Raw genomic sequence first — 71,277 nt, forward strand, 5'->3', positions numbered from 1 at the left:
AGTTCGGGGGAGGCCGGTGGGTACCGAGTGTATACTGCTGGTGTTGACCGCAGTCAGCTGCGGGAGCGTTTGAGACTCGCGGTAGGAAGGCTTTTGCTGCCTCCTGCCTCAGCCCAACAATCACACTTCTCAGCTAAGCAAAGGGACGTGAATCACTGAACGTCACAAGGTTAAAAGCCACCGGCCCCCGACCCGCCCGGTCTCCCCTTCAGGTAGCACGCCCCAAACGAATCCACGTTCACCACCCGGAAGTTACGCGTCGGCGCCGTGACGTAACTTCCAGGCAGGGCTACTTCCGAGGCAGACGTGAAAGTACGGAGGGTCCGCGGGCTAGAGTGCGGGATTTCTGTCCCTGGTAGCGTTCTGGAGAGACTGGTTCTTCAGGGCCAGGTTCCGCCAGCACAGGCCCCACAAGGCCGACGTGCCGTCGCGCCTCGGCCGGGCGCTGATGCCCGCCGTGCCCGAGAGGCCCCGCAGCGGGCCCGGGTCATGAGCCTGCTGGGCGGCCTCGCCCCTTCGCCGCGGGCCGCATCGCAGTCCGCCAAGGCCAGGATGAAAAAGCTTCCGAAGAGGAGCCAGAACGAGAAGTACCGGCTCAAGTACCTGCGGCTGCGCAAAGCCGCCAAAGCCACGGTGTTTGTGAGTCTGACGCCGCTCGGTCTTTTCCCGTCTCGACACTCCGAATTCGCGAAACCGTTCCGCACACCGCCCCCCTTCGCAGAGGCAGTAGTAACGTCGATAGCTTTTGCAGTATCGCTTCCCGGTACCCTTGTGTCCTTGGACAGGTTACGTACTTCATCTGTGAGAGTTAATAACTACCTTGCTGAGTTGTGAAGATTAAATGAGGAAAGTGTTTGGTATCTAGATGTGCTAGAAAGTTTTAGCCATTACCGTTATTCCCGCAAAACTCTTGGAAATGCGTTTGATTCTCAACAGAACCCTGAGAACGAGGCAGTATTTTTAAAATAACACTGAATCCCAGAGAGATGATTAGCTTAAAAACACAGTGTCAGAGTCCTTGACACCAACTCAGACACCCTGATTCTAGCTTATTACTTCCACTAACCCAGCCTATTTCCTAGGCGCCCTGTCTGCCCCTTCCCTGATCAGGCACATACGGGAAGCTTTCAGTAGTTTACCCCCTTCTACCTTCGTTTGAGTCTCCCTAGCGTTTCTGCCGTTCTTCTATTGTAGAGGCGTTGGGTTTACTTAATGAATAAACTGGTCGGCCAGCCCCACACTTTGTGATAAACTGTTACTCGCTCAAGCGCGCCTCGGTGCATGGAAATACAGAGTGGAGTCCTCAAAGGTCTTCCCAGTCTGAACCACCACCTTACTTTTTCTACCAAAAACTTGAACATCTCTTGGCTGTTTTTGGAAGCATAAGGAAAGGTTTGGGAATTAGCACATTCATTCCAAAAACATTTATTTAGCACTTGCTGTGTGCACTGGAGAGAAATAAGAAAAGTATAATTAAGAGGATTTGATACCTTCTTTTATTTCCTACATGTCAAAGGTACATGAAGCTTGAAGCCTATGCTGTTAGAAGGACTTTGGTTCCCTTAAGTACTACATAAAAGTTTTGTGAAGAAAAGGGCTATTGTTTTGAACATTCAGAGTTTGAGTTCCCACCTATGGAACACCTGAATTGTAGCATTTTCCCAGGACTGCTGCTTGGGAAATAGACTGTGTCATCAGTACAAACAGACAGTGCTTGAATAAGGAGATTATGAAGTTTAAGAATTTTACATACTAGAGTTGATTTTGTTCCATCCAGGTTTTCTCTTGAAGGTTCATGTTGCATGGGATGCTTTGGGTTATGCTGGTTTTGTAAGCTCCCCCAAGAGTCAAGGTACCTGGGAATGGATAGTCCTCATATTTATAAGGATTGACTTTAAGCATTTATGGATATAAGCAGTATGCCCATTTATCTGCAAAAGTCTACCCTAATTAGGATGACTGCACATCTTGGTTTGCCTAGAACAACCCTAATTTACCATATTGCTCTGGCGTAATCATTAATAGTGCTCGCTTTTTACTCAGGCACCCCAGTTTTGATAAATTCTGTAATCACCCTGCCCATACTAGAACTTGATTCTACTGTTACCTATAGGTTCTTTTATAGTTGGAAGGTAGACTAGTTCTTCCTTCTTATCTAGCAACAAGGGACTTTGAAATATAACTTGTCTTCCCAGCATAATACTTTGATCTTTTATTCATTTTATGTGATTATATTCAATTTTTTTCTTAAAGGAAAATGCTGCTATTTGTGATGAAATTGCTCGTCTTGAGGAAAAATTTCTTAAAGCAAAAGAAGAAAGACGGTGAGCTGAGTTCATTTTGTGTTTAGAGTCAGTTTCGGTGATTGATACGGTGTTATTGCTCTGGTGATTGTTCTCCAGCGGGATTTTTGTGCATTGCACAGCCTGTTGGCCACTGATCGAGTACAGAGAAGCAACCTGTGGTTGCTTCCTGTTTATCCTGGTTGTGTTAGACCACTGTGATGAGACAGCTCTTCTGTTCATCTTTCTGATGAAGCCCTCTTGCCACAACTAATAAGTAATCTAATAATATAACTCCCCAGTTAAAAAAAAAAAAACACTCATTCTGCAAATATTTATTCAGTATGTACTACTCTGTGCAAAGCACAGCGGTTATGTATACATATGCAGTTCATGGTATATACCTTTCAGAAGTCTAACACCTTCCAACATCAAGTTACAGCAACCCTCCAGATACAGAGAGAGAGATACAATACAAATCTTTATCCTTTGCCTTTGAGTATTACCCCCTGGACCATCATTATTCTCAGGGTCCAATAAGAATGTTATTTTTATCAGTGTAATAATCTTGTATATAGTTCTGACTTTTCCCAGTACTTAAGTAAAATGGAAGCTCATACCTCTGCTTTCTTCCCTTCCCAAATGCAGGTACTTGCTAAAGAAGCTCCTCCAGCTTCAGGCTCTAACTGAAGGGGAAGTACAGCCTGCAGCTCCTTCCCACAGCTCCAGTTTGCCCCTGACTTATGGTGTGGCCAGCTCTGTGGGGACTCTACAAGGAGCAGGGCCCATTTCTGGGCCTGGCACTGGGGCTGAGGAACCATTTGGGAAGAAATCCAAGAAGGAGAAAAAAGAAAAAGGCAAAGAGAACAACAAACTGGAAGGTACCCTGGAAGGGATATCAGTTGCGCCAGTGGCTCAATGACTATTGACAAAGACCAGATACTAACTGGTAGACACACATGGCCACAGATATACTTAAACTCTCATCTGGTCCTTAAGCAGCCCCAGCAGCCCTTGGAGAACAAGTGTATCAGAGCCATTTTGAGTGGAGGTGTTCCAGTTAGACCTGGTTAAATGCGCAGGGAGCAGGCTAAGGCTCCCATCTTCCTCCCGATCCTCAACTGCCTTCAGTTCCGTTCTGCCTTCAGTTTACTCTTTCCTAGAGGCAGGGAGATGAGCTAGGTGGCCTTTGGCGCATACTGCAGGCTTGGGAAATTTCTGATCTGTGAAATAAGAGGCCTTAAAAAGTATAAGGCTTTTAGGTCCTAAGCAGTAGTATTCAAATTGGTTACTGCCAGGTGGGTGGCTTAGGAGGATACTCAGGGCTTTGGGGGAAAGTCCCTTGTGCCCATTCAGTGAGTAGAACCAGGACTGGCTTATTGCTCTTAGCATTTACATGTAAATTTTCCTCTTCCCCTTAGCATTGGGAGGGGCCTAAAGTGGGTGACCCCAGATTTGCGTTTCAGTTCTGAAGAAAACATCCAAGAAAAAGAAAATGGAGGGAGGTGCTCGCAAGCTGGTTCAGCCCATTGCCCTGGATCCCTCAGGACGGCCTGTGTTCCCCATCGGACTGGGGGGTCTAACAGTATATAGCCTGGGGGAGGTGAGTGAGACCAGCGACACAGAGAGAGGAGAACCAGAAATGTGGGAATGGGGTTGAGCCTTCCCTCCCTGTTCCCATTAGTAGCGGCACTTGCTGTTCCAGACCAACACCAGGAAACCTCCAGTCCCTAGGAACCAGGTCGGTTTTGTCTGCTACACAGCCTGCACTCTTTCTGTGTGATCTGAATCACTCTTTGCAGCCCCAGAGTGGTTCCAAAGGCTGCCTCTGGCACACTGGACTTCTGAATTCTCCAGTGACTTCACTTGCAGGTTGGGGGGGGATCTCTTTTGTAGATCATCACCGACCGGCCTGGCTTCCATGACGAGAGTGCCATCTACCCGGTGGGCTACTGCAGTACTCGAGTCTATGCCAGCATGAAATGCCCAGACCAGAAGTGTCTATATACCTGTCAGATCAAGGATGGTGGTGTGCAACCTCAGGTATGTTTCTTTGCAGAAAGTTACTGAACTTTATAGAAAACTGGTCAAGGAATTAAGTTGGCTAGATAGCACTTATTACATAAATACTCCTGGCAAAATTTTCTCAGTATAATTTTGATTTAACAGTTTATAAATAGTCTTGGTATTCTGTAATGGAAAAAAAACAAAATTAATTGAAAAGGGGGTTTGCAATCAAAATGGCCTATACCCTGCTTAGATTAAAATTACATGGAGAATGATTTCCATGTAATTGTTTTTAAGATACCATTTCCTTTTGTACTCAGAGATGTAAGTAAGTGGATCAGAAGGGGTCTGGAGAGGCAGGGAATTTATTCAGTGTTGACCTCTGGAGAGCAGTCAAGCAAGGAGTATAGAATTGGAACAAGTTAAAGGACTTTGTTTTCTTGGATTTGTTTGAATTTTTAACAGCACTGTAGGAAATTGTACCCACCTCCTAGTCTGGTATATACATCAGCTTCAGGTTCCAGAGTGAAGAACAGTTACAGGACAGTATGGCTTTCTCTCTCCCACTTCCTCCTTGAAAATTGCTTTAAAGGCTCCTTTATCTTTTTCAGTTTGAAATTGTTCCTGAAGACGACCCTCAGAATGCCATTGTCAGTTCTTCTGCAGATGCATGTCATGAAGAACTGCTCAAGGCCATAAATGCTACTATGTAAGTTGATCAACAGCTTGAAGACAGGCGAAAAAGATCACTTTTGGTACAGTGAGACCTTTTCTCTTGCTTTAATGAGCAGAGATCCCTTATTTTATAGGATGCTTTCTCTCATCATTCAGATGTCTTTACAACTAAAGTCTCCAGAAGTATCCAAGTCACGAAAGCTTGCTGTGGGTGTTCGCGCCCACATCCCGGCCCTAAACCCATTCCCATGTCCCTCTCAGCTCTTGGATTGAAATTCTCCCTCTCTTGTTTAGGGGGAAACCAGTGTCTAATCTGCTTCCATCCGGAGCCGACTTTTTTGGGTTTTCTCATCCAACCATCCACAACCTGATCCAGAGTTGTCCAGGAGCCCGAAAATGTGTCAAGTAAGTGTGGTCACATCCCCTCCCTGAGAGAAGCTTCTATGATCAGTGGGCCAGGGATGTGAACTGTTTTGTTCATTCATACGTCTGTTGAGCTGCTTTCTGTGCACAAAGCATGCTTGCTCCTTGACCACTGTGCCTCAGTACTGTCTCAGTCCTCTGAACAGGTGAGAAGCCAGTTCTCCGCTGTACTGTAATTGTCGTCTTCTGGGGGTACCATGACAGCAGAAGGAAGTCCTGCAGAATAATGTGCCAGTAGAGAAGCCTATCTATCTTTTTAAAGCTGTTTTTGTTTGTTTGTTTTAGTTAATATGTTTTAAGATTTATATTGGAGAGCGCTACAGAAAAAAAGACCTGATCCCTTTGGAGGTGAGAATGAGTTGTGGCTAACAGCTGTTGATAATGATTCCCTTTGGTCCCGCAGTTACCAGTGGGTGAAGTTTGACGTGTGCAAACCTGGAGACGGGCAGCCTCCCCAGGGCCTGCTGGAGAATGAGGCAGCTATAAGCTTTGAAGCCTTCCAGAGGCAGACCTTTGATGAAGATCGCAATGATCCCATTCTACAAGGTAGCTTTTAATTTTACCTTTCTGGTTTGCAAATTGACCATTTTAGGCTACCTTCATCCATAGCTGAGTATCCCAAATGTCTGGGCAGTGATACAAGCTTTCACTGCTCCGACCCTGGAGAGCCTGGAGCCAAGAGAACCTGCTGCCCTGCGCAGCTTGCCAACAGTCCTCACAGAAGTCATAGGGCACGCACGGCTGTGATCACCACCGTAAGGCAGGGCCCACTGAGAAACAAAGGCTTTTCCTTTTTCCCTGAAGTTAAGACCTAAGCGGAACTCCATGGGCAGGTTTACTGTGTAGAACTAAGATTCCAGGTGGGGTAAAGGGGATCGGGTCACGGTCTAGGTCCTGCCTCTGTCCTATGGATTCCCTACCATAAATGGATGGCACAACCAGGGTATCAACACTGGGATCTTATAGGCAGAGCTCTGAACTGAAAATAAGAGAATGAAAATTCTCACTCTTTGCCTGATAAACTACAAAACCCCAGGCAAGTCACTTAATCTACATAGTAAAAGTAAGTATCTTCACTGTAAAAGTAAATATCTGTCCTATCTTACCAACCAATGGTGAAATTGGGCTGACAGATACAAAGGTATTGATAGAATGTATATGTATCTGATCAGGCTCCTGAGATTCCAAGACAGCACTGGAACTTAAGGAATTTTTTCCCCAGGACCCTTGGACCTCCCGGAGCTTCAGCCTGCAGACTTTGTGTCTTCTTACGAACCTGTGTTCCTGGCGCACGAACCCTTGGTAGATAATCACCTCGAGCACTTGAAGTCTCCATCGCAGTGCAGCCCAACACAGTCTTTAGACTGAACAAGGAGGGGCCAGATATGGCATCGCTTTCATCGTGATGGTTTTTTAAACTAAACTGAAACTTAGACTATGTGGGAGAGGCAGCAGCTCAGAAGTGAAGAAGATGATAACACATCTTGTGGAGCTTCCCATGGTGACAGTTTTCCCTGAGAAAAACTTCACCCGCTTTATTTTTAGTAATAAATTTCTCTTGACAATTCTGCTTATTTTCTTCTCGTTATCAGATATAATCTGTTTTGCTTATTTTTGCCTCAGGTAGAGTAAACTTAAATCCTTTATTAACCAGTGAGAAATGGCTGCCGACTCATGCAGGAGTTAGTACAGTTCTGACAACCTTCTATCTTTGATTCTGATCCTAGTTCAAGGAACGTTAAGTCCCAGCCCCCCGACCCCGAGCAGCTGTTTTACTTTTGTGTCAGTATCGTCCAAATCAAATCCTGCTCATCCCCAGGCTGGAGAGTCCAGCCCAAAGCACACTTCACCCATTTCCTCACGTTTCACATATGCTTCAAGGGGATCAAAAGGTTACCTGACACTTTCTACATCCTCTTATGGTTTCTTATCAGGGGATGTGTTTTTTACTACATTGAAACTGTGTGATAACAACTTTAGATCGGATTGGTGATGGGCTCCCAGCATCCATCACAGACTGACCCGGTCACTTCGTTAACCGTGCAGGAACCTAACTCTGCATCCAGCATGACTTGAATTGTCTGGACCCCGCTCACGGCACTAAGGCGGAGACGCACCACATCGCCTCATGCCGACCCCTCCACGGCCACTGGCTGGGTGGGCAGCGGGGCGTCCCGGGGCTGGCTGGCATGGGAAGGAACAGAAGGCCCCCAGAGGTACGAGATTGGGGAAGGAGGGGTGAGAACTGGATTGTCACTGTGCCATGATTCATAACTGCCACCTGGGGAAGGGCTTGGGCAGTAGCGTTTAGAGCCCCCTGCACTGGTCGCTATGACGTATCAGGAGCTAAAGGAGCATTAATTTTATGACTCTTAATTATAGTCTTTTTATCAGTTTGTAAGCTTTTACAGTGCAAAAAATTATAATTTGGATTATGGAAAATCAAGGGTGGAGAGGGTATTACTCAAAGCTGTTTTACTATTTTTCTTTTGTCTTTTCTCTGTAAGTTGCCTGAACACATCTGTACTTACACAGAAATGATATACGCTGCTTTTATCATCTAGAAATTACCTTTCCATTCTATTACAGCTTGAATAAATCACGTATTAAAAGAGCTTCATTTTAAGAAAGACATTTAAAAAAATGTTTAATAAGTTAGTGTGCTGTTTACGCTTATTAAAGAATATTCACTTTGTAGCTTTCCTTGAACAGAAAGAACCCATTTGTTCTTAAACTTACAAAGTCAATATGTACGTCTTTTAAAATTAAATAAAGTAATCAGAATATATTGGAATGCATCACATGTCAAAAGGTTAAAAATTTGGTATCAAATATGGTGTATATATGTATACAAATATCACATGCATTCACATGTATGGGGATACATGGAATGTCAAATATTTTTCCTATGGATCATAGTTTTTAAAAACTTGAAAAATACCACCATATATCTTTTCATCTACTGGATTGTTAAAGATTTCTTGAATTTGATAACATGCAGTATCAATGAGAATGAGATAAAAAGTGGGACTGTACCTTGGTGGGAATGTAAACTATTGAACTCCTGAGAAGCTAAAGCTCTAGGTATCACAACTGTAAACACATTTACCCTTAAGCCTGTTTCTGCACATTAAGGACCCTAAGGAAGTCATGTGTGGTTTGACTGTTTGCAAGTAACGATTATCACAGTATTAGTTTCATAGTGAAAAAGTGGAAAAAACCTATTAAGTCCACTAATGGGAAATTGGTTAAAGAACTGGGCTCCTGCAAAATGAAATGCAGAGTCTACATACAATTTACATAGAGAAATTATTTTGCTGGAATAAATGAAAAGCACAGATTTTCATTTATTGGGTATAAAATACCCAATGCTGTGTGTAAAATATAAACACAGTTTCTATTCATCAAAATATTGTCTGTCTCCAAATGATGAATTTTAGGGTGACTTTTTACTTGGTTATACTTTTTGTTAGCATCCACATCATCTACAGTGATTATAAATTTCGTTTTTCAGCTGAGTTCCCACAGAATGTTTTGAATTATTCAACCACAAAAACTAAATTAACTTTTACATGACTTTTCATTAATATATCCACCCCCTAAACCTCATTTTTCACACTGTACGCTAGGTTGTTGGGGATGAAAGGAACCTGAGCTTCTTGGCTCGGTTTAGTTTATAAAGGAAGAAAGTTATAATAAGCTAAGGTTAATTTACTATTGAAGAAAAACATTTTTATATAAATTTAGAGTAGCCTAGGTGTAGTGTTCATAAAGTCTGCAGTGCTGTACAGCAACGCAGGACGTTGACAGGCCTTCACACTCACCACTGACTGCACTGACTATCCAGAGGCGCTTCCAGCCCTGCAAGCTCCATTTGTGGTAAGTGCCCTGTACATGTGTACCATTTTTTATCATTTTTACCATATTTTTATTGTACCTCCCATATGCTTAGATATGCTTAAGTACACAAACACCACTATTAAAATTGCCAACAACATTTAGTACAGTAACATGCTGTATGTAGCCCAGGACCAGCAAGTAATACCATCGAGGTTTGTGTGAATGCACCCTGTGATGTTCGCACAACACAAGCACCGAATGACGCATTCTTAGTGTCCCTGTCAAGCGACACATGACTGTATGCTTTTATTCTAACTTCTGATAGACAACACAGTTACCAAGTGCTGTTAGCTGTTTTTAATCAACCAATAAACAACATTATGATTCCTACTAGTACACACAAAAGCACTCTTGCACATTTGTCCCATAAGGATTCTTTTTCTGAATGCTTATCTTGTAGCTTTACTTTCAACCTCACTTTTTTCTTTTATCTGGATTATCCTTTTTATAGTTAAAACTCTTACCTTTAAAGAGCCTGGGATTTATATTTAATTCTAATGACCTGTTTGCCTGTCAGTGACTTCCAGTGTCACACTTTTTCCAAGCTTGTGATCCCCCAGACCTGTTCCTGTCAGCCCGAGTGTCGTCTTTGCTACCACCTCACCTTTTCTGTTTATTCCTAAGGCTGGCCCTCAGCCCCTCCCCGGATGCGTACACATGGTTCTGCTTTGCGGCTGTCAACATTCACATTATCACTGTACAGACTGGAAGAACAGAACTGTTTGTGGCTTAGAGTGCAACATCTCTGTCTCCCTACACCTGGACCTGTGGAAACAAGGGTTGGAAGAACTCACAAGGCCATGTAGGCCAGCCAGGCGTTTCACCCCAATTATGAGGAAGCGAATGACACTGAGGTCCAATTTGCAGTCTAGCATGAGTCCAGTACAGACACCAGCCTAACCAGAGCAGTGGTCTCCAACCTTCTTGGTGCCAGGGACCCAGGGACCAATTTTGAGGAAAACATTTTTTCCATGGATCACAGAGGAAAGGGGGATGGTTTCGGGATCATTCAAGTTCTGCTGTGCAGCCCAGTTCCTAACAGGCCCGGCTGGTACTGGTCTGAGGCCCAGAGGTTGGGGACCCCTGAACTAAAGGACAAAAGGCAGGCGTTTCATTGTCTACCAGCCCTGGCTCATCTCAGAATATAGAAACAGCCACATGCTAGCTGGGAACTGTCCAACAAAGGATTTTTTGTTAATTTCCTCTTACAGCAAGTTGTCATCATTTAAATTCCTAAATGCCCAAATCTAAGGGATCCATACTTAGGTCTAAGATACGGTCATACTGCATCACCCCTTAGCAGCCTTGCTGTGATACCCAGGCATCTGGTTTGCAATGAGAGCAGTGAAGGGAGGAGCTGGCAGGGTACTGCTGGGGTGGTACAGGGGACACAGCTTATATTCACAAGGCCACGTGGTCCAGGCATAGCGGAGAGCAGCCAGAGTGCCGTAACAAGAACTGATACTCAGAGCCAGGCTCTGGGTGGAGAAAGTGTTCATGGGAGCTGGAAGCCACTTGCACTGCTGGTCACCACAACATAAGATCTAATGAGAGAGTTATAAAAAGTAAGGGTTAGGTCGAGCACAGCATGTTCCTAGAGGCTGGGAACCATGCTTTCAGACAGACTGTAAGGGAGAGAAAGAGCTACAGTAGCCAAGAACCCACTTCCTACAGCAACCAGAGCAAATCTGAGTCGGTCTGGTCAACACAGCCACAGGCTGATAAAATGTTCATGCGATGAAACAAACGACTTAAATCAATAAAGCATACATTACTGAGGGAGACCCAGACATTCTTGCTGTCACCCTCCCGACAAATGGCGAAGCAGGAACCTGAGTGAGCCAAGCGCTCCAGCTGCTGCTCCCCTGTGGCTCTCCTCGGGAGCTGAGGAATGAAGAGGGGGCACAAAGAAACTTTGGGTAATAAGCCTTTCTGAAGTCAGAATGCAATCCAGGGAAGGGAACATAAATGACCCAGGACCCAAAGGTTAAATTCTGACCTGACCACAACTACGATTCTGGGTCCAAGAGGTGGACAGACTGCCAGCAACTGACTAAAGTGGAGAACACGGAGTGCAGAAACTCCTTGGAGGCTAGAATTTACGTAAAACTCAGCGTCCAGAAGCTAAGTGGCCCAAGTGTTGCCAACCAAGCACCTGAGGCAAGTGGAGACTGTAGTCAGGACGCAGAGGAGGACCTGCCCTAGAGAAATGGTACCATTCAAGTTTGCTTTCGATATTCCTTCATCTCCTCCAGGGCCCTCTTCTACACCCAAACCCCAGCCTGATGGCCTCTTGATTCCCAGACACTCCTATAAATATTCCACCTAGGAATGCCTCCACCTGCGCCCCCAGCTATGGATGACTCAAAAGAACCTCTTTAATCAATAGCCCCGGTTCCACAGTGGAATGATCCTTGCTAGGTATTAGAAGAAAGTAGTTTCATTATATAAATTCACACTAAGCTACACACCACCAAGCTTAAGCATCTTAAAGGAGACACTAAACTCAAAAGAATATCAGAATTTAGGATAAAAGAGACATCCAAGGATAAGGGAAGTATTCTGGAACAAAGATGCTTTCAATAAGTAACCTACAAATAAAGTTGCAGGCTTTGCCCAGAGCAGAGATGGTTGCTCTGAGAGGGAAAACACTAAAGGTGTATGAATTGGGACTCCTTTCCCTTCCTTGATTGTCCTTGCTATCGAAGTTGCCTCTAAGCCAGTGATTTTCAACTGGTGTGCCACGCAGCACACTGGCGTGCCACAAGAATTTTTTAAATATGTAATACCTGACCAGTCAGGGACACTGACCTCTTTTCTCTTAGACTGTCAAATTAAAAAAATGACAGTGGCCAACACAACTATAGCTGTCTGGTGTGAATGAATCAAAATTATACTTTTTTTTTTTTTTTTGGTCAGACTGGCAAAAAATAGACTTCTTGGTGTACTGCAGGGTTGCAGTAATCGGTGTGTGCCGCGAGATGAAAAAGGGTGAAAGTCGCTCCTCTAAGCAAACGAACTAGTACCTGCTTATCTGCCCCCGAGACACGCCCAGCCCCCCACCAACAAAGTCCTGCCTCACGGTCACTTCAAATCAAAGGGACGGGCCTCATTGTGCAGGAAACCCTGATGCCCCAAACAGGAGAAACTCCTATTGTTTCTGCTGTCCTCACCTCAAATATCTTGTCATCCTGCCTCTGCACCAGGATCTGCTGGGAGTATGTGAGGTTAAGCAGTCCCTTGTCAGCCAAGAGCTCTGTCTTCTCAGGCAGTGGCCCCTGAAAGGTCAGCTGTTTCTCACCGTAGGCCACAGCACGGGCCCCCAAGTGCAGCCGGTAGGCCACAGTCTGCTTATCTCGAGGGTGGATGCTACGGGACAAACAAGAAGAGAACTCTGGGTTTGAGCTCAATAATAACCACATTTTTAAAAAAAACCCAAAACAGGATGGTGATTGTTGGGGGAGCGGGGTAGGGAATAAGGAGGATAAATAAATGTTCGTGGAAAAATACACTAAAAATAAATAAAAGTAAACATAAAAAAGAAATAATATAAAAAGCACCCTTTAAGAAGATGGGAATACAGTTGACTAAACCTAATAGCCAGTGATGAGTGGCTGGCTAGTCAGCTTAAGAGGAATGGTAAATGGCAATCATAGGTGGGCTCTTCTACAGGTTGGAAACCTTGAAAACACACATGACTTGAAAGGAATAAATAAAGGGAGGGAGGGAGGGCGGGTGTTGGAACTAACCTAGGTGAGCTAACTCAAAAGACTATCCCAACCAACATATCCTGTGTTTCCACCTGAATCAGCTGTTCGTTACTTGGTCCCCTCCAGGTTTTATTTGTTCAATAAATATTTATTCATTCAGAAATAAATATTAGTTCCAGTCCCCACTAGTATCTAGACGCTGTGCGCGGGGCTGCTTTGAAACCCCCTCCTATCCTAAAGCCAGTGCGTAGGAGTCACGGGGGCCACGCACAAACGCGCCATTGCTCTTCCTCGGAGCCCACGGTAGAGTCACATTTCTGGCTCTCCCTGCAGCCGGGCATGGCCACAGGGCGGCTTTGGCTAAAGCAAGCTGGGCAGAAGGGACTCGCGTTGCCTTCAGGGAGAGCCGTTAATCGCCAGTGTGGCGCTGTGAGGTGACTGAGGAAGGACAGGCCGACGTGGTGCCTCTATTTCTCTGCACCTGTGAATGACTGCGATGGCAAAGCCTCTCCATTGGTCTCTGGACACGTAGTGTGAACAAGAAATGAATCTTTGGTGCATCAAAGCACTGACATGTTAAGGGTTCTTTTTTATTTCTGTAGCACATCCCAGTGTGATTGCAAATAATGCTTCTAGGTCCAATCCTAGACCATCTGCTCTCTCCCCATCACAAGAGAACATCACAGTGAAGGCCACAGGTAAAGAACATATATTATTATTCAAGCAGAGCCCAACAAGTACCCATACCTGCCGAAGGGCGAATTCCTGTCACCGAGGTCCATCGCTACTGCCATGAAAGTGTTGGGCATCCTTAGGTTGGGGACATAGCCAAAGTCTGCTGTTTGATGCCAACGGATCTGGGGAAAACCATCATCCGAGGTTGCACCAGGCAAAACAGAAGACAACTAGAAAGTAGAGAGATTGTTGCATCAGAATTTTATTGCATCAGAATCCTACACTGGGGCCTTTTTCACAAGCAAACTTTGGTTCCGCTTCATTCATTTGCTCAAATGTTCATTCAACACAAATTTGCTGAGCTCCTCACTGCAGTGGCAGAATCCCTCTCATCCCACCTGCCGCACTGTGGCTCTGCCGCCCTCTCATCACAAGGTGGATGCTACGTCTGTTCCCACGAATCTAAGCTACATCTGTGATGTTCTCTGACCAATGGAATGTGCTCGTAAGTGAGGTGTAGCTTCCACGCTTTTGCCTCAAGTGCCTCTGCCTTCTTATTTCATTTCCCTAGAACCCTTAGGTAGCTGGGTAAAAAATAAAATAAAATGAAAATAAAAAGTCCAGCTACCCTGATGGAGAAAAGATGCAGACAGAGGAGCCTTGGAAACTGGAAGATCATGAAGGAGCTAGGCATTAATGTCCTAGCAATCCCAGAGGGGACTGGTCATGTGAATTCTAGAGCCTCAGTTCCACCTGCAGCCACATAAGTAAGCCCACTGGTAGCACGGAGAGCAGCGTGAGCCGTCCCAGTTGAGGCCACCTGGCTAACCCATGGAATCATGAGCAAAAACAATGGCTGATGTTTAAGACACTGAAGTGTTGGGGTAGTTTGTTGCAAAGCAATAGGTAATGGACACATCTGTGTACAACACAGGGTCAGGCACTGAAATGACGAGGGAACTCAACAGTTGGACAATTTTTAGTTTTCAGTTACAGTTAATAAGTTTATTAACTATATATATAGTAATTAGTGCATGTAAAAAGCTATTGTTTCAGGAATGGAAGGCAGACCCACCCTGACTCCAGGAGACCGCAACTAATTCCACTTTTGTGCCCTGGGAGGACTGCAAGCCATTGTGCTCCAGGGAAGGGATGTCCTGCCACCCAGGACGCAGATAAAGAATCCCTGGTCAACAGATGAAAGGATGCTAGGAAAACTGCCAGACTGCAGCCTTTATTTGATTAACCCTCTCTCTGAATTCCGCCGACCATCGGAATAAAGCGCCCATCAAGCTTCAGTCCCCGTCCCTACACGTTGGTTCTGGCAGTGACGGGCAGCACGCATGCTGCCTTTCCCGGTCTCGGTGCAGGAGAGCAAAGAGGCATCTGCCTGGAGTGTGTGGGCAAATTGCATCAGGGATCCCAATTCTTTACACATTCCTATATCCACACCCTCTTGCCATATGACTTTATGGTTCTTCCTATTAAGAGGAAAAGTATATTTATTTCCCCACCACTTGATTCTGAGCTCAGCTATGTGGCCTGCTTTGGCCAATCAATGAAACAGAAAGTTATGGGGTGCCAATTCCTAGACTAGGCCTCAGGAGACCGTGCGTGGTCCCACTTACTCTTTAACACTTCTGCTATCACCAGGAGAATGACATGCCCAGGTTAAGCCACTACTCCCAAGAGAACGATGACAGCTGTGGATCAGAGCGGCCTCCTCTAACGCAACCCAGCCCAGCCTAGACTGCAGCAGAGCTCCCCAGTGGGCCCTCGGAGGTCTGAAAGTGCCCCGCGGAGCTCAGCCAAGATCAACCGACCCCCGGCGACCCAGACACGGGAGCTAAAATAATAAATGTTATTTTAAGTCATGGAGTTTGGAGGTGATTTGTTACCTAGCAGTAGCTAACTTGTACAAGTACTTCACAGCTTGTTATGGGGCAGACCTGCACATAAGAGATATTTACATAAACTCTAAAATAATATGGATTAACTGCTATATTGGCGGCACAGACAGTAAGTACTCTACATTTAGAACAAAGTTTATTACTATAAGAAAACATAACGTCAGCATATGTTTAAAAAAATGAATAGGCACAGAAAATATGAGACATCACTGCAAATAGGACTGCTTCTATGTCCCATGTTAGAACCTTACGAGATGCAAAGGTGAAAGAGAAAGGCAGTTTTGGGAGAGAGAGCAACCTAGTTGGAGTAGAGAATTTATGTGGGAAAGACAAGGTTGGTAAGATAGTAAGGCAAGTATTTGGATAGAGTTTATACTTTATTCTATAAGCAACAGGAAATCACTGTAGCGACAATGGCTGCAGAACACTAAATGCCACCGAACTGAACGCTTTCAAATGGTTATGTGAATTGCACCTCCATTTAAAAATTAGAGAGCCACGAAAATTATTAACACGATAAAAAGACTATTTCAAAAGATTAATCTAGTACTCATACAAACGATCTGTGAAGAAATAAAAAGGCAGACTGATTAGGTCAGAAGGTGCTATAATACTCCAGACACAGAAGGAAAAGGCTAACCCAGAAAGAGAGTAGTGGGGCGGGGATGGTTAGAGGTAAGGCAGTCTAGAACCACCCCGACAGGACCAGGCATCCAACGGAGCACGGGGGCACAAGGGAAAGGACAACAGCCATCACGCAGAATCTGTTCCACTGGAGTTGTCTGCTCGGGATTTTGCAGACTAAGTATGGTCCCTTATCAGCTGACTTCAAAATAACCACAGCAAGAGTATAGTGGTGACACCGACCCAGTCAGGTAAGCCCCTAAAGGAGGGCCTAAAAGTCAGAGAGTCTCTCCTGCCGGCCTTCGAGAAGAAAGCTGCCATGACTTCTACAGCTCCGAGGATGTGAATTCTGCCAGCAGCCACTGTGCCCAGAAGAAAACCCTCGGCTTCAGGTGAGACCCAGCCCCATCTGACACCTTCACTGCAGCCCTGAGCGAGGACTCAGCTAAGCTGCGCACACCCAGACTCCTCACCCACGGAAGCTGTGAAAGCTCACAGCGCGGCCTTGTTTTAAGCTGCTAAAAATGCAGTAACTTGTTATGTAGTGATAAAAACTAATACACTAGGAAATTACTTTCCAGGCAGGAGGAAAAAACATGGTGGGGTTAGGGTGGGAGTATACTTAGTGTGATTGGAGAAAGTATGGCAGCCAGTGTGGCTGAAGTGGCGTGAGCGAGGCAAAGAAAATGAGGAGATGAGGTTAGAGGGTAAGGGACGCAGGGGCAGATCATGTATGGCTTGTATGTCGGAACCAATGGAGCCTTCTCATATGACGTACATCTCAAAGGATCGCTCTAACTGATATATTGAGAGTATCCTAAAGGGGGAGAAAAGAAAGCAACAGTAGCAAAAAGGATATGGTATGAAGGGTATGTAGACGGAAAAGGGGCCACATACTACATCTGACAAGCTCAGGAGAGGCCCGCAAGGTGGGCCATACAAACTCAGAGACAGCCGGTAAACACAGAGGAAGGTCTCAAGATAAAAACCTAACTGAAAGCAAGTCACAGCAAGTAGTGACGTCTGAGGCTTGCAGATCCTTTGAGAAAGGTCAGTCTGTGCCTGAACTGAGCCTGTCCGTCATCTCTTTGCGTCTAAGATAACAGACCTTTGGAAGGTCAGAAGAGTCCGCCTTTTCCAGACCCCTCAGGGCACAACCTCTGCACCAGACCGCAGAACCCCTCATAGGTATCTTGTTCCCCCACGCCATCTCTATGTGCTGTAAATGTTAATTATTACTATCTTATTCCCACCAATGTAAAAGAAGTACGTCTTTGCATTTTACTTTTTATCCAATCTCAGAGGTTTCCCTGCTTTACTTTCTCCCACCTCCTTAATCTACCACCAAGGGATTTCATGTAACTCCCTTACATCTCCAGCTTTGATTCTAATGGATAAAATAAACTGCAAAACTGCCATTCTCTGGAGCAAATCTCAGTCTGTTGAAATTTTGCTTCCCAGCAATTGTCTTCAGTTTGGCTCAAATAAACTCATAAAAATTCTCTACAGGTTTGGATGTTTCTTACGTTGACTGGTATGATATGGAATGTAGAGGATATTTCCAACTCTCTTAATAAAATCTCTTCTGCAAACTGGCTTTAATCTAGGAAATGATAAAAGGTGCTCACATTTCACAGTGGAATCTCATGAAAACTAGAAAATGAAACAGAAAGATCGGTGAGTCACCCCACTTCTTCCCACCGGAATCCCAGAAGACTGAAAGTGGAACCATGGTCACTCAGTCAATGCCAGGACGGAGAGCACAGCAACGAAGCTACCAGAAGGATCTAGAGTAAGTACCAGCCTGAAGCACAACAGGGAGAAATGCTATCAACAGTCACTCATGCCACGAAGTTTTCTCAAAATGGCAGTTTTGCTGGAAGTCCTGGGGCCGTTCGGCACTCCATTTCATTGACTGCAGTAGTGCATACTGGCCACACGGGGGCACCAGCAAACTGAACTCCACCACCGAATTGCTTTTTTCCTAATCTGAGATGCAGTTCAGCCCGCCCTGGTGATTAGAACTACTGCTGCTTATGAAGGCATATAATAGCCAAACAATATAAAGGTGGCCACATTCAAATAACATACTGCAGGTTGCAGTCTGTTCCACTGGTCCTCCAAACCCCTTTTAAGAAAGCACAGTGCTAAGGACTCCCGTCCCCAGCCTGCTGTTCCCTTTCCCTCCCACGCTTCAGGTCACCTCTCCGCGACTAACCCTCTGGCACCCGAGTGTGGCCCTGGTCTACCCGCTGAGCTGGGGTCCTTCATCTCCAGCTGCACTCCAGGCACTGCAGCCATCGTGTCAAACCCAACACCTCATCTCTCCTTACAGGCCAACTGTCCCTCCAGATGTTCCCGTTTCTCTTGCTGATAAAAACAAACACTACCATTACCTGTCATGTGCCAGGCTTCACATGAATTACCTCACCTGATACTTAATAACAGCTGAAGAAGTGTCAGGGCTGGGATTTGAATCGGGCAGGCTGGCTTCAGATCCGTGCTCTCACGGCTGCCAAGTCTCCTGTTTTCCTTTGGAGGCCGGTGTTTACAGTCTCAGTTTTCCCCAAGTAATCAACATATTTCTGTTGATGTTGTGAAGTGAAAGCCCAGAGGCTAAGGGGATTCTACTAAACCGTAAGGCCTAAGGGCAAGGCCAAGGTCTCCGGGATACATGCTGTTTCTAGCCCTTGCTCAGCTCCTAGCATATCATAAGCATTCAATATATACTTTTGGTTTGAAATGGCTGAAATCACATTTAAATCACCATGTGCACAGGCTAAGAGACAAAAAAAAAGGGGGCCTCAAATCTAAATGTAGTTTCCACCAACAGTAACACAGAGCTGGGGACAGGAGTTGCTATTTTGATAATAATGAGCAGAATAATCTTGTTTCAAAGTCAAAATAAATGTAAGAAGAATGATTTTAAAGTAATTATAAGTGCAAAGAGTATCTATAAAAATCTTTACCCAAAAAAAGTATGGTGAAGTAGGACAAGGTAGAGGAGACGGGCGGGTGGTGGGAAGGAGGAATCTGTGGACACTCAGAGGCAGCCACCTGGAAGTATTAGGTCCAGTTCACACGTTAAAGCCCCTTCCATCATTACATTGTGAGTTGGGCCTTGTTCTTATAACACCTTACTTGTTTAATGGCATATGTTCCAGCCAAGTCAGAACCACCACCCTACTAACAGCCTCGGTCTTAGAGGGAGGGGTCTTATAAACGGGTGAGGGAAGGCAACTACGAATTTTGTTAAATGTGTGTATTCTTTTTGGACAAGGCTGAGAGAGCAGCATCTTTTTGACTAGTTATCACTAATTAAAAGTATGTTTTCTCTTGATGCATATTTTATTCATGTGGTAGGCCACATTTAATAAGTGTCAACCAATTAGGTTCTGGGGATATAAAAGTGATCCAGGAAAATCCGGTCATGTGTGCAACCTACATGCAAGGAAAAAGGGATGTAGAAGGTGCTACAAAATCACCCATTTGGGGGAAGAGAATTGTCTGACCCAGACTTTGGACAGTCACAGAAGGCTTCCTAACTTATATCCAGGCTGAGACCTATAGGGTAATTAAAAGTGAGCTCGGGGAAAGAGTATTTCAGGCGAAGGGCAAGTGCAGTGGGCTGGGAGTGAGAAAACAGGGTTCATTCTAAGGAGTGGCAGGGCCGGCACCAAGCTGGGGAGGGCGTGGGGAAGTGAACATTCTCACACACTGTTGCTAAGGGTATAAATTTATACAAGTTCATAAACTTCGACAGAGAAATTTGAGAACATGTTTAAAGCCTTGAAAAGTATTTCATTTAGCCTAGCAATTTCACTTCTGGGAATTTCTCTTCGGGAAATAATTAAGCATGTATGTAGTGATTTAGCTACAAGGACTATAAACATGCCACTACTTATAAAAGCAAAATGTTTAAAGCAACCTAAGTGCCCATCTATTGAGGACTAGTTAAGTAAATTACAATATAATCATATTTTGGAATGCTCTGTAATCATTATAAATTATGCCTAAGATTAATATTTATTGGCATGAAAAAATATTCACTATATGGCATTATGAGAAAGAAAAAGCACGACATGGTACAGTATCATGGTACGGATCCTCCTGCAAAATATTGAGCAAAAAAGTCTGCTTATTTACGGACTGTGGAATTACAAATGCTTTTATCTTATCTTTTTAATATTTCTTTAATGAACATGTAATGCTTTTCTTTCCTTTTGTTAATTGGTGGCACTGTTCCAGATGTCCCCACTTTCCCCCTTCGCCCACCTCCACCCAGGTCTCGCCCCCACTTCCCTCTGGCCATCACCACACTGCTGTCCGTGTCTGTGGGTTACACATACATGTTCTTTGGCTAATCCCTTCACCTTCTCTGTAATGCCTTTTTAATAGGAAGAAATACTAGTTATTTCTTTTTAACTTTTAAAAGTTATTAACTTTTTAAAAACATTTAATTGTCCCATCAGTGAACAGAGATGAATTAAGTCTTATATTCAGTTATTGACCAGTGGCTAAGAGGGTGAAAAAAGAAGAAATATGGGTTCCAGGAAAGAGATCTCAACAGCACATCCCCCCAGCGAAGCCCACGCCCTCTTCCCCTCAACACATACCTGAACAAAGCCGAACGGGAAGAGGCGCTCCGTCTGCCCCTGAGAGCCGCGGTGGAAGGTTTGGCGCCAGTCTTCAATGAGTGCAGGGAACGTGCAATTGTACAGGTCTCTGTCAAAGTTTACATTGGCCTCCCCTGAAAACAGTCCGAGTTGTAAGGGCACTTGGGGGTCGATGCAAAAACGGCCACACAGTACTCCCCAACCTCCACCTTAGGAAGGGGGCCTTCCTGCAGTCTCTCTGGCCTGGCCTTGTGACTTGCTCGGGCCAGCAGGGCATCAGCAAACATGATGCAAGAAGAGGCCTGAAAAGTGTTTCAGTTTAGGGGTTTGCGCTCTCTTGATACACCTGGCACCCTGAGACTGCTATGTAAGCGGTCAGTCGGTCTGAGCTAGCTTGCTGAAGGAGGGGGGCCACGTGAGAACCACGGGTCCCAGCAGAGAGCGAGCTCCTGGTCCTCACACAGGAGGGAGAGGCCATTCTAAGTCACCCAGCCATCGGACAACCTGCCAGGGGGCCAGAAACACGTAAGAGATCCCAGCACAAATCAGCTGAAGCAACTCGGACACAGAAGCTGCCCTGCTAGCCCACAGAATAGTGAACTAAATAAAATTATTTTTAAGTCACTAAATTCTAGGACAGTTTGTTATGCAGCAAAGCTAACTGACACAATGAAGAAAGAGCAAATCGAACACTTACCCTGGTACCATATGACGCCTTTCAGAGTCATATTACATAGTGGATGGATCATGGCATTCCACAGAACAGAGTGTTCACTGGGACCAGTCACAGAATCAGCTGGAATGAACCTGAAATCAATAAGATGCACAAGCGTCACAAGGGAACTAGTGCTTGATCGCATTAGATCCCTTAGCTGGGCATCTATCCACCTTTCACTTGGGGCAAACTTCTGATGAAAGCAACACAGAATTAACTTGAACCTCTCTGTTTCACATGTAAACATGAAAGTAGTCTCTGAATTTCACCTCCAGGTTCTTCCCAGGATAAGTGTAGTAACCAGTTTTCTGGAGTTCAGAGTGAGCCATCCCAGTTTCCAGATGAGGTCATTAAAACCACAGAGAGAACAAATGTTTTATCTCTCTCTCACACGGGCAATATATTTATTTAACTTGTACTCAATGGATAGACTCAGATTATTTCAAGCTTTTTGCTTTTATAAACAATGCCATGGTTCTCTTTCTTATAGCTTGATCATTACATACAGACTTAAGCATTTCCTTTAGATAAATTCCCAGAATGAAATTACTGGGTTAAAATGCACATTTTTAAGGCTTTCAACATGTTCCTAAATTTCTCTGTAAAATACGTGTATGAATTTATACTCACAGCAGCTGTGTGTGAGAATGCCCACTTCCCCACACCCTCGGAATTGTCCCCTCCAAGCGATCTGGCAGCCTGGCTTCAGGGTCCTCCTACCTTCCCACAGGCTATTCTTTCTGCTCTAAAACTGGATGTGTTTACACAGCCTCGCCCTTGCCCAAGCTGCACCAAGAGCACAAGTCCACCTTCTTCCCAGAGCCCTTCCCAGATGGTGGGCCAGTCTGTGAGAGCAGCTCCCATGTTCTTCACCTCCATGTTCATGGGAGTACGAAGGTTCACCCACCGGCCCGTCCTCCAACCCCCACCCCCCGACCAAGTATTCTTCCTGATCTATCTTTTCCTAAGTGCGCTTTCTAATCGGTATACTATACATTTCACTGTTTACATGTCCATTTGTTCTTCCTGTTACACTGTATATTCTTATACATAATACAGCACAGAGGTTCAAAGCACAGACAATGAAGCTAAACTTGACCACTGACCCGTCTGTCCATGAGCCAGTTACTAAAGCTCTCTCGGACTTAGTATCTTCACCTACAGTAAGTTAATAGTGTCTTCATTTCAAGAGGTTGTTGTAAGTAGTAAATGAATTACTATATATAAACTGCTTATAACATCTTCCAGCATAAAGCTTTCAGTAAGCATTAGCTATAATTATTATCAAGAAAAAGAATCCTAATTGCTTCGTGTCATACCCCCAGGTGACTGCGGTGGTAATGATAGTGGAAGTAGCAGCTCGCGTGTGCGTGCAGTGAGTTAACGCATATTTGGACATTCAATATACTTGACTCCCAGAGGAGCCCCTGGTCCTCCTCTCTTGGATAAGCCCCTGGCAGGCTGGCTCCGGGACTGAAGGGTGCTTTCTTACCCTTGCTGAGGGACCCCGCAGGCTTTCAGGGACCTTCCAGATGACCAGGCCTCAATGGGTGTCCCACCCCACGAGGAGGAGATCAGCCCAATGGGATACCGCAGAGTGTCATACAGGTAGCGCCCAAAGAGCCAGCACACTGCTGACATGTACTTAAAGCTTCCATGGCCTAAGTTTTCTGTTCAGAGAAACAGTTAAAGAGTTAGGGGCAAAGTCCACAGCTACGACCTGTAGGTAGAAGGAGGGCTGAGGGGATAGGAATGGGTGTGGGTCACCCCAACATTCCTTCCTATTCCCAAAAGTGGGATAAGGCGGAGAGGCAGCCGTCTCATCAGCAGAGAGCCCAGGCTCCTCCCTCGCCAGGCAGGCGGACCTCTCCCCACACTCCCGACACTTCCAGGTTCCTGAGAACCCGCGGATGCGAACAGTCCTGCTCAGCAGGTGAGGGGCGGGCAGGCCGCTGGGCCTGGACTACCCTCACCTCGCCTTATCTCACCACTCGCCCCGTGTGGCTCTGTGGAAGGCAATAAGCAAGCAGGGAGCTTGTCGAGGAAAAAATGTGTATTTTTTTTTCTGAGTAATATTATACCCAATTTTATAGCTATGGTAATGAAAACATGGACAAATCAGTAATGGGAAGTTTGGCTAAAAGGGAAGTCAACAAAAGCCATGTGCCCACACAGCCCCGTCACCAACACACGCCAGAGTGGGCCACTTCCACGTTAGAAGAAGGCAGATGACGAGGGGAACACACACACGCCCAACTGCTGGGAGCATTCAACCTAGTATTTATTAAAGAGCTACTCTGTGTAAGTCGCTGGCTTGGCACTATCAAAGACCCAAATTCAATATAGTTGTGGCACTCAGGAAGTTGATGGTCTTATTAAACTGGCTGAGCACCTAGGAGGTGCCAGGCACTTCTGGGTGGTGGGAGTACAGTAAATAAAAAGAACAGGAGAAACATGGAACCTCTCCGCATGGGTCTTATAGTCTACAAAATAAGACATCTACTCAGCTGAATAAAATACACGGCAAAAAAATGGGTAAGTGCCTCAAGAGGAACTAACATGTATCAAAGGCATTTTGCTTTTAACAGCAAAAGAATGAATATAAAATAAAAGGCAGATCATAAAACCCCTAAAAACTGGCCTCCTCCTGGTGCTGCCATAATTCTCTCCGCAGTGTCTCCCTGACCCCAGCAAACTGTCCGTTCGGTCTGCCCCATTCGGGGTCTGGACCTTGCAGGCAGTCGGTGGCTGTTTGCTGGCTGGTGCCGGCAGTGTGGGCGGCTGGTAGGGAGCGGGGCTCACTGATGTGCGGGAGAGAGAAAAGGTGACTAAGAGGGACAGGAGAGAGCGGAGGGGAGACCTTGGAGGGCAGACAGAAGTTTCATAAGCAGAGCTGGCACTCGAGGCAGAAAAACAAACCAGAGATGCACAGGCACATAAAATAGGGGGGGAAATGCGACAGTGTTGGACTGGAGCATGGACTACAAAAGGAAGATACGACAGGAGGAGAAGTCACACCCAGGAGTAAAGAAGAGGGAAACGCACCCAAAGGGTCACACCCCTAGAGAAGAGGGAAAGTGCTTAAGAATGAGACTGCGTGTAGGCCGAAGAGCCCCCCGACGATGTCCACACCCCAACGCCATAACCCGCGAACACGTTCCCTAGGCGGCTAAAGGGACTTTGTCCATGTGATTGGGGTTAAGGACCTTGAGACAGGAGATAATCCTGAATTATCGAGAGGGGTCCAATCTAATCACACGAGTCCCTGAAGTCAGGAAACCTTCCCACCTGCAGGCAGAGGGGAGTGACAAGAGAAGAGGCAGGACTGACCTGAAACGTGAGGCGGACTGGCCCACTGCGCCCCTCCTCAGACGCCTGCAGCGCCACCTCTCTCAGGTTACTACTGACGTGCCGCCTTTCTCACTGGGCCTCCCATGGCCATTTGACCTGGAAACCTCTGCCCATCCTCGCCCCGGAGTCCCTACTGGCCCCCTCCCCGATGCCTTTTCTTATTTCCTTTGCCTCACTGGCGTGCATCGCCACCCAACCTCTCCCTGATACCCCCAACTCGATTTGGTTTCTGAGTTCAGAGAACGAAGGGGAGGTGACAGCAAGGTCTAAGCACGTTATCCAAATCTAAGTGATTCCTGAGTTTTGGATAACATGTGGTGAAAGTTCATGGAGCACAAGAGTCATCCAAAAACTTGCCAAAATAAACTTAGTTTCTAAGTTCTTCAAGGGAGAGTTAGTATGATCCTGAATAATATCAGATACTTCTTACAGAACTAATTTTATTATTCATTTTCTATATTCTGCTGCTCTGGAAGGCAAGCTCCATGAGATCAGATGTTCTTGCCTGTTTTGCTTGCTGCTGTACCCCCAGAACTGAGACCAGGGTTAGCACGTAGTGGGCACTCACATATTGGTTAGATTAATTAATACTTGAAAACACAGGAGCAATAGAGGTTACCAAGGTAAAGCACGCACAGACAAAAAAGAAAAGGGGCTAGAAAGAGCACAAGGGGCCACATTTGGAGGAAGAACTGAAGAAGGCAAAGACACAGGCAGGGAGAAGGCAGAGAAGACTAGAGAAAGGAAGCACCACACAGGCTAACAGCAGCATGTGGTTCCTAAAAGGGGCGGCCAGGGGTGTTGAATGCTGTAAAAGTCTCCAGGGTGTATAATTAGAAGAAGGTACTCACTTTGAGGCAAACAAGTTGTTGAGATGAGAGCAGAAGACAGAGTATAAAGGGTCAAAGAGTGAACACATGGAAAGGCAATGAAAAGAATGAAAAAAAGACATTCTAGAAAGGTTTAACAAAGCAAAGGGGAGAGATAAGGCATGTGTGAACAGTGTTTGTTAGGTTATTTTGCTTTGTTTCATTATAATAAAAGAAATGCTAAGGTCTGGGAATAGGGACTGTGTCTGTCTTGCTCACAGCTGTCCCCTTGGGGCATAGCGCAGAGCCACAGAGAATAGGCAGGAAATAAGGATTTCCTGCCAAACGGGCTGTGGGGTGAAAGGACAGAGCTACAGGTGCAAGAAGACCCTGGAGGAAGCAAGAGTCCACGTCAGAGGTGGCCGTGAGAGGGCACCAGCCAGTGTGTGCAGACCCAGAAACAAAGGGAGAAAGAGAAGAGGAAGGAAGAGAGCCTTGAGGCGCTGAGATGCCAGCAGAGGTCACGGCAATGGCCTCAATGTATTCCGTGAAGCTGAAGGTAGAGACGTCTGTCAATGGCAAGGAAGAAGACTCACCAGTGGAGTCTTGGGGAATAAACTTCAGGAACAGCTACCATTAGGAGTGGGGTGGCAAATCAGAAATGAAAAAAAGATGGTTGAATCATAATCAATTAGGTAAGAACCAAATTCAGGATTACAGATCCCACCAGGGGCGCTGACCCTCTAGAAGAGAGGGCCCGTGCTCTGGCACCCACTCACCTGAGGTGGGCTTCGACCACTCCAAGTCAACCACAGCCAGATCCTCCAGCTCCTGCTCTGCCTGAGCCAGAGACACGGAGAAGATGCGGACAGACTGGTAGGCAGCAGTGTCCAACAGCTCCCTTGTAGCATTAAATATCTGGAACAGAAATAGGGGTGTCACTTCTTATACCAACCTATTTAGTAGGGGGTCAACTATCCCACTGCCTCTTAAATGCTACAAATGTGGACGGGAAAGGGGCCACATACTAAACCTGACAAGCTCAGGGGAGGCCCACAAGGTGGACCTGCAAACTCAGGGCAGAAAGTAACCACATAGGATGGCCCGAACATAAAAATTCCTAACTAAAAGCGAGTCATGAAGGGAAGTCCGGTCCTAGGCCTGTAGCTTCCTTGACAAAGGTCAATCTTTACCTAAGTGAGCCTGTCTGTTGTCTTTTTGCATCAAAGATAACAGACTTTTGAAATGTCAGAGTATCTCCATCCCTAGACCCCTTACGGCACACCTACGCACCAGGGCATGAGACCACGGGGCCCCGTACCCTGTTCCCCACATACCATCTCCATGCGCTATAACTTTACCTCTCCCCACCAATGTCAAAGTATGTGTCTCTTCCTTTTACTTTTTACCCAATTCCAGGTATTTCCCTGCTTTGCTTTCTCCCACCTCCTCAATCTACCACCAACAGAGGATTTCATGTAACCCTCCTTACATCTCCCCCTTCGATTCTAATGTATACAACAAGCTGCACAACTACCATGCTCCGGCGCATTTCTCAATCCATTGAGATTTTGCTTCCCGGCAATTGTTGGGAGTTTGCCTCAAGTGAACTCAAAATTCTCTACAGGTTTGGATGTTTGTTATGTCAATACAGCTCTCTGGGCACCTTCTGAGCCTTCCATATACCAAGACCAAATGAATAACCAGAAGCAAGGAGGGGCTGGTGTGGGTCGCCTTGATCCATTTTGACCAAAAGACAGCATGAAGAACCGTGTCCCCAAAGAAGCAGGCCTGCAATAAAAGCTGAGATCTCAAGGAGCAAGTGTGTATTAGATGAGAGGAGCATGGTGCGCTTTAGGCTGAAGAAGAACAACCGTCAGTTAGACCACGTGATATCTTGAAACACAAATATATTTCTAGTCAGAAAAAGTATCTGATAACATAAAGCCATGGCATTAATTTTTTTTTTTCAATGGAGCCAATAAGACCATGGGGAGGTAGATTTGATTAATCCATACCACATGAGAGAGGTGTATTCAAAAGAAATACTCCTGAGAAATGACTGTTGAACTACTGAAACATACTGAAATCAGTCTCAAAATGCTTATGTTCTCATCTGGGGCTCAGCAAATTACCAAAGAAAAGCCAGGGAGACATGGCAATTTGAAAAGCAGCATTCAGGGTGACCGCCGAGAACAGTTCCAAGAAACTAAACAAAGAAAAGGGTTCATACAAAGGCACGTCCCTTTTCCCTAAGCCACTTCAGAAACCCTCACCCACTGCCGAGAGTGGAACAGGAAGGACTTGGAGATTTTCTGGGCAAGAATGAGTGTGGCCTGCACTATGTTGATTCATCGTCGATCAGACTGGGCATCATCTCTCTATGAGTTTACACATAAGTGCTACTTCCTTTAATCCTGATTTTTTTAGTTACTTTTTTATTTTAAAAAGAATGTAACACAAGTACATTATTTTGCTTAATTTGCGTGGCTGCTCTTTCTTTTCTTGTGTCTATCTCCCGGAGTGGAGTGGTCTGGTTTTCCCAAAACAAAAGGCTAACAGGAATGTCAGGAAGCCCAGCCATCGCAGGCCTCAGGGAACAAGCGCTCCAGCTGAGGCGGGACTGCCACAGCAAGAAGCCCAGGAGGCTGGGCACCTGCCGCTGGCCGCTGGCCGCGGAGTGCGCAGCTGGCTCGCCTTCCCTCCCGCCCACCACAGAGAATGCAGCTGGCCCGCGGGCTCACACTGTAGGAGAAATGATGGAGCTGCCAGACTGCCCCCACAGAGCAGTTCACTGAAATCTGCTGCCCCCTGAATCGCCTCTTGACTTGCCGCTGAGCCTGCTGTGGTCAATAAGATGGCCAGACGCAAATGGCTCTTTCCGTCACCATGGAAGCCACAGCCTGAAATGCTCCCTGGGTAGCAGCAGCTCTAGCTTGTTAGGGTTACTGGTCTCCCCACTATAAGGACACAGATTACATACAATCTCGGGAAAATTCCATAGGAAAACCAGATCTGTTTGTTCAGGATCTTGCCTGGCAGATTTAATGTAAAATAAACATTAAAAGAGTCAGGGCAGGCTAATGCACTCACAGTACGTCCTGGCAGGGAAATTTCTTTTTCGACAGCAAGCACCTGTAAAGAGTCACTTCTCCTGAAATTCAGCTCTTCACTAAGTGCTAAGCATCGTCTGTTGCTCCCATGGAAACAGTGGATGGAACTGCTTCCCTTCTCTCCACCCACGCGAGCTTCCGCACTGACTGGGAGCTCGAGTGCCTCATCGCCTGCGATGCCAGCTTGGGGAGGCAGCATGGTGAACATGCTAGTTGTCTTTTAGACCTGCTGCTAACACTGTAGAGTACTGCAAGGCCAACAAAGTCGGGCTGGCTGGCACTCTCCTACGTTGCTACCCGCACACAGAACTGGATCTAAACCATTGGCTGAGAAACTTCCATTTTCAAACTCCCATTTGTGTATTATTTCAAGCCAACTTGAAAGCCACAGAAAGCCAGAACAAAAATGGGGGTGGGAGAAAATTCTTGCTGTACCTGATGACAATTACTTCTGAAATTGGTCTCCTTTCCCACTATCACCAAGCCTTTGTGATGGATGCCATTTCCTTAGGGATATCGGCAACAAACTTAGGAATAAAGAGATTTCAGGAAGATTTTCATTTAAATGACACATGGTTTCCCTGCTGATGAAAGGGGAAGCCTTACTCCATCTGCTGAGATCAAATTTCATCTCATCAAACACCTCAGTGTAATTATTTTTCCACCAAGTATTTAAATGAGGATGTAAATGAACACCAAGGTATTTGAAGTCATTAAGGCTGCTGGGCTGAGAGGGAGCAACACTGCCTCTCTAGGGACGGGCAGTTCACCATCAAAGCAGCTGCTCACGGGTGTTCAATTTGTAACCTTTACACCGCATTCTTGAATTAATGAAGAAACATCAAGAATCTATTTCCTCAGAGAACCTTGGCATGGGGTCTGCACAGGGAGCAAGGCCGTGGGGTGGGGGGTGTGTGTGTGTGTGTGTGTGTGAGAGAGAGAGAGAGAGAGAGAGGGAGGGAGAGAGAGAATGCGCTTGCATTCTGTATTTCGCCTTCTACTACAGTATAAAATAGCAGTTTTATTTATTTTTTTTTAAGATTTTATTTATTTATTTTTAGAGAAGGGGAAGGGATGGAGAAAGGAGGAGAAATATCCCTGTGCCAGAGACACCTCAGTTGGTTGCCTCTCTCACGCCCCCAAGTAGGGACGCGGCGGCAACCCAGGCACGCGCCCTGACTGGGGATCACGCCTGTGACCCTCCGGATCGCAGGCCGGCACTCGGTCCTCTGCGCCACCCCTGCCAGGGTTACTACGGCAGTTTTAAAGTTGGGAGAATAACTATAAGTAAGCTATCCATCATTACTTCTGTGACTCTTTTACTGTCATGTGCTATTAAACCTTCTCTTCTGGATTTAATTTCTCCACTTGTAAAGCAGGAATGTGAGGATTGCCAAGATATTGAAAAGTGGGTTTCCAGTCTAACATTGGCCATCTTCTTCTGAGCTTCACTAGAAATATCCAAGTCTTAAGACCTACCCTGTCTGAGGAGGCGACAGATGAACATTTAGACTTTTCTCCATTTATAAACATCTCACTCAGTGTTATAAATAACACTCAACTTAAAAATTCCACTTTACCCTAACAACAAGATGGGCATACAATCTGCCATTTCCTTCATTTGAATGCAAAGAGTGGTAGGTTATAGTGGAAATATTGCCTCCTCAGAAAAGTCACATGGAGGAAGGGAAGGAAAAAGAAAGAGACAGACACCCTTGTGTGTGTGGTAGGAGCGGGGAGTTTTGGGGAAAATGAGCAAAGGGAATAATGGAGAAGTCACGTACAATATCCTTTTGATCAAAAATAAAGTTCTACAGAGCGTTAAGAGACTAGAAAACTTGGCCTTTGGTATTGTCAGCACCGAAACTGCTGTCATACAAACTAAGTACATGATTTAAAACCAAAAAATAAAAAATTAACACTTGGCCGTGTCAGATGGAATCTTTTTTCCATTTTCCTATATCTCAGAGTTTGTAGCCTTCATCTAATACAGAAGATGCTAAGAGCAAATTCTAGGCAGAGAGAATGTGTTCACTCTTAACAATCAAAAGCTGATTTAGCTCAACAGAAAATGGGATCAGATCCCTTGGCAAAAGCTGCTATTGAGAACCTGACTGTATAAATAAAAACAGATCTGGTCCATGCCTTTCTTTGCAAACAGAGAACTGCAATTAAAGCATTAGGAAAGTACTGTTTTCATTAGTGAGTTAACCGTAATGTCACTTCTATACAAAGCCATGCTTTCTATCAAGAGCTAAAACCAACTTTGCTTCCATTCACTTATGTTGAAAGGGAGTCCAGTTAAAGTTCATTTTAATAAACACTTACATTCGAAAGGTTTCCATATATTTAAGTATGGCAGGAAGCAAGAAGAAATAAAATATTGGTTAAGAAGTCATAAATGCAAGAATTTAGATTTTGAATTAGAAAACTAATGATGAAATGAGGTAGATAGGTCTAGCGTAGAATCTTCTTAGTAGCATTATTTAGTAATTAGTTTTAAAAAATGTGGGTGTAGAAGCAATAGAAACAAAATAAGAAATCAGAAAGTATGTGAAAGGACTCAATTTTATAATTTTTTAAAAAAGAAATTAATTGAGAACATAGTCTAGTTGTAGAGATTTTCAAATCTCAAATTTAAATATTTCTCCAAGACAGAGAAGTAGATAATAAAAGATAGGCAGGAAAATAAAAAATCAACTTGAGAAGAAACTAAGTGTTAGAGAAAGAGCTAGGGAAGACAATAATCTCTTCAGGTTCTTAATCTATTTAAAAAAGTATACAGACCATATTAATGCCCGTCAAAAATGCAAATTATTTATCCCTAAGATTCTTATGTAAGAAATGTGACTCTACTATAAACTGAGCCTTCAATAGATATTTCAGAGATTAAGTCAATACCAATTTATTTTTAAACTTTTTTAAAAAATTAGTTACTTATTTCGTGTTTATTAAAAAAATCAGAAAATACAGACAAACAAACAAACAATCTCAATTTCAAATGTACCAAATAACTCACGCTAATTTTTCTGGAGTGCTGATACTGAGTAAAAAATATTTACTAGTCTTTCAGCAATATTTTAAGCTGATATAGTTTAAATATATCTGTGACTTTGTTATTACACTGTCCAGCCCTGATCCTATTTTAAGTGAAAGAACAATGGTCTTCTTTACTTTTATTTTTAAATCAGATAACTGCCACCAAACAAATGAAGCAAAGACAATTGAAGCCCAAAGCACTAACCCCATCTCACCCTAACCAGAAATCCACTCTCTTTATTCTAGACCGGTTTTGTGTTTAATTAGAAAGTAGAGTTGATCCCCAAAAGAAATCTGAGTAAAACGGCACAACCCCTGTGGGAAATGCTTTGCTGGTTTCTCAAAAGTTAAACATGGAACTAACAGATGACCCGGCAGCTCCAATCATAAGTATGTATCTAAAGAATTGAAAGCAGGGACCGGAACAGATATCTGCACACCAGTGTTCACAGCAGCATTATTCGCAATAGCCAACAGGTGGAAACAACCCAGGTGTCCATCAACAGAGGGATGGACAGGCAAAATGTGACACATACAGTAGAACACAGCTCGACCATAAAAGGAGGTAATATTTTGATAAACGCTACAACATGGAGGGACCTTGAAAACATTATACTTAATGAGCCAGATATAGAAGGTCAAGTATTATATGATCCCATGACACGAGGGAACTCAGATCGTCAAAGTCACTGACAGGAAGCAGAAACAGAGGTTACCAGGGCTGGAGGAGCAGAAAGGGGGAATTCCTGCTTAACCCGTACCAAGTTTATGCTGAGGATGATGAAGTTTTGAGTACAGATGGGGTAATGGGTACACACAGCACTGTGAATACAGTAGGTTTACAGGTGCATACACGAAACACAGAGTTTATTCTTGTATTAGTTATTAATTATCATATTATTTTCTGCACGAACAACTGTAAACCTATTTTTGCCTTACCCTGTATATTTAATGCTACTGAATTGTGCACTTAACCATTAAAAGGATAAGTAGGTTATATTCATTTAAGTACATTTTTAAAAGTATGTTTTAAAAACAAAGTCTCAAAAGTGTCAAGTGATTTCCTCTTTAAGCCATACCCTAGTAAATGGCAAAGCCAACACTCAGTCTTAATTTTTCAATCTCTATGACAACAAAAGACATAATAGTATATTAGCTGCTCAGCATTAAAACAAAATCGAACTGTTTTGATTCCCTGGGTTCTCTTCAGAAGATCATCTTCTAAGACCAATCAAAAAGAAGAGTAAGCTACTTTGTCTTCAGTTTGTTATGAAATCTCCATTGCCGTCGGATACCCTCTAGCTTCCGCCTTTAGCCTGGGAAGGTGGGCAAAGCACGCCGGGCACACTAACCACACAGCTGCCCTGACGAAGAAGTAGGCTCTGGAGTCGCATTACTGCTTCGTGTCCTGGACCCCCTATTAGCTGCGACCCAAAGCAGGTCATTTAACCTAAGTGGCCCAGTGTCCTAGTCTGTGAGATGAGAATAGAGTACTTACCTCATAAAGTCATTAAATCAAACGTGCAAAGTACTTAGAACTGATCTTGGCACATGGTAAAAAAAAGGTTTCTATTCCTTTCTCCTCCTCTCCCCTTCCTCCTCCTTTTTCTTCAACATCAGCATTACTTATTATCACTGAGACTCTGCAAATTACCTGTGAGACCGTCATCTGCATGTTACTTTGCCCGCTGCAAAGCCAGACGTCTCCAAATAAGACATCATGAACTCGGAGGGTTAAGTTCCTTCTCCCCAAAGTCTGCTGTGCCACGACTTCATAAGGGCCACCAGGCTTCAAAGGATCCAGGACCACCAACCAGGTGTCAGAGTGTGCTGAAATAACAACAGGGCCCCAAGGAGCTAATCAATCAGTTAAGGAAAATGAAATGAAAGCCCTATCCTGTTGGGCATCACTCCTGTGTAGCCTTTCCCAGCTTCAGTGATTGACTGAATTCAAAGTTATAAAAACTGCCCAAATTTCAGACAAGCAAGTAGAAATAACAACAGCAGTGGCACTTCTATCCTTAACCTATGCCAATGCCAATCCCCTCTTACTTTTAACTGAGGTGTTCACAAGAGGAATAAATTAGCCAGTTATAATCCTAAGTGAGGAGAGACAAAAAAAAAAAAAATACAGAGAAACTAAAATTCAAGGGCTTTTAATAAAAACAAAATTGAAGTTCTTATACTATCCAACTGTCAATATTAACATAATCATAATCTAATAGATTTACACAGCACCCCATATGTGAGCACATGTTAGAAAAAATCAGTTGTAATCTGAAACTTTCCTGTGCCTGATGGTATCATCTTTGCCATCAACCTCTGCCCCCCTCTTGCCCACATTACTACCAAGAATTAATACTAGCAGTAGTTCTGGGTTCTCCTGTCAACAGGTAAACGGGTGAGTGGAGAAACAGTCACATATAGAAGTAGGGGGAGACATAAATGAGTATCTCTGTGCAGAAGGTATTTAGATCTGCCCAATTAATTGTTCTCACAGAATTATTTACCAGACTTAAGTTTTCATACTCAAATTAAAGAGATGAAAAAGCTACCCAAGACCCTATTTCAGAAATTCACAGCATATTCCTTAGGAACCACCTCCCTACCACCTTCCTACCTCTCACCCACTCATACCACCACCCGTGGAAACATCACATTCAGAAACTTAAGAAACATGTCTTCAAAGTGGCAAAATTATGCCCAGGAGAACCACGCCACATGAACAGAGTTAACAGTGCCGAATCCCAACCACTAGACCATCAGCGAGGCCGTTGGAGTTGAAAAAGTGAGAGTGAGAAAATAGATAAAAGAGAAATAATTATTTAAAAAGAAATATTCTTGGAATAATGTAGAAGAGTAGGAACTGATTTATAATTTGTGCCCATCAGATCAATGTAAATTCAAAGGAAAAGAATGGTAAAGAATGGAAATGAAGCATCCCAAAGTTATCATACCAGCCTATAAAAAAATAATAATTATAAAAATACTACCCAAGTGACTACTCTGTGCTAGACAGTGTACTCCGCTCTTTGAAGTCAGCAAGGGCTAAGCAGAAGCAGGCGAAGTTTGGACGCATGACAGGAGATTAGTAAACGCTTCAGTCATAAAGGACTGCTCGGTCGTGGGGGAACATCCAAAACCACCAGGGCATCAGTGACAGGGCGCATGTTTGCTCCTCTAAAAAGCACAACTGACTCAGTTTGCTTCTCCCTGCCCCAAGAGGTTAACTAGGCCCAGGACTAAATGTCTGCTACAGTTTTTATACCACTGATAGCCAGACATCAACATAGTAAATGCGTAGTTCACCTAAAGCAGAAAAATCGCTGTTTTGGAAGCAGTGGGCAGCCAGGACAAGTTATGTTGCACAGGTGCGTGCGCTCCATGTGTCCGTGAGGCTCACAGTTCCGAGCGGGCAGACACTCCAATCTGTCCCAACTGCAGTCTTGCCAAGGTCTTTTCAGGCTTCTTGCACTGACAGATCTTACTGGAGCTCTGTCCTTCTGCCACCAACATTACTCACTTAGAACGATGAGTTCAATCCCTAGAAAAGCAAACACAGGGCTATTTTTTAGCCTTCTACGGCTATCCAATCCATTCCTTGTCACTGCTGTTAATCGGCGTGTACACTGCACCTCAATCCAGGCAATATGGCTGGTCAAGAAAACTGCCTTCACCAGAGAAAGTGGTGCTGCTCACCAATAAAAAGACAAATAAGGGAAAGGGGACATTTGGGCCAAGCATGACAACACCATCGTACCACGCAGGAGGGTGAGCCTTCTCTAAGGAGTGGGGAGAACTGCACAGCAAGGCCAGAGCCTTATTCCCAAGGGCTGTTCGGAGGAAGCCTCTCACCTCGCTTGAAGACCTGGAACAACCTTCCGTTCTAGTCCTCAAGCTACAGTTTCTAGCTTTTTTCCCTGCTTCCACTTGATAGAAGAATAATCTCTGATACAGATATGAGTGTTAAGGAAGAAGTTAACTGCCAGGCAAGGCAGGGGAAATCAGATTGACCACAGATAGGTTACTAATGGTCAAAGTTACTCAGAAACAATCCACTTAAAACAATGGGGATTATCCCTATCTAAGTATAATCAAAGGAGAGCAGCGCTGTGAAGACTGTTTCCTCGATCGAAGGCAAGGGTGGGATTATAAAGGCAGAAGCCATCGCGTTTCACAAGAATTGACTGGTGCTTGACCTGTCCGTTTAGGACTAAAGTGGAGGTCGCCACAGGGTGATGAGGTCCAGTTATAATTTTAGAAACTGTGTTGACCCACCAAGTCCAATAGATTGAGTCCAAATAATAAAACTGAGTCACTGACCACAAAGAATTTGAAGTTCACCATCCAGCTGGCCTCCTGCTGATCCCGGTGGGCTTTCTGAGCAACAGTAGCTCTGGTTCCTTCTTCTGGGCCCTAATCACTTGCTACCTTGTAATGTCTGTCCCCAGTCCAGGCCAGATTTCTGTAGATTTCCATCACATTCAAGTCTCTGCTTCCTCACATTCTTTCTTCTTCCATCTAGGAAGATTCATTCCCTTCATTCCTGGATGAAGCTAGTGTACCAGGAACTCTATCTTGTAAAAGACACACAGACCCCCGCCCTGGGCTGTGCAGACAAGAAAGCCGTGCAAACTGACTGGGGCTTTGAGCCCTTCTGTCTGACAGTTAGCATATCTGGTGGTCTGTTTACTGTTCCTCTTCTCTTCACATTCCAGCCAGAGATATAGGTAAAGAACACACTATCTCCATTTCCTCTACATCTCCCTCACCAACCCCTATCTAAAAATGGGAACAAACAATCAAAGGGAAAAAAAATCAAAATAATTTGATTTTGTCTAGAGACAATTAGTCATAAAGTGCTTTCTTTTTTCTTTTTGCTATTCACATCAGATGTTAATTATTTTTCAGGTCGTTGTGCCAACTCTCAGACGCCAAGAACAGAAAAGGGAAAATTATCCACAACCTTTCCCTTCCCACGAAGAAAAACCTAGAGCTGGAAGAAACCGCTCTGCTCGCCTCCCACGCAGAACCCTGGCATTCACCCGCTGCCAATGGGCTCAGTGACCTGTGGAAGTGACTGGGCGGTAAAGAAAGCTTTACAGGCCAAACTGTCCCTTTCCAACCTGCACTTATTCTGTACAGAGTCCACCTCCAGCACCACCAAATATAAATGTTTTTAAAAACGTGTAAGTGCTTACCTGTCAAGACAACTGTTTATGCAAGTTACTTAAACTGAAGCATGCCATGACAGACACACCCTCAGGTGACCCCTGCTAGTCACACCCTGGCATAATCGCCTCCCCCTCAAGTGCAGGCAGAATCTGTGATTTGCTTCTAATGAACGAAAATGGCAAAGGGGATGAGGTGCCATTCTCATGATTAGGCTGTTACATGGAAAAGATAAAGGGGTTTTGCAGATGTGATTGAAGTTCTTAATAGTTGACATGAAGTTAATAAAACGCGAGAGTATCCTGGGTGGGCCTGACTTACTATGGTGAGCCCTTCAAAACAGTATCTGGAGGTCAGAGGCGGGAAGCAGCCAAGATGCAGCCGTGAGTCCTGCGGGAAGTTTTCATTTTCCCAGGGCTTAAGGATCGCTCTCCCGGATAAAACCTCACTGGGAAGTGAGCCTGCCGGCAGCTGAGCCTCTGGGTGAGGACACAGCTCGGCTGATGCTTGCATTTCAGCCTGGGAGACTCTGAGAAGAGCACCCCGCTACACAATGGCTGGACTTCAGGTCTGCAGAAACTGTGAGACAGTAGAAGTGTGTTGTTTTAAGCACATAAGTTTGTGGTAATTTATGATGTAGCATAGAAAACGAGTGTGCATGCTAACACCGCAACCAGGAACTTTTTATTCTCTATGTTAGAGTGAATTTTATCCGTTTATGTCAATCATGATGACAAATTCGGGCAGACACACCCTCATTTTACCATCTTCATAAGCATCCCTGTGTGTGTCTGAGCGAGAGGTCACATGCTGTTCTCCCCGACTGTATTCGCTGTGTCTGAATCACCCTGTGTCACCTGACTACGGAGAGGCCCAGTCCCTGACCATGTGCCCAACCATCCGTCAGGTTTTCATTTTCCCAGTGCTTAAGGATCGCTCTCCCGGAGAAAACCTTTATGTTGTTAAATTCCACTTTGTTGTGGGCACCTAGGGGATTTTAAGTAATAAGTTAAATGTTAACAGAGAGAAACAGAGTAGTGAACTGAGGTAGTCTAGGTGAAAATTCCCAGAGTCCTCATGGCCATTTAAATAGAAGTCAACCCTTAAACATACCCTGTAGTGTCTCCTTGTGAGAAACATTTTCTTTTCTGCCCTTCTTTATTCCAAATAACACTTTATTCAGTTTGCTTCATGGGTAGGACAGAGCAAGATGCCCAATGAAGGAGGCTTATGGATCTATACAAACTAAAGCCTGACAAATAGATCCCCCCCCATCACCACCAGCTTTATCTCTTTTAGACAGAGGCTCCTTGGTCAGGCTGCTAATTCTGACCTTCCTGGCCATCCTCACAGCAACTACCATGGGTCAAGCCTTTGCTGTCTATTGCCTGAGTGTCAGAATAGCCTGCTAACAGGTCCGGGCACACCTGGTCTGACCCATCTCCAATCACTCTTCCACAGCGCTGCCGGAGTAATCTAAAATACAAATCTGACTGTGTTATTTTGTGCTTAAAGTTCATCCATTCAGAAGAGAGTACTTACTCCTTAACCATGACAAACGAGCTCCTCCATCTCCAACCCCGTGGCTCCTGTCATCCTCCACCGGTCATGCACCCTGGTGTTCCAGACAAACCCCCCGACTTGCCCTTTCTCCCAGTGACCCAAGCTCACTGCTGCCTTCTTGCCTTTGCCCAGACTATTCCCTCTACCTGGTTTGCCCTACCCATCCTTCAAGGGAAACCTAAGGCTAAGCGAATTATCCCTACTAAGCACTCCCACCGCGCCTTGTACTTCCCCACTGTGGCACTCACCACACTTAACGGCAATTGGTTATTATTTTTGTCTCCTTGCCTAACCTATTAGCTTCATTAGGCAAAAGCCACATCTATTTTGCTCATTACTATATCACCAGAACCTAACACACTGTCTGGCACATAGTAGACAATAAATATTTGAATGACTAACCGAAATAATAATAATAACAATAACAAGAGCCAACATTTATTCAGTACTTACTGTGTGCCAGGTGCTGTTCTAAGTACTTTATAGGTGTTAATTCATTTAAAACCCGCATAATCCCAAATACTATTATCTCACTTTATAAATAAGTAAATTGTGACACAGATGTTAAATAACATGTCTAAGGTTATATAGCCATTAAGTAACAGAGTCAGGACCTGAACCCAGACAGTGAATTCCAGAGCCTAGGTTTGTACCTGCTCCTCTGTTCTGCCTCTCCTTTATGTGTGATTCAGTTCAAATGCTGCCTTCTGTGCAAACCTTCCCTTACCATCCAACCTGAGGTGGATACTGCTCTTCTGTGTCCCACAACACGCCATATACACCTTCATCATAGCAGTTATCACACTATACAACTTGGTGTCCATTCCCATTATTCTATGAGCTCCTTGAGAACAGGCAGTTTGACTTAGTTTTCTTTGTATCCTCAGTGCCTAGCACATGTAAATGCTCAACTTTTACGGATGGATGGACGGATGGATGGGTAACCTGAGCACGAGAGGAAGCTTTCGTTTTCAGATAATCCAGCAGGTGGCAGAAGATGACAAAAGCTGAACAGAAAATGGGGGCTGCCTTACCTTTGACAGGAGTCACTTTCTTCATGATGATTTCCTGATCTTGACAAAGAGTCACTGTCACTGTGGCTCCAGATATGCCATAGCCCCAAATCACTGCCCCTGCAGGCTCCTTCTGTAGCACCATGTAATTATGGATGTACGAAGCAAATCGAAAATCAGCAGCTAGAAATTCAGCAAACAGAAGAGCATCACTAGGAAGATTCACCACTGATTGAATCTGGTTAACGAGCAGGGAACATACTGTCTTTATACAAGAGAATTTGAATATACTCGTTACTTTTAATCTTCTAAAACCAGATCTCACTTCTTCTAATTAGGGAAGCAACAAAACAAGAAGTTTCCAACAATACACATCACAGTACAAGGCCAGTAAGGGAAAGCCCGAGAGCCTAGGGCAGCCAATGAACCAGACCTCCTCCCCTTCAGAGCCCTCGGTCTGCCTTGGCTGTCAGGTTTGGCCCTAACGCTTCACTCTCTCCTCCCAAATCACTAAAATGCTCCTTTATGCACCCTACAGATGGTGTTTATGAGAGAAATAAACCACTTCCTTCCCCTTCTTTCCTTTACCACTCCCACTCCCGAGTAACTGGGAATTAAGAAGCCTGCCTCTCTCCAACACAGCCCTCTTGAGTCTTTTCCCCCCTTTCCACCCTACTAGTGTGCATTTCCCTTAAATAATTCCCCCTATTGTGGTTTTTTGACAACCCACTGAAAATTCTGCATAAGCACATATGAATATCTGTGACAGGTCCGCTTCCTTCTAAGGTAAATTCAGATAAATCAAGATGCAAAAAATAAGGTCAGCGCAAGTTAGAAAGTCAACCTGTCTGAACAAAGGTCTTTTGTCACCATTTTACCCATTTCACAAGCTAAATTATGCACAAAGAACTAGAGGAAGAGCACTCAAAACTGTGAATTCTATTCTAGAGTCACTAACAAGACTGAATAAGAACTCATTTTAACAAGATCATTCCTATTTTTAACATCCAGCCTATATCAAAGTATTTTATTAATAAGTCATCTATCCAAATTATCTATGAGTTGCTCATCAAAACTTAAAAGGGAAAAAAACCTTAAGTTACATCTTTGTCTAAACAAAACAGACCAAAAAAATCCTAGAAGAAAATAATTAATGCAATTAAAATTTTTAAAAATGATAGGCAGGAAAGAGAACCAGACCTAACAAGGTTGACATTTTCTTCCCTAGAAGCTACAAATGATGACGGCCCCTTAGGCTATACTTTCCCGAGCACACAGCTAATGGGGCCTCCTACACAGACTCAGTGGCCTATTTGTCCTGCACTTCAAAAAACAGCCCAATCCCTAAACAGCCTCAGCTCTCTCTTAGGAGTTAGTTCCATCGTGAAACCTACGTGACAAAGTTCATCCAGAAGGCCCGCTGGGCTGGAGATGCATGGCTGCCAGGAGCAAAATGCTCTAAGAGATTAATATCACACTAGGGGGAATTGCATAAGCACCTTGGCAGCCTGCTGGAGGGAAGGGGAAAAGCATGTGTGTGGGAGGGCTTTGCCTGGGGTAGGTGCTTCTTATGGAACAAAACTGAAAACCAAAGGCCTAAAGAGGGAATGGAGTGAGGAAATCTGGCCGCCACTGGCATACAAGCCGGTGGCAAATGGAGGGCTCTAGTTGTCTGCAGCCACTGTCACAGAGGCTGGGAGAAGCACCCTCCCAAGTCAGTCTGTCTTCTCCACCATACATTTACTGAAACTCCATGCATGGCTCCGTTCTGAATCAGAGAATTTTAGAGGTAGAAACAATCTTTCACCCCCTGCAATATAATCATGTCATTTACTGATCAAAAGGCTGCGATCCAAGTAGATTATGTAATTTTTAAAAATAACTTGCATATTTATTAATTAACTCAAGTATTTATTGATGCCTACTATGTGCCAGGCGCCATGTTAGACACTGGGGGGAAAACAAAAACAAAAACACAACATCCTTGCCAGCAGGGGGCTTACATTCTACCCATGGCTATTAAGATATTAACTTTCTTTGGCCAGAAACTTAGTCTCTGCAGGGTGCTCAGCACAGTGCCTGCCAAATACTGATATCAAATCAGCCTCTAACAGAGAAAATTAATAAAATAATGGCCCTGCTCTTCTCTTTATCTTCTCCTCACCTCTTATGCAGGACTCCTGTCACCGTGTAAGGGTGAGAGAGAGAAAAAGATTAGTTTACACTCTGGTTAAACCCAGAAAAACCACCTATGGGCTGCAGTTTGTCTCAGTTTGGGTACTCATTGGATTCTTACGCACAGCAGCCGGCATTTTTCCGCACTCCAACCGTCTTCCCACCTCAACTTTCATTTCTTGGCAGGGATCTTTGTGGTCCACTATTTGAGTGTTGAAGGAGAAACTAGGTCCAGTGTTATCACTTTAACTCTGCATGAGCAGACAGAGCTTCTGGTTTTTCCATGGCTGTGACCCAGTGTCCAGCCTTGTGTAGTCAAATGACAGGAGCTGACTTGGACAACAGTCAGTGAGTCACCCTCCTCCCCAAGGCTATGCAGTATTATCCCACCACCAATATCCGTAAGCTGCACCAGAAACCCAAGTTGAGCCTGAAATATTTTGAGCTAGTGAGGGGGTTGTGCTTCTTAGCCCAATTAAACTAGTAAGATTTAATTCCTTGCCTGAAGCAAACCCTCCCCCAGGGTACCACTGAGGGGGCAGCACTGAAATGTTTTGGATGATTCAGGCACCTGTTTCCAAATATTACCTAACTGGCTCTGACCCTCCTCTTAAAGCTCCACAGCAGTGACTCAAAGACCCCGCGGGCCTCCTCACTCCGATAAACCCAACTCTGCACCTGCCCAACGCACTGCATCCTAACGGTCGCGGACTGGAGGGAGGAAGCGGAAGGGAGAGAGGGAGCTCTAGCCCAAGAGAAGCAGCACCCAGGTCTGGGCTGCGGGGGTTGGGGGTCGTCCGAGCATGCCGCAGGCAGGACCCGCGCAAGCTGAAGGGCGGGGTCGGGTCGAGCCTGGCCGCCTCACCTGCCCTGGCGCAAGCCCGCAGGATTAAGGGCAACAGCATTCCCACCACAAACCGGGGCGCGATCATGTTTGCTAAGACCGCCTCCGGGCGCCGACCTCCAGGCGCCGACCTCCAGGCGCGGAGGCGGAGCCAAGGCAGGGCGGGGGCTTGTGGGGGGCGGGGCGTGGGGCGGGGCAGGCTTGGCCCCACCCTTCCGGGCAGTGCTGTCCGCTGAGCGGTCTGCGGCCGCCGGCAGGGCAGTGCCTCTACCCTTCTCGGCCGCCGTAGTTGAGTCAATAAACGGTTCCTCAGCAACGGGAAAAAACAGCTAGAACCATCGGCACCAGCTCTGAGAGAACCAAGAGGTGAGGCGATTGACCCCACTTCCTGTCCGAAACCGAGACCTCGTCTTTTCCCTTCGCCTCTCGTAATTTTCCCAGAGTCCCCGACACATTCAGGGAACCCTGGGGCAGACGAGGGGCCGAGGCACTCCGCTCTGAACTCCGCGTTCCTCCACGTCCCGCCCCCTCCCGCCGCTCTCCGCTCCTCAGATCCGATCAGGGTCTTACCAGTCCTTTTCACAATCCGAAAAGGACTTAATAGCTCATCTCCTGTGCCCCTGAAAAATGAAAAGAAAAATAGCCTCCATAGATTAGACCTCATGAAACCATCTAGTCCCCTTACTCGGCGTCGAGTCTCACAACAGGCCGGGGTGCCTAGTGTGTTTTATAAACCCGACGGCCCAGCCCGCTGCCCGGCAGCTCGTTTTTATCGAGCCCGTGGATTCCAAGATAGGAAAACAAGACCTAGTCAAGACAAAACCGGTAAAGTAAGAACCCCAGGACTTTAGAGGCTGGGATTTGCAAAATAAGAACTGCCGCCCCGCCGTCCTACCGCCCCTGCTGCCCCTTCCAGAATGTATAGGTGTTTCAGAACGTTGTAAGTCATGCCTCAAAAGTGTGAAATTACAAATTAGAGTAATTTCTGGAACCAGGACCAGTTCTGACTTAAAATTCTCGCTAAATCCCCATGATATAGCAAAAATAACCCTCACCTTTTAAATACAGAAAGACATTGGGATAGAAAGAAAAAGTACTAATGTTATAGTGAAAAATCTGTGATTTTTGTAATCAAAAGAATGACGACCTATTACATAGACCTGTAGCTGTAATATTCTAATTAATAATGGAGAATTCAAAACTCTTCAGCACCAGTGGATGGACTGGGGTTGTGTTGGGGGGAAAAAAATATTTAAGTTCAGGAAATTCGGTACTCAGAATGTGTTGCCACAGTTGTGATTATATAAATACAATCAGAAAAATTTAAAGACAGTACTCTTTAATAAATCTCTAGGTACAGTAGACAGTTCCTTCCAAGGAGATGTCGATTCCATTCTCCAACACCCACTACCGAATTCCACAAGGATTTGGGAATCTTCTTGAAGGGCTGACACGTGAGATTCTGAGAGAGCAACCGGACAATATACCATCTTTTGCAGCAGTGTATTTTGAGAATCTTCTAGAGAGAAGAGAAAGTAAGCTTTTTAAAAATAGGTATTTTTTTAAATAAGTAAATAAGAGACTAAGCACTTGGTTATGGGGAAACTTGCTCAAGACCATCCCTATTCCACAGACAGCCTTTAGGAGGCAGGTAGCCTCATCCATCGGTTCTTGCCATTTGAAACAGCACGTGCCCTTTCAGCAGGGTCTCTTAAATCGCATTACTTCACGTTAGTGAAGGTTGCCAGCTTATTACCCAGAACCTTTTGGTGGTATTTCTCATGGGCCACAGGGTGGAAGATAACCTCAGGGATCACCCCGTACAGCTCCCCCTTTTCCAGCAGGCTGGTCCCGCGCATCCAAGGCAGCTGACTGTCTCTTCTGAATGGGAGGAGAGTTTGTGGTATTCTTTACATTTTTGCTCTTTTTTACTTGAAAGTATTGTAAGTGCTGTAAAAAAAAAAATAATCCTACACTCCTTAGGTTAAATAAATTGATATTCACTGAGGGATATGAAACTGGTCTACAATAAAGGCACAGAGAAAGTCTGCTTTGAAAAGTGAACCCCCAGCTTAGGAAGGCAATTTATATTCTTCCGTACTTCCAAGGCCCCATCCTGCCCAGAGACTAAGATTCAGGCTAACAGGGACTCTCATTGAGAGCCAAAGCAGTTTCTTCACTTGCATAAGTAAAATTTTCACATTTCCAGCCTTGAAGGTTCATGACTATCTAGACCAACCTAATGGTCAAAATGGGAATTATTATAGCTATAAATTTCTATTAAAAAACTTATAACTAGAGCAACCATTTTAATATAAGCTTTTATCATTACTTTTTTTTTTAGGGAGTTGTGGAAATCTCAATGTATTTTATTTGTTTGTTTGCTTGTTTATGTATTTGAATTTCCTGGCGTGACATTAGTTCACAAAACCACACAGGTTTCAGGTACAACTCAGTAAAACATCTGCAGGCTGCGTCGTGTGCCCGTCATCCCCAGCAAGGTCTCTTTCTGTCCCCATTCTCCCTTCGCCTTGTCCACCTCCTCCTACTTCCCCACGCCTTTATCATTACTTTTGATTACAGTATTTCAGCCGAGTGGCAGAGGTGCCTCGAAATAGCCACAAATAAATAAACTTTCCATTTTAAATCAATTAGAGGGAGAAAACTTACCCAAGGCCTGAATTGAAACAGGTCTCCATCCACTTTTCTTCGCTCTTCCCTGGAAGAACTCAAAAGTCTCTGCCCGTTTCCTGAGTGTTGCTGATCTTTTCCTTGTCCAGTCACTGTAAATATTTGTTACCCAATCTGAAACTTAAGTGCCACTAAAAAGCTATTAAGAGAAATCCTTTAGGGTGAGAGGTGAATTGTAATAAACATTAATTTAATTTTGTTATTTTAACTTTATTTTACAAATTCATGAGTAAAATGTGTTTAGTCATTTGTTTAATTTTAGACCTCAGAAACATCTCATTACAAAAACATTTGACTCATTGTTACTGGATCATGATAATTAAAGCAGTTGGTGATTCAGAGTAATAGTGTCGGAATACTAGCGCTCTAATACAAAATGGGTAAGACTATTTGAAAAAATTGTATGCATCATACCCATTTTCACTTCTGTAAACCAAAGGTGAGTTATTCAACTATACAAGTATTAGAATTTAGTCTCTCCGAAAGGGAAGAATAAAGTCCTCTGGGCTGGTCTCTCACACAATGCAGGAATTTCCTTTCCTGCATTCCTCGGAGGTAAATACTAGTTTTAATTTCAACTTTCGTGACAGGAAACATGTTGGTTAGTGAATTAAGTATCTCAAATCACCAGGGAAAGGGTGGGCCTTTGATATAATGATATAATAAAGATGGAAAAAGATAAAATTAGATTTATTCTTTGCATGGTACAACAGGACAAGTTCCAATTTGATCAAAGAATTAAATATTTAAAAATGTGAAGCCATGCAAACATTGGAAGAAAATATGGATACATTTCTCTGTAACGTAAGGAAGAAAATTGCTAGCTAGGTTGCTATAATTACTTTAAAAATCCAAGAGCAGTCAGGGAAAAGATGGATAAAATTGACAATATTACATGACAAAAATTGCCATAAGGGGATAAAACTACACATGACAAACTGAGAAAATATGTTTGCAATTAATATCACAACTGGTTAATTTATCTAATAAATAAAGAGCTTGTAAAAAAGTGAAGAAACCAACAATGCTATATTAAGAAAAATGGGCAAGTGATATGAGCCAACAATTCACACAAAAATAAGTGTAAACGGCCCTTGACCTATTAAAACATATTCAGACTAACCCATAATAACAGAAGCCCACATCAGAACTACACAGAGGTACTGCCACCCACCACCAGCAACCCCAGTCATCAGATTGGCAAGAAGCCAAAAGCTTGCCAAGTTATTCCAGGCAGGGCTAGAGGGAAATACATGCTTGTATATATTGCTGGAGGAGGTATAAAATGATACAACCCCAAGGGGGGGAAATGGCACTATCTACCAAAATTATATACATATTTAACCTCTGACCCAGAAATTCCACTTCTTCACTTTTCATTGCATTGTTTGAGGAAGCAACCCAAATATCCATAATAGGGATTTATTGACTAAACTAGAGTACATCCACACAACGGACTCTTATACAGTGTTCAAAAAAAGGAATGAGGAAGCTCTACATGATGCTAGAGTGACCTTCAAGATACATTAAGTGAAAAATTGTGGAAAATGTATGTTTTGTATGCTACTAATTGCCTAATGAAGGGGTGTTGCTATGAATGCATAATGTTCATTTGTATTTTTTAAAGGAGGAATAATTTTTTAAAAATATTTACCTCTTTGGGCAGAAGGAACAGAGTGGAGGGAACAAAATAGAAACTAGATTTCTCTGAATGTATCTTGAATTTGAAATCATAAATGTTAACATAGTTACAAGATATAATGAAATTTAAAAATTGTTAAACAATTCCTAAAATTTAGAAGCAAAATGCAACAGACAAATCTAACTAGTATTGAATGGGTAGCATAACCACACAGGTTGGAATTATTTCAAGTGATTTTATGTTAAAGTAATTTGCACATCCCTGATGGAGATAGTCTAAAAGCAAAATGAAAAAAAGCTTACATTATTTTTAGCAATTACTGTTAATATTATAGTGTAGTTATTCTGTAATTATTGTTTATATTGTAGGACATAGCAAATAAGTAAGTCACCTACTGTAATTAGGAATAAGATGTTTAGTATAAGAAAAATGACTTACACATATAAAAATAGTTAATAAAATCATGTAATCCTAAATTTGAATTGAAAAATACCAGTTTGACCTCACGATATATTTTCTTTAGAAAGAAAAGAAGTATTTTCTAGCTCTATACATTTTTTAATTTATTGATTTTAGGGAGAGAAACATTGATTTGTTCTTATTTGTGCATTCATTGGTTGCTTTTTTTTAAACAATTTTTTATTATTATTACGGGTTTTTTTAGAGAGAGAGAGAGGAAGGGAAAAAGAGAAATGTAGATTTGTTGTTCCACTTATTGATGCACTCATTCGTTGATTCTTCTGTGTGCCCTGAATGGGGATCAAACCTGCAACCTTGGCATATTGGGACAACGCTCTAACCAGCTGAACTACCTGGCCAGGGCTCTGTACATTTTCAGGCCTCAACACAGTACCAGTGAGCACCACTCTTCTTGAAGAACTAGGTACTTCCTTGAACTGGACAGGAAATATGAAAATAAGCCTGAACATCTTACCGTACCAGAAAATAAGGAAACCATCAAAGACTCCTAGAGTTGTTTCCAAAGGACTCAAAGATCATCTGAGCACCTTAATAAGCCCCTACTGGCCAATTTCTGACAGAGCATCAATTGGAATAAGAAATACAATGGGTTAAAATTCATCCAATTTGTTTAATATTCATGAGTTCACAATGATTTAAAAAAAAGAAAAAAAAAGCAGCAGCAGCTCCTTGAGAGGATCCCAAGGAACCAACTGATTATTCTGAAAATTGGTAAACAAAGGGAAAGAATCAAACCTTTAACCTACCTTTTCTGTAAGAACTCTATTTCAGGGTAACCAAATAGTTGATGAGGGAAAGTTTTTCTTTATTGACTGCTCCAGAAATGAAGTAATGATAAAATTAGAACACTGCCATTGTGCAAAACCTGAAGAAATTCCTAAACAATCCTCATCCTCAATGGGCCCACAGAAAATGTAAAGAGAGACAACCAGGTATTATTATTATATGTCTCCTGACAGAATTACACTGCACTACCTACATTTTTGCCAAAAACAATCAAACTGGAATCAGATTGAATTGTAGATCTAACTAGCAATCTACAGGAAATTCAAAGGCAGAAGAACTCATTAAAAATACCATGGGAATGGAATAAAAACATACCTAAACTATGGGAAACTCCAAAGAAAAAATGACCAAATTTTATCAATATATTGCAAGGAAAAAATACGGGGTGGGAGGTTGGTAGCTTTCAATGAAAAGAGACTTAAAAGACATAGTAAAAGGCTATGTGTGCCCATTGTTTAGGTCCTGATTTGATCAAACCAACAGTAAAATTTAAAAATATTCTTAAATACTATTAGACAATAAGGGAAATTTGGGTAGTGGATTATATTAAGGAATTAGTATTTTTAGGTATGATAATGGTATTGTGGCTTTCTATCTTAGAGATTCATGCTGAAATAAATATTGGTAGGTAAAGTATTTTAATGCCTAGGATTGGCTTGAAAATCAGAAGAAAGAGCAGAAAAGTGAGTGAAGTTTCAGGTAAAGTAAGATAAATTACAAGTTTATAATTGTTGAATCTTTGTAATGTGTGCATGGGAATTTGTTTTTCTCTACTTTCTAAGTTTCAAATCCTTCATATTTAGAAATTAAAGAAAAATTTTGTTTTAATATAAATACCTCTTTCTATTCATGTCAACTGCCTATACAATATGCCTCAATTTTAAAAAACATTCCCATCCTTCATTTTTCCAAACTTTCTTACTATTTAGCATTTATTTTTATACATTTTCCTGTGTTTACTAATTTATGCTTATAAGTTTCTATACTTATATTTAAGTATTGGCATTTGTTCTCTCTCCCCCATTTTGTTATAAATTTTATGAAGGCAGCACTAACGGTTTTTTACTGCCTTGCTAAATATACCCAATGGCTCATCCAATGTTTAATTCATCAGCATCTATTTAATGATCACTGGTTAGATCTGCAGCGCTAGGCTATGTTCAACAGCAATAAGATTTTCTTTTTTCTTTTTTTTCCTTTTTTTTTATTTTTAGAGAGAAGGGAGGGAGAAAGAATGGGAGAGAAACATCAATGTGTGATTGCCTCTCGTGCACCCCTACTGGGGACCTGGCCTACAACCCAGGCATGTGCCCTGACTGGGAATTGAGCCAGCGACCCTTTCGTTCACAGGCCAGCACTCAGTCCACTGAGCCACATAAGCCAGGGCCAGCAATAAGAATTTAACTAGCAATAATGAACCTGGGATTTGAAAAAGAAAACAAAAACAACCCTTGTTTTGTGTTATTTTATATTTGCTTTAATGAACTCAAAACAGGTATAAAATTATTATATTTTTATTATTTAGAAACCAACTGTGATCCGGCAGAATGGGGGGCTAAGGTAGATGACCGCTTCTACAACAACCATGCATTCAAGGTATGGTCCCATGAAACTAATGGATCTGGTTATTTCTTCTTCCTGTCTCCAAAGCAGAGATTATTGGGATCTCCCCAGAATCGTGAAAATAGTGAGAGGCTTCATAAATATCTTATTAAACCTTCTTAATTATAATGTTCTTTTAGATGAGAAATTCTTTTCTAAAGTATCTGAATTGCATAGAGATACTAGTTTAAGATGATGAACAGGAAGAATGTAATGGAAAGTTATAGAGTAATTATTCTTCAGATTTTATTGGACATTACAGTGCATAGCAGTAGCAGATAATAAATATTTGTTGACTTAATGAGTGATAGTTCATAAAATAAAACACTTCTATTTATTTTCGTTATCATTGACACTTGACAGAAGACTGAGTAGAATTAAAGATGGTAATGGTAGCTAGAATTTTCTTTATAAAGCTAGTCTGTTCAGAGGCTGAACCTATCCTCTCTCTAGTAGCATTCTTAGAACCAGCCTTTCTCAACCAAAGTTCCTCAAAATATTAATAATTAAGCCCTAAGTGGGAGGTACTGTCGCACTAAGGAATCAGGGTCTCTCCTTTGTATCTAGAATGTTTCTAGTTATGTATCATCCTTCAGAGAACTGAGAAAAGAGTCAGAATATTCTGTTTTGTGGTCCAGATAAGGAATGCCAGTTAAGAAATGCCAGCATCATTGGCATCAACTGGGAGCTTGCTGGAAATTCAGTCCCAGGCCCCACTCCAGGTCTACATATCAGAAGTTGATTTTTAACAAGACCCCCAAAGTAAAATGTAGGTACATTAAAGTCTGAGAAAGCACTACTCTAGACAGCTGGGATAAAACTTTAGCCACAAAGCACTTGTAGATATTTGAATTAAAAGGACTTAACGAAGTTCAATTTTTGATAGTGTTCCACAGTAGATCTGGGAAATTTCCTGGGGAAATATCTGTCACTTATTCCATGAGTTCACAAGTGAATTCCCACCCATTTGTGCCTGCCAGATAAGGGGGAGTTCTGTTTATTTCCATTTATCTGGATTCCCTGTGTTCATGCTTTATTGAAATCAAAGGGAAAATGTTGAAAATTTTAACATATTTGTACGATATCAGCTGTTTCTCTCTTCCCTTTTGAATTTTAAATACTTTATTTGATTAGCTTATATAGTCTTTCTGTTTCATGGATTAAGGAAGCTCTTCCCATAAGTTGTAAATTAGCGATATCTCTATTTTGGAGGAATATTTCAAAAACCATGTCAAAACAGGCAGAGCCGGTTTCCCTTTTTCTGTTTAAATCACTCCCCACAACTTTTTAAAATAAGTATTACAGTATTACATAGCTACTTTTTTGACCTAGCTTTTAATCTACAAACTTCATTAAAAAGTCACCTTGATTTCACACTATAAAACACAATGACATTTATTTCATTTCTATTTTAGAAAATATTGGCACCTCTTCTTTACCCTTTATTTAGGATTCATTACAGCATCTTATCAACTTTTAGTATAAGACAATGATTTGTTTTTATATTTAGTATAAAACAATGTTACATATATTCCTGCCCTGTCTGGTATAGCTCAGTGGATTGAGTGCCAGCCTGCAAACCAAAGGGTCGCTGGTTCGATTCCCAGTCAGGGCACATGCCTGGGTTGCAGGCCACGTCCCCAGTGGGGGATGCATGAGAGGCAACCACCCATTGATGCTTCTCTCCCTCTTTCTCCCTCCCTCCCCCCTCTCTAAAAATAAATAAATAAAATGTTTTTCTTTAATTTTTAAAAAACCAACATTACATATATTTCAAAAGCAAAAATAAATAAATAAATAAGCATTTTTGTTTACCAATTCCTTTAATATTTGTTTATTCACATTTCCTTGAGCATTTTCATTTATTCCTTCTTTTCCCATTTCCCTCATTTAAAAATCAGTATTTTTAAATTTCCACTTCTTCTCCATGACTTAAAGTAATATTTAGTTACCCTTAAGCAGATTGATCCAAGACTTTACTATTTTGGAAACATTGCCTCTTCGGTCCTCTCCCTTCTCTCCAGGAGCAAGAACCACCTGAGAAGGAAGAGTCTCAGACATCTGTGAAGGAGGAGACACCAGTCACAGACTTCGTAAGTTATATTCTCCATGTACCTTTGGATTCTTAGAAAGAATATCACTCAATCTAAAATTATACTCTAAATATGAATCTAGTTTGTTATCTATGTTGTTAAAATTATTATTTTGCTTTGTGGAAAACTAACATCAATGCTAAACTAACTGGTGGATTATTTTTGGCCATGCCACCTATAAAGGAAAGCTCATTTCCCCTTAAGATAAGATCTTATTTCCCAAGATTGTCAACAATTAGGAAAATCTCTTCAAGGGAAAGAACAGGCAGAACTCTCCAGCCCCATTTTTGATCCTTCAGGTTCACTTTCCAGTTTGGGAGCTTCTCACTAACTGATGCTGTTACCACCACACAGTGACAAAGGGTCAGAGATAACACAAGGGAACTCACAAGGAATTACATACAACCAAATGAAATGGCTTCACACAATGTGCCTTACTCACCTTGCGTGCATTGCCCTCTACATAAATGACTTCCTGCCTCACAGCCTGCACCTAAGGAGTGAAGGCTTGGGTAGGTGCCTGCGTGAGTTGTGTATTCCGTGTGCGGGAGCCAGCTTGCAGCTTTCAGGAGAGGAATGAGTACATCTCTCCTCAACCCTGTGTTTGGTAATGTCACTGTGGTAGCTTGAAATCAGCCATAGAAAGAATATTAAGACCACGACAAATACTCTAAATCAGGACTTTTTCTGGAGAGCCAGTAGTTTTTTAAGCATTTACCAGCACATCACTATATTTTTCATAGTCCAGACTCAAGAGGACCAAGTCTAGTGAGAAAGAAGAACTTAACGCTCCACCACATTGAAGGCGAAACTTTTGAGTTCCTTTTCACATCCCAGTTAGTTACCCAGTAATCAACACCCAAAATGGACATCCTCCTCAAGCAACACCTTACCTTCTACCCAGTAGGGCATAACTTTTCCTATAACCTTTATAAATTATCCCAGAATTACATCAGTACAACTCAGTCAGCCTAACATGAGATACAGTGGGAGGTCAGGGAAGGAAAGATGTTTCCTTACATCTTTCATAGGTCCCCTTACACAGGTTTTCGTGAGTGTGAGTTGAGATCTCATTGGTTTCCAACTTCAGAATAATTTATTGGCCCATATTGGAGCATCATCACAGAGGATTTTATACTATTTGGTTTACATTTCAGTTTAAGAGCCAGCTTTGCCTCATTATTGTAATAGGGGGAGAGGGGAGGGAAAAAAGCCAGAGGTCTGTCAATAGGAGGCTGAGTAAACAAATCAAAGCCCACGAATACAATGTAATACAATGGTGTCATGAAAAGAAATGGGCATAGTTATATACTGAATAATAACATAGATGATGAGAACCAACATAGGTTGTTACATGGAAAAAGTAGTAACAGAACATTATGTGAATAGCATAATCTCGTTCTTAAAATAAAAAGGCTGGCCTGGCTTAGTGGACTGAGCGCTGGCCTGCGAACCAAAGGGTCACCAGTTTGATTCCCAGGCAGGGCACATGCCTGGGTTGCGGGCCAGGTCCCCAGTAGGGGGCACATGAGAGGCAACCACACATTGATATTTCTCTCCCTCTCTTTCTCCCTTCCTTCCCCTTTCTCTAAAAATAAATGAATAAAATCTTTTTTAAAAAATAAAAAGGCATGTATGTATCCACATGAATACTTCATCTATTCAGAAATTTTGGAAAAATATATACACTCAAGCCATAATAATAGTCACCTCTTAGTACCAGGATTTGGGAAGGGGGAAAGCTTCCACTACCAGTGATATTTATTTAAATGTATGTGTATCACTTTTATAATTTAAAATATTAAAAGCTATATACCTATTGAATTTTATACTTCCTGTTTGTGCATTTCACTCTCTGTAGATCATACCTAAATTTAAAAAACAAAAAAGGAAGCTAGATACAAAACTTAAACCAATCATGTTAAAATTGATATTATTGGACTACATAGGCTTCCCTCTGTCACTGGGCTTTTGGTTAGCTAGTTATTGAAAAATTAAGAAGTTAACACTTTGATTCATTTTATGTAATCATGATTATTTTGAAACAGCACATTGGTTATTCTCAACATTTTTCCCATGCTTCAGGGATTCTCCACCCCCTAAAAATGTTATTGCTCAGGAAACTGTTAAATACAAGCTATTTTGTTTTTTAATTTTTATTCACTGACTTCAGAGAAACATTGACCTGTTGTTTCACCTAGACGTGCCTTCACTGGTTGTCTCTTTTATGTGCCCTGACTGGGGATCGAACCTCCAACCTTGGCATATCAGGATGATGCTCCAACCAACTGAGCAACCTGTCCAGGGCTGAAATAGGAGCTATTTTGGGGGGAGGAGAAAGTATGCAATGATGATTTATTGCAGAGACATATTACAGAATGACAAAACAAAATGCCTGCTATTTTGGCTTTTACCATGTGGTACATAGACAATGTGACAATATATAAAATTCCCTCGGGTAGTACCAGATCTCAATTGTTACAGTCCTAAATTGATTAAATTTATGCACTATTTTTTATGGCATCAAAACACCCTATGGCATGTTTACAAAGTCTCTCTCATTTCCATGAAGGAGTTTTCTGAAGAAGATAAAAAAAAAGAAGAGAATGCTGCTGTCAAAATCCAAGCAGCCTTCCGGGGACACTTAGCCAGAGAAGGGATGAAGAAAATGAAAGATGGTGATCTTCAAGAAGAGAAAACACAGGACAACAACTGAGGAGACTGGGCTTGCCCCAAAAACATGAAAAAATAATTCAAACCCATCAACCTTGTCGTGCTTGTCATTTTTTTTCTTAGTAAGGGAGATTCGATGTAGTGAAATACCATTTGTTGCTGTTGTGAAAATCTGTCATGAGCATTTGTTTAATAAACATGCCATTGAACACATGCTTCTTGAAAATGCCTCTGAGATCGTAAGTCCTAGTTATACTTCTCCTGAGTCTATGTGTAGAGACCCTTGGGTTAGAGATGTAGACCTGGAGCATCTTGAGTTTTCAGAGATCTCAGAGGTTATGTGGTCTAACCATTATCTGATGACCACATTCTATGACATCCCTGAAAAATGATCTTTTAGCTCCCGTTTCACTCATAGTTATAGAGAATTTCCCTGCCTTTCAAGGGTAGTCTATTTAATATTAAAATAACTTGAATTATTAGAAGAGCTGAGTCAAAAACCTGCCTCCGTGTAAGTTTTCATTTGTCGTGCCCACATTCAGTCATTTATTGAATATGTATTGAGCAGAATTCATGTTCTGGGGCGTAGTAGTAAGTATCTGTTCTTACGTTTATGTCTTGCTCTCCAGAATGGCACGGAATAAGACTAACATATTTGGGGCGGGGGGGGGGGGGATGTGAAAGCTTTGATAACATCACATACGAGTAAACTTTTCTTCAGCTAAAACTTCTCCTTTCTTTAATGTATCAAATGGTAATACCTTATCACAAAGTCACATTTTTTTCAGTGAGCCATTCAAGCCCTAGTGCCTAATTTTTAGAAAGTTCAGGCTCCTTTTTGAGTCCTCCCTACCTCGAATATTCAAGAAACTGCAGGGTTCATGTCTTACACCAAAAGATGCAGCTCCCTTCCCAAAAGAAAATGGAGAGAAAGTAGATTCATACCACTTAATGCCGTTATCTCCACCCACAGCGGTGCCGCCCGGTCCGGCAGACGGACGCTGCACCCTGGATGCCCAGGCTTTGGCTCGACAGCTGCGCCTCTCAGCTCACAGCCGCACAGCCGTTGCTCCCTAACACTCCACGGCATGGCTGGGCGGCGTGGTCTTGAGGCGCTCCCCAAACCAGCCATAGTTTATGCATAATAAGTGGTCTCCTGCAAGCACTTAGGCCCCCGCCTTAGCTCAGAGTCTGTCCTTCTGCAAAGCAGTGCTGCTGCAGGCGCCCCTCGTCAGGCTCCACAGCAGCCGCTTACCCAGGTGACCGGCACTAAAGCACAGGTGGCTCACACCGGTGCTTTCAAGAGCGTGGCGTCCATTCTCTACTCTGCACTCACTGCTGGCCAGCCATCTCCCTGCCGAGGACCTAGCGGCGCGAGAGAGCTGCTTGCTAGCTAAACACAAGCCTCGGACAGCTGTTGGACCCCTTCCTCACAGCCTCTGTCCCTCCTTTCCCAGTTTTGGAGAGAAAAAGACCCCACTCTCTTCCAGCTGCTCATTCCCAATTGTATTCACAGCGCCAGCCTCCAACCCCCTTCTCAAAGGCATCCTGCTTGGGGGATTAGCAAAGGACCCAGAATTAATGCAAAGACTTAGCTTCTCAATCCTGAAAAGCAGACCAGAAGGATAAAGACTTTTCCCTCCTAGTGAGTATGTAGTGGGTGGGGGGAGATACCAACTAACTTTTACAATAATTCTGTTATTCGTGTAAGGTGATTAGCACTGTGCTTTCCGGTACACACCTCCCTCCCCTCCCCCTTCCCCCCCCCCCCATGATCTAGTGACAGTGTTGATGTTTTTGGTGAGGGAGGAAAAGGAAGAGAAGGGAAGGAGGGATGAATGTGGTACTATAACAACGCCGGAATAATACTTCATTAGCACTGACTGCTTTTCATCTTACTCTCTGGCTGCTCCTTTTCAATCTCCTGTGCCCGTAACTCTTCAACTCCCCAACCACTAAATGCTGAAGTGACCCCAGGCTCAGTCCCTGGAACCCTTTTCAAGCGATTACACTTAACTTGTTGATCTCAACTAACCTCATGGCTTAAAAAGCCATCTACACACTGATTACTCCCAGATGTATACTTGTGTACATTGGCCCTTTCTCCACTCCAACTCCAAACTTGTGTATTCAACTGCCTACTTAACATTCCTATTTGGATGCCTGTAGGCAACTTAAACTTAACATGTCCAATAACATGTTATTGCTCCTGATATCATCCCTCAAATCTTCAACTGACCACAGTCTACTCTCTTGGTTAGAATTATTCACATCGTTTTCACATGCAAAATGCATTCATTCTTTCCCAAGACCCCTAAAATGGTCCACCAAATCCTTGAAATTCAGGATCTACCTTAGGTCCAGATATGGCTGTTCTTGATGTAGAGACCTGTAAATTAAAAGAGATAGTATCTTCTCATACACCCAACACAAAACAAATAATGGACAGGGACAATATAACCACACCAAAAAAAGAAAAACCCCAACAACAACAACCCTTTCATCTAAAAAGAGGAGTAATAGAAGCAAATAGCAGTCACTGGTTCATACAATTATTCAATCCCACTGACCAAAGATGGTGAAGTTTTTCTGTTTGGGGAGGGGAGGTGATGTTCCATGATTAGGCATCCTCCTCCCTCTGAATAACTCTTCAGTCTAGAAAACTATTTTTTCTTTCATCTTCCTTAGTCATTTGGAAAGGGCTCTTGATAAGATGCCCTTCGTAGTGGATAAGTGAGTTTGTCAACCCAATTCCTGCCTATAGGAAATTGAGAGCCCAAAGGTCTCAATACCTTGCACATCCTCAGTCTCTTAGTTGCTGGTAATGCTTTTGCCCATTGATTTTTCTTAAAAATTCTGTGAGTTTTCTATGTCCAGTCAGCTCCATGTGCCAAAAGCTGTACCCACAATGTGTTTCAAGATATGCCTCCCTCTCCCTCTCTAGATTCAATTCTATTAAGAGGAGTGGCAAATTGGAACCGATATTTTGATTTGATGAAGCCTCATAGCTGTCATACGTAGTCTGCCTGCTTCCACCCTTTCTGCCTTTCAACACAGCAGCCAGAGTGTCCTGTTATCGCTGAAGTCACACCATGTCACACTGCTTAAAATCCCCATGGTTCCTTGTCTCATCCAGAGTAAAAGCTAAAGTCTTCATAATAGTCTACAAAGTTCTATGCAGATCTTGCCTCCCATTACCTCTCTAAGCCTTTTCCTTTATCTTTTTTATTTTTCTCCTTGGTTCTGAATACCTTCTAATATATCTTGTTTACTGCCTGCTTCTTCCTACTATAACGTATGCTCCAGAGGACAGAGGTTTGCTATTTTTTCATTGTCTGCCTTTTTCACATGCAGCAGGAAAGACTGAATCATTTCTAGTGGCCCATACAGAAGTGGGAGGAGCCCTAACAAATAAATTTCTTCCATCATATTAGCTTCAATTGGGTTATACATCCATTTGCTTAAGGAATCATTGAGACCAGGAGGAAAGAATATGCTAATTACCTGCCTATGGAGTAGAGGGGGAGTTCTATACAAAAACCTGACTGAACATCAAGAATCTTTGAAGTTCCTTATAGAAAATGGACTAATAGCACCAGCTGGAATGGCTCAGTGGCTTGAGCGCCAGCCCACCAACTGAAAGGTCGCTTTTTCAATTCCTGGTCAGGGCACAGGACCGGTGTGCGGGCCAGGGCCCCAGCTGCGGGTGTGCAAGAGACAACCAGCCTATGTTTCTCTCCCTCTCTTTCTCCTTCCCTCCTCTCTCTCTAAAAATAAATAAATAAATAATTTTAAAAAAGAAAATAGAGTAATATAGTCAGGAGGAAGGGAAAGTGGATACTGGGCAGGCAACCAACAAATACCTACCACATGTGTATTTAACAACCACATGGCTTCTCACTATACTGTACTGTTTTATTAAATTAGTTGCCAAAACCAAAGGCTAGGAAAGTATTAGGAATGAAAGGAAAAACTTAAAATGGCAAATGAGGGGCTAACAAACATGGGAATGTAGAGATGTGAGCAGCCTGCTACAGAAACTGTGAGGTGTGGAGCTGGGCTGTGCAAACAGGGCAAATCTCTCAAAAGAAAGAGCTTTGGAGGCTATGAGAATATGAAAAATCATGTGAGGAAGAACTTAAACTGTTTTTTAAAAAGATTTCATTTACTTATTTTTAGAGAGGGGAAGGGAGGGAGAGAGGGAGAGAAACATCCATCGTTTACCTCTCACTCACCCCCAACTGGGGACCTGGCCTGCAGCCCAGGCGGGTGCCCTGACTGAGAATCGAACTGGTGACCCTTCCGTCTGTAGCCTGATGCCCAAACCACTGAGCCACACCGGCCAGGGCAGAACTTAAACTGTTTCTAAAATATATGCAAAATTTACTCTGTGGGAGGCTAAATGTGAGAGTTTTTGAACATGAATTTTTCATAAAACATTCTTTTCAACACTTGCTATAGAAAAGGAGTCTTCTGTCAAAATCATCAATCAGTCCTTTTTAGTAAATGTAAGCCTAACGTCACCTGGAGGGACCTGTTCTCTCTTGCCCTGTGATTGCAGCCCAGGGACTGCCTCGGCATGAAAGGTGAGCCCAAGACACAAACCTGAATCTCTGCTCTCCTTCAGCCTTTCAACATAAGACATCATTCACTGCTGTTGTTCTCCAACCCTCTAAACAGCGACTCCCCAAATTTCTCAACAGAATGAGCCCAGGAGTTTCTCTCTATTCCTCAAGTCAATTTGAGTTTTCTAACATCTGGAAACATTTCACTGGGTACCATATTTTCTTAAAAGTAAGTGTTTTCTCCCATAAAATGATTCCCATGTTCTTGGTTTTGGGGAGGGAGAGGAGGTTACACAGGAGCCAAGTACTAATTTCCTAAATGCAACTCTCCTGGCCTCAGGGTATTTCTAAAGAGTACATTACACACGTAGGGCTAGGACTTCGATGCTTCATTTTTAGTTCCCTTTTTCCTCTCCCCTGTATGTGTAATAAGCATATCATGATGACCCATTTTATATCAATTTATGATGTGGATAAACTCATCTGCAAGCTGATGTGCTTTTGACAAATGTAGCTACTGGGATTGACAATTATTTAATACCTGTAAGGCTCTCAGAAGAGACTGAACATGCAAAATACAATACTTCAAAATGTGAACTTATTTTTGTGAACGAAATGTTCTTGGGAGTCAGCAGGGCTTGCTGTGCAGAGCCCACAGATAAAAGGCTGCTGGGTGGAGATGACGTGGTAACTGAAGTCTCAAGAGTCACCACACTCACTACTAGTCACCTTAGCCAAGGACTGTCAACACTCCGGGACCAGGAGATCACTGCAGGAAGTGTACAAACACCCCACCCCAAAAGGTCAGACATAATGAGGAAGGTGTGCAGGCTGCCAATAGTCTATCCCTGAAGACACCCCCTCAGAGGCTTCTGACGAACTAAACGTTTTACTACAAAAAAGAAAGGCTCAGTGTGATAAAGTAGACATGAAACCAATTTTGAAAGGTATCAGAAAAACTTGCTTTTGAAATCCTGAAACAATAGAAAAGATGCTTGCCTGGAGGCTTTTGGCAGAGAAACACTGCCGAGCTATCCCAGTAATGAGTTTAGAGTCCCTGCTTCTATATTGCTTGGGTATTGTCATGAGGCTGTGGTGTGCCGCCCAGACCTACCCTCAGCCCGCCCCTTTCTTCCCAGACTAAAGGCTGCCTCCTTTGTAGGAACTGCCTTCAGCATCAGGGAGCTGCCTCATCCTGGGTTTTACAGCCTTTGGAGGCTGCTTGAGGGTACTGACCAGTCACGGCCATGGGCAGGAGGGTCTGACCCTTTGCCTCAAATGGAGAGAACTTTACTCTCAGTCATAGGATTTATCACAGTTCAACATCATCTTCTATCCAGTCCTGCTCCCCTACTGTCCTCTCAGGTGTTGTTCCTAAAAGCACTCTCCAATAAACTACCTCTACTCAAACTCTCAAAGCCATTGGTCCTGAAAACCATTCCCAGGAACCTGACCTTTAACAGGTAAACTGAAAATCTCTGACACATCTTCACATTTAAAAACTCTTTGTTTCTTCTAATGTCATCAATATAAAAATTCAGTGATGGGCGTACCTGTTGATCAGGGGTTAATTTATAACACAAAAATATACATTTCTATTTCTTCTCTAAATGAATTATAATTACCAAAATTCCAAATAGTAATACCATGTACTGAACTATGTCTCCAAAATTCACATTTTGAAGCCCTAACCTTCAATGTGATGGTGTTTGTATACAAGATCTTTGGGAGATAATTAGGTTTAGATGAGGTCATCAGGGTGGGGCCCTCAGGGTGGAATTAGTGCCCTTACAAGAAGGGACACCAGAAATCATTCTCTCTCTACCATCATCTCTCTCTCTCTCTCTCTCTTTCTCCCTCTCCTAAAATGAAGAGCTAATGGTAAGAGCCATTACCATTGGTTATCAGATATGAAAATGAGAGAGGCAAAGTGGTAACTTAGCTGCCACTTTGGGCCAAATATCAGATTGTTCTGGGGTGGCTATTTGTTGATTATCCAGTATCGCCTCCATCGTCTTTCTACTAGCACATAGGTTTTCTTTTCTGTTTCTACCCTTTGTAAACACAGACCAGAAGTTGACACAGCTCTAGAAATAAGTCCCAGTTGGATTAAGCCAATCAGTACTTTCCAACCTCAGCAGACCCTCATTGTCTCAGGACCAGACATATGGTGTAGGTTCATCTAATTAGGACAAAAGCTCTCAACCAATGATGATCTTAGCTTCCCCCAGAAGACATTTGGCAATGTCTGGAGACACTTTTGTTGTCACAGCTCAGGGTGGGAAGGAGGGTTGCTATTAACGTCTAATAGGTGGAGGCCAGGGATGCTTCTTAACACCCTGCAATGCTCAGGACAGACCCCCCCTCCCCCAAGAAAGAATTATTCAGCCCAAATGTCACTAGTGTCAGGTTGAGAAACCCTGAATTAAGCATCAAACCCTGAATATGGCTGCAAGAGAGAATAAGCTTTAGAATAAAGCTGAACCAGTAGGAAGTAGGACAAAAGACAGAGATGCCATATCTGTCCCTTTCATGATCATGTCAATGACCTGCTGAATCAAAACTCTCCACCAATTTGGTCTTTTTGACCTACCAGTTGGGAGTTACAGAAATTAACATTGTAGAAGATGAAAGAAGTATGTAAACCATGACCCTTTCCCAAGGGAGTACAGACTTGCATCAAGAAGAGAAGATAGACAATCACAAAAAGAGTGCAGCAAAGATAGAAGAAGGATTTTTAAAATATAACACAAAAAACACAAACTATGAAAGAAACATCTGATAAGTATGATCACATTAAAATTTAAAATTTTCATATATCAAAATACACCATAAGCAAAGTGAAAAACACAGCACAGAATGAGAGGAGGTATTTGCAATTCAAAATGCATAAAATTAACAAAGGATTAGTATTCAGAATATAACTCCTACTCAGTATAAAATCTTTGCATGGGAATGATAAACACTAAAATCAGGATAGTGATTACTGTGAGGAGAAATAGAATTGGAGAAAGGGGCCGAAAGGATATCACGTATATGTTATATTTCTTTTTAAAAATCTGAAGCAAGTAAGACAATGAACGAAGAAGACAATTTAATGAGGCTGAGTGGTAGGAACATTAAGATTTTTTATATTGTCTTCTGGTCTTATCTATATGTTTCAAATGTGTTTTATACATTTTTTAAATTAATTCCAGAAAATCATTAAGAAGAAAAAAGTTAGAAAAGTAGGCAAAAAAATATGAGCAGAGGAGGAAACCTGAGTCCAATAGACATAGGTAAAAAAGATGTTCAGCCCCTCCCATAAGAAAAATGTAAATTAAACAATAGTGAGACACAATTTCTTATTTGTAAATAGGCAAAATTGAAAGTTTGACAATACTAAGTGGATGATGTGCAACAACTGGAACTCACTATACTGTTCTTAGGATTGGATATAATTGACACAGTAGCTAATAATCTCGCTGAGGTTAAGCATACCCATTAGTGTTTAAGAAGGTCTATATATAATACCCCTCTCTTCCCAACTCAAATGCTGAACCAATGAGGGAAACTAAGGGAAAAAAATTAGAATCAAAAGATAGTGTTTAAAAACAGATTATTCAGATGGGATTACAACAAAATCTTATCAGTAATTAATACAGTTCAGAAATAGTGAGACTCTCCCACTTACAACTACAGTTGCTGTTTGGATGTTGTGGCTCCTCATTTTGGAGAGTGAGAATGATTTTTGAAAAAAGGTGGAAACACAGAGTTGATTTTGTTGTTGTATGGAAGTTCTAACATGCTTAATAGTGCGCACGTAACTCTCAGTGGCTAAAAGGGAAGACTGTGCCAGTTAAGCTATCGTCCCTCAGCCTCCAGCCGCCTTCTAGTTGGCTTTGTGATGCTGGGATTGGGCTCTGAACACCACCTTCCTCCTCCACCAGCTGGATCTCTTTGAGGCTCTGACAACAAGGGCCATAGGGAGAGGCTTCCCTCCTTGGAGTCAACAGATTATCAATTCCTCTACCAAAGGCCACAGATTGTGCCAAAGAGCCTCTCCCATAGCTACTCTCTCCTGGTTCTAGTAACCTCTTCCTCTCCTTGATCCTGTAAGCCTACCATCAACATCGAGGTTCTGCCCCATCTTGTACTGTTTTTTTTTTTTTTATGCTAGTGTATAGCTAACTATTGATACATTAACACTGCATATTTACCACCTCAAGGTCTAATATCTTAAAGCAACCACTTGTTCTCCTAGATCTGCAGGCCAGCTAGAACTTGGCTGATTTAGGCTGGGCTTAGGTTTAGGCTAGGTTTTGAACATGAAGTAAACATGAAGTGAACATGAAGTGAGAACAGCTATGCTTCTCACTGCAGGTCTCTAGGGTGGCTGGAGCAACTCTGTTCCATGTGTCTCTCATGTTCCTTGGACCAGTAGGTATCTACCTCTCTCTCCTGGTGGTTGCAGAGGCTCATGAGAGCAAACAAAAACATGTCATTCCTCTTTAGGCCTAAGCTTAGAATTGGCATACTCTCACTTCTACCCACATGACATTGGCCAAAAGTCATGTGACCAAGCCTAAAGATGAGAGGCAAGAAGTACTCTTCCCCCAAAACGAAGACATGAAAGGGATGGGTAAAGACAGATATGAAGAATTGAACTCAGTTACTCAACCAGCCCTGCGTTCATCTTTATAAATAGTCCCTTTATTAAATCCACCTCAGTTACATTATTTGAGTGTGGCATGTGTTGCCTTCCACACTCTGGGATAATGTAATAAGAGATACAAAAAGGGCCCAAATAAACAGCCCCCCAAAATAGGATTCTGACATTCTATTGCTCTCATATTTAAGGAGCACACAACTACCCCCCTTACCAGGAGAAAATTGGATACTGGTAAGCACAGCATTTGCTGGCGTCACAGTGACTCAACTTATTATTGGTGGTGGCAAGGAATATAGTTTAGGTGTTAGACAAAGGAAGTAAAGTGACCGTGGTACTTAGTCATCATGGTGACAGTAGTTATTATAAAGATTGTGCAGTCACCTGGCTGCTTCTGATGGCTCCAAAGAGAGTAAACAGGGAAAAGGACACATTGAAAGCTTTGAATACCCAACTCAGACCCAGGTAGAAAGAAGGAAGTCTCTATGGCAGTCTGAGGGACTCCTCCTTCTGTCATCTCTGGACTGATACGGATGCAGACCAAGTCTAGAAAATGATTTTAACGATTGCAGAGTTGAAAACCTAATTAAATGCTCAAATCCTCCAGCTTCAGTCAGTTAAATAAGCTGAGGGTACTGATGGTAAAAAACTGGGACCCCAAGATAGGGGCGGGAGGCATTCGTGCAGACATGGGTGAGACCCATAACCTGAGTGCTCAAACCCTCTTAACCCTCCCTGAATATCCTGAAATCCTTTCAAGGACCATACCAAGGAATTTCTATTTTTTTTCAGGACCCACCCCCACTACTCTCATTGCTTCCAGATTCTCAAGGACAGTTAAAGAGCAGCATAATTCAGATTGTAAAATACAAGACCTGGGCCTAGAGGAGGCAGGCTGTTATGTCAAAAGAGTTGCAGAACCTCATTAACTTGTATCAACAGGAGCCCGGAAAGCATGTATGTAAGTGTGTTCTAAGGTTGTTAGACCAAAAAGAATATAGCTTAAGACTTGATTAGCTCATTTTTTAAAAAAGATTTTATTTATTTATTTCTTAGAGAGAGGGGAAGGGAGGGAGAAAGAGAGGGAAAGAAAGATCAATGTGCAAGAGACACATCAATTGGTTGCCTCTCGCATGTCCCCAACTGGGGAACTTGGCCTGCAACCCAGGCACGCGCCCTGACTGGGAATTGAACCTCTGACCTTTTGGTTTGCAGTTCGGCACTCAATCGAGTGAGCCACACCATTAGCTAATTAGGACTGATTAGCTAATTTTTTAATGGGTGTGAAGCTGGGAACTGGGTTTTAATGTTACAGTTTGAGCACTTGGGAAGTGGTATTAGTAGTCAACAAGGTTAGCCAATCTCAACAGTAAGCTACAGCCAGCAGGAGCAAAATTCCAGAACTTCCTTAGCATATTACAGACTGAGAAGAAGGCTAAATGCTAAAGAACATGAATGCCACAATGGATTTGTTACAAGCAACCTGCTCAACCACCCCCTAGCCATATTCCCTCAGGAGGTCCCAGAGAACGTTCTATTCTTCTGGGCACTAAGAACTAAGTTGAACTGATTCTAATCCTAAAACCTGAAATGCCACCTTGGTTTGCTAGTCAGAGTGTGAAAGTCAACTAAGAGATACAGTTTTCATCCAAGTCCAGTGAGACCATGGATCTATTTCATATATTTGGAATAGATATACTTAGTAACTGGAAGAATCTTCACGTTGGTTCCCTGACCCACAGAGCAAGGTCTATTATGGTCTAGAACTGCCTCACCCCGACACCCTCCCCCTCCCCCGCTGCCGAGCTACAAATCCAACAGCAAACCCACAATCTTAGAGGAATCACAGAGTTAGTACCACCATTTAAGACTTGAAAGAGGCAGAGGTGTAATACCAACTGCATTCCCACTTAACTTCCTTGCTGGCTCTTACAAAAGCCAGATGGTCTTGGAGAAAGGATGCAGATAGAGTATCACACACTTAATCAGTGGTGCCATTTGCAGCTGATTATGAATGTGGTAACTGCTGGAGCAAAACAACAAGAGCACTTGGAAGCTGGTATATAGATATTAGCCTAACAAATACTCTCCTACCCTCCATTCCTATCGCCAAGAGAATCAGAAGCCATTTGTCTTCCCCTGGCAGGGACAACAATATTCCTTCACTGTTAATTCTTACTCTTTGTCATAACCATGGAGAAAACCTGATTGTCTGGAAATCCTCTAGAACAGGAGTGTCCAACCTTTTGGCATCTCTGTGCCACACTGGAAGAGGAGTTGTCTTAGGCCACACATTAAATACATTGTGACATTAATCACAAAAAAAAAAATCTCATAATGTTTTAAGAAAATTTACAATTTTGTGTTAGGCCACATTCACAGCCATCCCAGGCTGCACGCAGCCTGCAGGCCACAGGTGGGATGCCCCTGCTCTAGAACATCACAGTGTCCATGGCACTGGTACCACGATAGAAAGCTCAAGGGCTGGCCACATTAGCGCAGTTCCTAAGGACCTGAGGTCCAGTTCATGGCAGGATATACTCTCTACAGTAAAAGACAATTGGTTGCATCTACCCACACACACAAAAAAAAAGCTTGGCAGGACTCTTTGGATTTAAAGGCAATATATACCACATAAGAGTGTGTTGCTTCTACCCATTTATCAGGAAACTCATAAGATAGCTGTCAGCTTTGAGTGAGATTTAAACAAGAAAAGACTTTGCAACAGGCCACTTTCAATTGTATAGGACAACACTAATCAATGGTAAGCAAATAAGACAGGCAGTGCATTCTCCACGAAGATTATTTTGCACAGCTATGGTTAAGGAAATCTTCTGCGGGGGAAATGAGGTCTGGGGTCATATGTCAGAAAGGAAGGGTGGGTTTACTCTGGGCAGGGAAACAGCTCATGTATTTGCATTAACTTTGTTTCAAAAACTCCAGTCTATAAGAAGTATTATTCTTACGTTAGAGAGGTCACATGAAGCTCCAAGTTTCCTGTCCTCTGGTGACGCAGCTAGGATTAGGGACCATGGGCTTCTGCTATCCGAGGTCTTCCAAACCCCAATGTACTAGTCAGTCTTAAAGTAAGTCTTTGCCAGCAGCGCCACCTCTGGCCAAAATGGTATCAGGCGGTGAGACAAAATGGGGAAAAAGAACGTGATGGCCTGGGTAAATCTGCAGTGTCCTGGCAATGGCCGCTCCTACCTGATTTAGTCAGGGATGATTTTTAAAATTTGTTTTTCATTCTATAACAACAGACTTCTTCCTAGAAGCAGCGTATGGCCATCCCAGAGGTGGTTTCTCTCCAGATTTGTCCTTAACTGTTGGCACTCGGAGCCAGAGGGGGAAAAGACTGGAAAGGGTGCCCTGCCTAGCCTCGCCGTCCCCCGGCTGCCGCGGGGGCGCGTGCCCCGTGCTCCCTGACAGCTGGGAGAGCCCAGCGAGCAGTCAGTATATCCCGGGTCTCATTTTGGGACCAGGAGAAAGGAATTGAGACACAAGCTGCAGTCCACGCCCACACCGCCCCTGCCCTTGCCGGGATCTCTCCGGAGAGAAACGGATCCGAACCCTGTCTGCCAGTCGGTGCTGCGATGGCCGGGAGGCGGGAGCGCAGTGAATCCTGGCAGAGCGCCCCGTTCGTGGCGGGGGCGGAGGAGGGGGGTTTGGAGAGCAGCAGGGGCTGGGTGGCTGAGCGTCCCAGCACCAGCTCCGAGGAAAAAGAGCAGGGTTTCCAACGCCGCCTGCGGACCAGGCAGCATCCTCTTCCCTGAGGGCCCCCAGCTCCTGGCAGCCGGGCCGCCGCCCTGGAGGGAGAGCCGGCGTGGGAACAGCGGGGACAGCGGGGTACAGAGGGGACAGCGGGGACAGATGGGGGACAGATGGGACAGCGTAGAAAGCTGGGTGCCAGCGAGGGACAGTGGGAACAGAGGGGTGGTTGGCTGCTCGTTCGGGAGAGCGAGGGCGGCGCCCTTTGCTTGGGACCAAGATGATGCGGTTTGGGGAGGAGGGAGCGTCAGGCAGTATAATGACTTGTCTCTCCTCAACCACAGTTGTTGGCAGCGGCTGTTTTATTGTCGTGGTTAGCACGTGGCAGCCCTCCCCTCCCTCGGTGGACCCTGGGCAGCCCTCCCACGACCTGGCCCGCGGGGACCCGGGCCCCCAGCAAGCTTCAGCTCTGTCCCCCCTTCCCCGCTCATGCCCCAGACTCTGCTGCTGGGGATGGGAGGGGTCGCTCAGGTACTCATTGTATTCACGAAAGTGGCAAACACACCCTTTCCATCTGGCAGCACAAAAGGAGAGGCTGTTGGGGGTGCAATTACCCACTACGGGAAAGAGTGAAATATTTGTCAGGTTTAGCAGTAAAACTAATATCCTCAATTACTAGAACCTCACTAATGAGATGAATACAAATTGTCTTTCCTGTTTGCAAAAGGAAGAGCCTGTCACATAAAACCCACAGTGCCATGTTTCGCAGGAGTCTCTGCTGCTGAGACAGGCGGTCTCCACGCTTGACGACTGAAGGTAGTAAAGCTGATGGCAGTGCTCATGGTGGGTCACACACACCCTGACACTGCAAACTGGGGTTCTGTTGGTGGGGGGGGATGTCCATCTAAAGGGCTCCGGACAACCCCCAGACCTGCCCGACCAGATGTCCAAGGAGCCCGCGCACCTGGGGCCACCCGGTCACATTTTCCCCATGGTCTGTGCAACCTTCCAGGTCCCCAGTAGCAAGTGGTTGTAGCCCACTTACAGCCAGATATTTCTGTAGTTTCCGACATTTTTTTTCCTTCATGAAATTTGTATATGGCAAAATCCAGGTTTGCTTTAGGCTGAGCATATGCTTCATATTTATTGGAATAAGTTGTTTAGTTCCCTTAGCATTCTGTTCACTGATATTCCTGATGTTAAAAATATCTCAGCTTCCCCCCTGACACTCAATAGTAGGCAGCTGCAGTTTTCCTCTGCAGGTTTTGGGGGGGGGCGGGGGGCGGGGGGTAGAAACCAGAACCTGCCCTCCACAGCCCAGGGAGGGTATTCTGTACCTTTGGAGAAAATGACCTGATTTCCCACCCATGAAGAGAAATACAATTTTCTTACTCTCCACCGGTTTCACAGATAATGATATCAGGCAGCCTGATATCAGGGAAGCAAAGATTCTTGTTTTAGAAATGAAAAAGCTGAGGCCAAACACTTTGTCTCTCACTTAGGGATTCTGAATTCTGATTCCTCTTGTAGGTCTAGAGTGGGTTCAGTGTAGGAAGCAAAAGAGGATCTAAATACCGCGATGAGTCTGGGCCTCCAGGCGACTGCACACGAGCTCAGTGGGTGCGCTCTTCCCAGGAGGGGTGGGCTGCAGTGCCCTGCGCGCCTCACAGACCGCGGCTATCCCGGCCCGCGTGATCTCCCAGGGGTCCCACGGGGAGGTCCTCGTGCCTGCCAAGCTCCCAAGAGACGCGAGGAGCTACCATTACAGTGATGGGAGTTGACTTTTATGACAACTCTGGCAACAAGACAACAATGAATAAGCCAGAACTATCCACATTTTAAAAACAGGTTTTGGAGTGAAATGGTGGAATTAATATACAAACTCATATATATACATGCATGCCTGTGTGTGTGTATGTGTGTGTGAGTGTGTGTGTGTGTGTGTGAGAGAGAGAGAGAGAGAGAGAGAGAGAGAGAGATGGGGATAAAAGCAGAAAAAGAGGCTGAGATGGTGGGGTGGGATGACGTGTACAACTAAGGGACAAGGATAAACCACCCCTCGGCAGGGACCTCAGTTGAATATGCCCTCACCTGCTGGAAGAGTGGGATAGGGATGAAGCTGCCAAGGTCAAAGCTGATTCTCCATTTCACTGGTCCCAACAGCCCCTCAGAGATGTCCTTGGAAGACCCTCCCCCTCAGACCCACTTCTATGCAGGACTGCAGCCTGTTGTCTGGCTCCGCTGAGCCAGGAGGCTGTGCAGACCTGGGATCCAGGGCGAGCATGGCTGAGCAGACCCGCTAGCAGGTCAGGTTCCCTCCCTGGACCCCAGCCTGTCTTCTCCGGGCCTGGCCCCGAAGAGGTTCTGTAAGAAGCCCACACTGAGGAACTCCTTATGTTTCCAATATTCTTTGGTAAGCCCGTTCTCTTTCATTTAAACTGCCTTGTCTCACAACACGAGTTTGTTCATGCGCTCAGCAATCATTTATTGAGTGCCTACTATACCAGGTGCGGGGGACACAATGGTAAAAAAACAGACCTCGAGGTTACACTCCCAAATCAGTTCATAAAAAAGCTATTGACTCAATAACGAAGGCACACTGATTTCTGTGTGGGGCAGAATTATGTACAGAGCTGCGTCTCGGGCCACCTGGAAAATAGCAGCCCCTGTCTTGGCAATGGCAGCTGAAATTCCCACCTGGTGCCCAAGCTCCGGCAACCACAAACAAGAAGCACGGGGAGCTCTGTGCGCTCCACGCCTGCCGTGTGTCTGGCTGTGCGAGCACCCCGCGCACAACCAAGGTGTGACTCCACAAGACACACACAGTTGCTCTCAGCTTACAGATTTAAAAAATCCAATTTTCAGGAGCTAAAAACGTTGCTTCAGAAGCCCAGGCTGCCGACACCAAAGCGCCTGATCTTTCCTCTAGTTAGTCATCACTGACTGCCTTGGCTGGGGCTTTGGCCCGGAAGAGTGGGGCAGTTGGGGAAAGGGGGTACTGAGGGTGCCTTGCCAGGGTTTGGCCACCTTTCCAGGGCACTGGCCACAGGGCCACGGGGAAATGAAGCACGCAGGCGTGTAGGGCCCCTGTAGTCAGCGATTCCGAAACCAAGCTCTGAGGACAGCGGCTGTCTCCACGACGCGGCCTGTGGCTGTCACCCACGCTGCTGCCTAACCTGGAACCCTTACACCTGACCACGTACTCCAGTCGCTGAGACTCGGCGGGAACTAAGAAGCCTTTTCCTCTGCTGTGTTTTCCGGGTGAGATGCTGTAGGAGACTTGCAGGAGGAAGCAGGGTGTGACTAATAAAAGAGTGGCCTCTGTCATAGGAAACCACACTTTCTGGGGCACAGGCTGCTCCGGGAGCCAGGAAGCCAGGATGCCAGGGCGCTGTGCCAAGTTCTACGCTTGGCTCTGCCCCTTGAGCAAGTCACCGGCCCTTCTCTTGCTTCCCCCCGTGGGACCTTGACAGGGTGGTGCTCTTCCTCCCCTTCCCCAATGAGACACTCCAGGGAATGACTGTGCAGAGTGGCCACCAGGAACTGTGTGTGCCCCGAGTGACGTCCTTCTGTTTCTACCCCCTGCCTGTACCTCTCTCATCTTCTGGTGCGCACTATCCAGGGCGCGCACTGGGGCGGCTCCCGTTGGACCCTCAAATATCTTTCCACTCACCCGGTGTGCCTGAGATGGCTGCCCTGCCACCCCCCCGCCCCCGCCAGGGGCCGAGCAACGTTATCATGGCTCCTAATTGTCCAGCTGTGTGCAGAGCAGG

General features: G+C 43.8%; 3 protein-coding genes across 3 annotated transcripts; 2 read left to right on the forward strand and 1 right to left on the reverse strand.

The window, feature by feature from the left end:
• The first annotated feature begins 262 nt into the window (after positions 1–262).
• TBRG1 (transforming growth factor beta regulator 1) lies at positions 263–8,045 on the forward strand. The gene is made up of 9 exons (XM_054592672.1): positions 263–639; positions 2,254–2,324; positions 2,931–3,163; positions 3,749–3,885; positions 4,179–4,325; positions 4,901–4,998; positions 5,259–5,369; positions 5,791–5,933; positions 6,610–8,045. The coding sequence occupies exons 1-9, from the start codon at positions 490–492 to the stop codon at positions 6,753–6,755; spliced, it is 1,236 nt and encodes a 411-aa protein (XP_054448647.1). The 5' UTR covers positions 263–489; the 3' UTR covers positions 6,756–8,045.
• Positions 8,046–9,493: 1,448 nt separating this feature from the next.
• SIAE (sialic acid acetylesterase) lies at positions 9,494–42,760 on the reverse strand. Its single transcript, XM_054592659.1, has 10 exons — positions 42,638–42,760; positions 39,619–39,780; positions 33,504–33,679; positions 26,477–26,615; positions 23,030–23,207; positions 21,520–21,629; positions 20,823–20,956; positions 13,745–13,902; positions 12,461–12,656; positions 9,494–10,831 (listed from the first exon to the last, which is right to left on the reverse strand). The coding sequence occupies exons 1-10, from the start codon at positions 42,702–42,704 to the stop codon at positions 10,577–10,579; spliced, it is 1,575 nt and encodes a 524-aa protein (XP_054448634.1). The 5' UTR covers positions 42,705–42,760; the 3' UTR covers positions 9,494–10,576.
• An 89-nt stretch (positions 42,761–42,849) lies between these two features.
• SPA17 (sperm autoantigenic protein 17) lies at positions 42,850–54,811 on the forward strand. The gene is made up of 5 exons (XM_054592880.1): positions 42,850–42,982; positions 43,971–44,151; positions 49,741–49,811; positions 51,842–51,910; positions 54,483–54,811. The coding sequence occupies exons 2-5, from the start codon at positions 43,998–44,000 to the stop codon at positions 54,624–54,626; spliced, it is 438 nt and encodes a 145-aa protein (XP_054448855.1). The 5' UTR covers positions 42,850–42,982; positions 43,971–43,997; the 3' UTR covers positions 54,627–54,811.
• Positions 54,812–71,277: the final 16,466 nt, after the last annotated feature.

The sequence above is a fragment of the Pteronotus mesoamericanus genome, unplaced genomic scaffold (assembly GCF_021234165.1).
Source record: "Pteronotus mesoamericanus isolate MK-2021 breed Mesoamerican mustached bat unplaced genomic scaffold, CSHL_Meso_final scaffold_371, whole genome shotgun sequence".
NCBI lineage: Eukaryota > Metazoa > Chordata > Mammalia > Chiroptera > Mormoopidae > Pteronotus > Pteronotus mesoamericanus.

Excerpts from the sequence above, each read along its gene's own strand:
- TBRG1 (XM_054592672.1), top strand. The coding sequence starts at position 490 with ATGAGCCTGCTGGGCGGCCTCGCCCCTTCGCCGCGGGCCGCATCGCAG. Across the intron at positions 640-2,253 it reads CCGCCAAAGCCACGGTGTTT|GAAAATGCTGCTATTTGTGA; the intron begins GTGAGTCTGACG and ends TTTTTCTTAAAG. Across the intron at positions 3,886-4,178 it reads CAGTATATAGCCTGGGGGAG|ATCATCACCGACCGGCCTGG; the intron begins GTGAGTGAGACC and ends TCTCTTTTGTAG.
- SIAE (XM_054592659.1), bottom strand. The coding sequence starts at position 42,704 with ATGATCGCGCCCCGGTTTGTGGTGGGAATGCTGTTGCCCTTAATCCTG. Across the intron at positions 20,957-21,519 it reads AGGCGTCATATGGTACCAGG|GGGAGGCCAATGTAAACTTT; the intron begins GTAAGTGTTCGA and ends GACTGTTTTCAG. Across the intron at positions 12,657-13,744 it reads AGGAATTCGCCCTTCGGCAG|CATCCACCCTCGAGATAAGC; the intron begins GTATGGGTACTT and ends TTTGTCCCGTAG.
- SPA17 (XM_054592880.1), top strand. The coding sequence starts at position 43,998 with ATGTCGATTCCATTCTCCAACACCCACTACCGAATTCCACAAGGATTT. Across the intron at positions 44,152-49,740 it reads TCTTCTAGAGAGAAGAGAAA|AAACCAACTGTGATCCGGCA; the intron begins GTAAGCTTTTTA and ends TTTATTATTTAG. Across the intron at positions 49,812-51,841 it reads ACAACAACCATGCATTCAAG|GAGCAAGAACCACCTGAGAA; the intron begins GTATGGTCCCAT and ends CCTTCTCTCCAG.